Source organism: Vipera berus (assembly GCF_964194415.1).
Source record: "Vipera berus genome assembly, chromosome: 12".
Taxonomy (NCBI): Eukaryota; Metazoa; Chordata; class Lepidosauria; order Squamata; family Viperidae; genus Vipera; species Vipera berus.
Genome location: NC_138215.1, coordinates 17,099,460 through 17,168,746, shown reverse-complemented (window position 1 = coordinate 17,168,746; position 69,287 = coordinate 17,099,460). Strand labels below are relative to the sequence as shown.

At 48.1% G+C, this 69,287-nt stretch overlaps 4 protein-coding genes across 5 annotated transcripts; 3 read left to right on the top strand and 1 right to left on the bottom strand.

Annotated features, from left to right (window-relative positions):
* Nucleotides 1–9,301: 9,301 nt before the first annotated feature.
* Nucleotides 9,302–38,478, top strand: ZNF592 (zinc finger protein 592). Its single transcript, XM_081336974.1, has 9 exons — nt 9,302–9,381; nt 17,910–20,275; nt 27,571–27,749; nt 28,523–28,699; nt 29,173–29,332; nt 30,177–30,446; nt 31,447–31,559; nt 34,211–34,328; nt 35,923–38,478. Exons 2-9 carry the CDS (start codon nt 17,918–17,920, stop codon nt 36,433–36,435), a joined length of 3,888 nt encoding a protein of 1,295 aa, XP_081193100.1. The 5' UTR covers nt 9,302–9,381; nt 17,910–17,917; the 3' UTR covers nt 36,436–38,478.
* Nucleotides 38,479–39,686: 1,208 nt separating this feature from the next.
* On the top strand, nt 39,687–46,509 carry SEC11A (SEC11 homolog A, signal peptidase complex subunit). 2 transcript variants are annotated; one of them, XM_081337549.1, is made up of 6 exons: nt 39,689–39,825; nt 41,291–41,400; nt 43,149–43,298; nt 44,026–44,145; nt 45,190–45,247; nt 46,241–46,509. In XM_081337549.1, exons 1-6 carry the CDS (start codon nt 39,706–39,708, stop codon nt 46,289–46,291), a joined length of 609 nt encoding a protein of 202 aa, XP_081193675.1. In that variant the 5' UTR covers nt 39,689–39,705; the 3' UTR covers nt 46,292–46,509. The 2 variants fall into 2 exon arrangements, with proteins under 2 accessions (XP_081193674.1, XP_081193675.1); XM_081337548.1 differs by lacking the exon at nt 45,190–45,247 and having other exon boundaries at nt 39,687–39,825.
* Nucleotides 46,510–50,285: 3,776 nt separating this feature from the next.
* NMB (neuromedin B) lies at nt 50,286–54,257 on the top strand. The gene is made up of 3 exons (XM_081337550.1): nt 50,286–51,052; nt 52,482–52,699; nt 53,642–54,257. Exons 1-3 carry the CDS (start codon nt 50,905–50,907, stop codon nt 53,681–53,683), a joined length of 408 nt encoding a protein of 135 aa, XP_081193676.1. The 5' UTR covers nt 50,286–50,904; the 3' UTR covers nt 53,684–54,257.
* A 1,699-nt stretch (nt 54,258–55,956) lies between these two features.
* Nucleotides 55,957–61,412, bottom strand: DUOXA2 (dual oxidase maturation factor 2; the record flags this gene model as incomplete). Its single annotated transcript, XM_081337784.1, has 6 exons — nt 55,957–56,189; nt 56,842–57,053; nt 57,811–58,024; nt 59,079–59,213; nt 60,069–60,126; nt 61,266–61,412. The coding sequence occupies 6 exons, from the start codon at nt 61,410–61,412 to the stop codon at nt 55,987–55,989; spliced, it is 969 nt and encodes a 322-aa protein (XP_081193910.1). The 3' UTR covers nt 55,957–55,986.
* Between the last annotated feature and the right edge of the window lie 7,875 nt (nt 61,413–69,287).

Genomic DNA, 69,287 nt, shown 5'->3' with positions numbered 1-69,287 from the left:
GGATAGGCTTTCCTGCCTGAGCAAGGGGTTGGACAAGATGGCCTCCAAGGTCCCTTCCAACTACTACTACTACTATTATTGTTGTTGTTGTTTGAGATGTTCCCAATGATGGGCTCCAGCACAAGGCCGCAAGCTTGGAAGACTAAACCGCTGGTCCAGGAGACCCAACTCAGACTGGATCCTGCAGAGTTAGTTACCTTATGGGAAATGTTGAGTGTTCCTATAAATCAGAGCAGATCAGGGAAGTTAGGAGCGATGGTTTAAATGGCCTCCTTACAACTCTTTGGCTCAGCTCACCACAACACATGAAATCATAAACCTGGGATAACAAAACCCCAAAGCTCTGTTCACCTAACATGTCATGCCCAAAGAAATGCAGTCCCCAAACACAATTGGGACCAGAACTTGCAGTGCAGTTGTTAAGCAAGTTGTGCCTGATTTCAGGAGCTTTTTTTGGCCACCCTTGTTGTATGAGTCTGGCTTCTCACCCCTGGCTTGTGAGTGGAGCAAGAGATTTTGCAGGATTGATGTCTGTAAGCTTCTCAGACAGGACACCAGATGAGCCAATTCTACTTTATTGTAAAACAACATTTTACAAGTCTGAAAATACATCCCTCCTGTCTCCTTTTCAGCCTGAGGAAATAGAGATGGTCTCTTCTGACCCTCTTGCTATGCCCATATTCCATCTGTGGGCTCACCTGCCTCTTATCAAACCACTCCAGAGTTGCATCTCTTTGCCTTGCTCACAAGATCATTCCCACGGATCCTTACACCAAAGCAGATAAGCTCAAACGTCTAGGAAATGGTAGAACATGTTGACAGGGCTGTGGTAGATTCATGGTTGTAATCTACTACAGCCCTATCAAAGTGCATTGTTTTATCATTTGGTTTGCCGTGCAAAAATCCCCAGTGAAGCCTATTTCTCCAGTTAAGAATGCAAAGGAAGAGGCAGCCACGTGAAGAGTCAAAGTGATGGAGAATGAATTCCGGTAAGTACTGCAGTTGTCAGATAAGAAACATTGAGTTCAGCATGTCTATTTTCTCAGTCCTCCATGTCAGGGTTGTCCCAAAGATGCTTTTTCAGGAAGCAACTGGACTTTCTTGTTCTTCTTTGAAGACGTTTCACATCTCATCCAAGAAGCTTCTTCAGCTCTGCCAGAAGATTGCGTTCAGGACCCTGGAGAGCAACTCTGCAGCCACCAGGCAGACGTTATTCTGTTTCCTAATCTTGATCATTTTCATATATATGGATTTCAGGTCCCAGAACTCTCAGCAATGGCCCTGCTGGCTTGGAAATTTTGGGTAGTGGTCAGGTTTATAACTTGGCCAGGACAGTCCTTTGAGAAATGAGTCCCTTTCAAGTGCTGGCTTTTAAAAACCCAAGTACACGTCCTCAACTTACAACCACAATTGAGCCCAAAATTTCTGTTGGCGAGACAGTGGCTAAGTGAGTTCTGCCCCACTTTATCAATTTTCTTCCCACCATTGTTAAGGGAATCACTGCCGCTGTTAAGTTAGTGATATGGTTATTAAGTGGATGTGGCTTCCCCCATTGACTTTGCTTGTCAGAAGGCTGCAAAGGGGGATTACATGACCCCAGGACGCTGCGACCGTCATAAATATGAGTCAGTGGCCAAGCGGTTGAATTTTGATCACACGACCGCGGGGATGCCGCAACAGTTGTAAGTGTGAAAAGCAGTCATAAGACCCTTTTTTCAGCACCGTTCGAATGGACACTAAATTTATTTATTTATTTTTTATTTTAATCTCATTTATATCCCGCCCTTCTCCGAAGACTCAGGGCGGCTTACAATTTAAGCACAAACCAATGAACTGTTGTAAGTCAAGGACTACCTGTAGTTGAATAAGACAAGGAGTCTCCCTCTAGGACAGTTTCTCAACTGCAACAGTCATGTGAAAAACAGCGGTAAGTCACTTGTTTCAGTACTGTTGTGACTTCGAATGGACGCTAAATGAACTGTTATAAGTTGAGGACTATATCCCATTCTTGGTGGTTCTTGATATCTCAAGTGGCAAGGACTGGAAAGGTGATTTGATTAGTGCCCTGCTTTAGTAAGATTTGGTTAATCAAGCCTCCCACCCCTGTTAGAACCAATGTAATTAAATTAATACATTTTTGAAGAAACCCACCACCCATCATTTATCTGGAGGCTAAAGTAACAGAACAGGGGAAATAGGTTTACATTGTAAAAGTAGCAGACAAAACTCTAATTATGAGATTGAAGCAAAGTTCCTTGAAATATTGTCACATCAGTTGGTTAATTTACCACCACACGCCACCAAAGTCAGTAACAATTATTCAGAATGCTTTTGCCCTACCAAAAGAAGCAGCATGGAAATTAGCAGACACATTACAAAAGGGCACATTAAAATGCTGGATCAGGACCAACTTTGCTTCTTTTACTGTGAATGCTAATACCCTCACCGCGGAAGGGCATGTTTTTACAACATGTTTTAACGGTAAATTCTCCCAAACTCCGAATGTTCTACATCTAATGAGAACTGCCTTGAATCCAATATAGACGTAATATTAATGCAAACCTATGCTCATTTACTCAGAGGAAGCCATACTGGAAACAGTGGAGTTTACTCTCAAACAAATGTATACAGGAAGTCCTTAAGCTATGACTGTATGGAGACTGCCCATCAGTGGCGTAGCGTGGGTTGTCAGCACCCGGGGCAAGGCAAGTAATTTGCACAAACCCCCTCCACAGTGGGCGGCGACCCGGCGGCTCGGATCGGAGCGCCCCCCCAGATGTTGCGCCCGGTGCGGCCGGCCCCCCCTGCACCCCCCACGCTACGCCACTGCTGCCCATCAGGGTCGTAACTCGTGAAGGTTATAAAATGAGTCACCTACATACTCCCCATTTCCTCCTAAGAGTCATGGTGCCCACATATGATTTATCACTAAAGACATAAGGGCAATCTGCCCTCCTCATGAGCCATCATGAAAACCTTCCGAGTTAACCAGATTTCACCCAAACACAAGCACAGATGGCAATTTCAGAAACACACACACACACACACATACACACACACACAAAATGAAAAATATCTTTGGTTTTCTGCTCGCACTGGGATTCTTGTATGTCTCTCTGCACGCACACCTCAATGTCAAGCTGATGAAAGAGGCGAGCGATTAAATCTTACAGAAAATGAAGATTGAATGTGCTGGGATAGGTCACTGGTAGGATGTTCTCATTTTCTGCAGAAAAACAGTCTAATGAACTGCACTTTCAACCTGAAGGGAGAAAAACAAGAGGGGGAGCTGGAGAGGTTTTGCCAAATTCAATGCCACTGGAAAATTTCCTTCACTGTTTTGTGTAGAGCAGTGTTTTTCAACCTTGGCAACTTGAAGATCTCTGGACTTCAACTCCCAGAATTACCCAGCCAGCCATGCTGGGGAATCCACCCATCTTGAGGTTGTTAAGGTTAAAAATACTGGTTCAGACCTTTGTACCTTTTGTTGTTGTTCAGGGTTCAAGTACCCATGATTCTTCACAACCTGGCGGACATCTTTTCATCATTTTTTTTTGGTGTAGTCTTTGACTAAAGCATAGCTGGTCAGGGAATTCTGGGAGTTGAAGTCCACAGGTCTTAAAGATTGCCAAGGCTGGACACTCCTGCATCAGAGTGTCTTTTCCAGCAGCTTAGCCTTGTGGAGTAGCCTATACCCTAAGGCAGGGGTAGGCAACCTTGGCTCTTTTATGACTCGTGGACTTCAACTCCCAGAATTCCTGACTCGGGAATTCTGGGAGTTGAAGTCCACGAGTCATAAAAGAGCCGAGGTTGCCTACCCCTGCCCTAAGGTGTGAGGGTGAAGGGTTGTTCTCTGAGATTGTGGGTTGTTTTCCAAACATTTTATTACCAGGCTGGGTAACATCTTCAGCAGAATTTAGGGGATGACCTCCACATCACAAGACCCTCACCTGACCCCTCACAAGACCCTCACCTGATGTGACCTCCCCATCACAAGACCCTCACTTGGCACAACCCACACCCGTCCCATAGCAAGACCCTTACTGGTGACCCACAGGTGACCCATCACAACTCTCACTTGACACAACCCACACCTGACCCATTGCAAGACCCATCACAAGACGCTCACTTGACACAACCCCACCCATTGCAATACCCTCACTGGGTCACATCACAAGACTCATCACAAGACTCTCACTTGACACAATCCATACCCAACCCATCCAAGACCCTAATCTAATGTGACCTCCCCAACACAAGACCCACTGTCCATACAAAACCGCTGAAGCTCTTACACAGCCTGGTAACGCAACGTTCAGAAACCAACCCACCAGCTCGGAGAATGAACATCCACCCTCCTCCTCCATCTGAGCTACAGATATTTGCCACTATCGCAAAGCCTACGGTGGGTTTGCCCTCGTCAGCATCAGCACTACACTATTCTTCCAGAAAGCCCGAAAAACAATCTTGTTTAAACATTGGGAGCCATGTTGTCTTCATCTTTTTTCTGGATTTTTTTTTTACTCGCCTATTTTAGTATCTGGGGATGATGTGTATTTAAACCAGAGGACTGTTGAAAAGTTTTTATGTGGTTGTTACATTTTACTGTGTAAACCATCCAGGCTGGAGATAGTTGAAATAAATAAGTAAACCATAACTTGATTTATCCAGAGGGTTTTCTTTTAAAGCATACTATGCGACGTTAACAATGATAATTTTGCACTTATGGCTCAGCACAATGTGCGTTTAACAGGCTTTTAATTCCTTATTCAAACATCCCAGTTAAAATAGATTTCCTTGGGCCCTAGGGCATTGCATAACCCCAGCGTGTGTGTAAACTAAACTGTACATCTCTTTCTTGGCTGGGTTTGCATAACTAACAATAGCTTGAACAGAGCTTGATCAGCCCTGAGAGTTAAGCTTAGTTAATTCTGTGCGGCTTGGCATCTTGTTCAAAGCCAGCCCGCTTAGTTAAGTTTCTCAAAATGTTGTGCAACAATACCCCTCAAACAGGTTAATTCAGTGAGCAGGAAAGGCACGTTTCTGTGACCTCAATCCCCTTGTATTCCTTCTAATCTCCACATCATGAGGTGCGCAGCTAATCACACATTTCTTATCTCCCCTTGTTGAGCAGATAAAAATGAGCCTCAGAATGTAAGGCTGGAAGACTATCGAGTGCCAGAATCTTGCGTTAAATTATTAAAAAACTTTAGAAAACAGAACTAGCAACAAATTATGTCCATGTTAAATCACCCAGCTAGGGCCCAAGAACTTCCCAGGCTGAGTGGCGACATCTCCCTACGTGTGTAAGTCTCCTTGGTTCTAGTTGGAAGAGGAACTGTAATTTTTATTGTTTTTTACCGTTTGTACTCGCCTAGGGGCGACATATAAATTTAATAAAATTAATAAATAATGCCGTTACATGCTTTAAATTTCTTCTGGATAATCTAATGTCATAGAATCACAGAATGCACGGATTGAAATGAACCTGAGAGATCGGTTGATTGAATATGCTGTAAATCTCACTCTGAAAAGCCGGAGATAAAGAGATAAGCTACTCCATATTCTTTTTTTCCTGTGCAGAATCTACTACTGACAGCTACTACTACTACTACTACTACTACTACTACTACTACTACTACTACTACCCCAGCCTTGGGGTCATGTGGTTAGGTGAGCTCCGTGGGTTAATGGTGGCTAATCTTTGTGGATTTGAGTTCATGGCTGCAAATGGTTGGTTTTTGTTACATTCCTTTCGAACCTGGGGCAACCGATGGGTCTTATAAATTGCCTACAGACAGACATTGATCTGACTCCCAGATCTGCCTCTAATGATATAGAGATCAGAAAAGAAGAGACACCTGAGCTTTTGAGGTGGATATGTTTACACAAACACACACTGGCATAGTTTGCTTACGCATGTTTTACCCAAGGCTCCATCGATTAGGTCACGCAGCAAGCAAAAGTATAAAGCTACAGCTGAGAAACCAGAATGGCCGAGATTACACACAGCACGCTAAATCACAAACAAGCCAGGCCCAATTGTGGTTTACAATGTTGGGCAAACCTTACCGACAGACTAGTAAGCAAGAGGCTAGATCAGGCAAGCATTCCAGGTCCATAAGGAGAAGCGCAAAGCTACATTTCATTATCGTGACTGGCACTGCTGCCGGTGAAAATGGGAATAATAAGGACCCCGTAATTTAGAAATCAAGAAACTTTCTGCTCTGCGGGGACCATTTGCCACCACAACTCTCTCAAACCCCCATTGTGCCTTCTCGAAGGCAACTTGATGAGTTGGAGAGAGGCTTGAAGCGAGAGGCTTGAGCTGAAATGATGCCAGCCTTCGCTTCCAGCCCCCCCAACCCTCCATTTTCGGAGATAAAAGAAGTCATTAGCAAGGCACAAAGGGCATCACAATTGTGTCAATGTGCCTCTCCTCCGAAATGAATGGAATAACCTTTTATATAATCCCATTAGCATTTTCAGGGGAAAATGGTGGCATTTGAGCAGATAGTTAAAAGAATGCGGCTTCCTGTCTTGGCAGAAAAGCCAAAAGAATTATCTGATTTACTATCTCAGAATTGATATTCAGCAATGTAGGAGAGCTTGGGGTGAGCTGTGAGTTAGCTCTAGGCTACTAAGAGGTTGGGTTGTTTTTTTTCTTTGCAAAGTATCCTAGCTGCACATCTTGCATTGTCTCAGCCAGGGAAGAAGTGGACTACTTCAGCCCTGAGGAATCTCTGTTGAAGAGATGAAAACCAAGCCTAGAAAATCAGGGTGGGCCTATCCCTATCAAACCTTAACTGTTCAGACGAATAGACCCTTGGTGTACTGTAATACAATTCAATTTCTCTAATTGAATTATATTATGAGCTACAATGATCCTCTTCTATTATAACTCTGTTTTGTTAGCATGTGGTTCTTTCCTTGCTATTTATTTTGGATCGGTTATCTCTGAACTTGGGTTACATCCTGGACCTTGGATCTGGCTTTCTGATTTCATTTTCTTATGAAATGTTTTGGGAGTATCCTGTTCTGTCCTGTCTAATCCTTGGCATGCCTAATCTGGCTTGCTTGGGCAATTTTTAGCATGGAGGAGGCCACTGACCTCATTCCTTTAAAACACAGATCACAACTGATAAGCCTCTGACTCCCACCCTACAGATTAAGATACCCTTAGTACCCCACCCCCCAAAATGGATCCTGGCCCCAACTACTCTTGAGAGCCTGCCCTTTGACATGATGCGCAAAGCGTAGCTTCCAGAGGTTGCACGCTGAGGGTGTAAAAGACCACACAGAGCAACATGAAGTGTGCAAAACCATTCACACTCCTGATATTATGAACTAACAAAACAAATAATAATAATGTAAGCTTTCCAGCTGTTTTTTTTAAAATCAAAGTAAATAGGCATTCCAAATATAAATTCCAGTTAAGCTTCCAGGAGTGACTGAGAATGACCCAGGAGTGGGGCATATAAAATGTCTTAAATAAATAACACCAGTTTCAAAAAAGAACTTTCTGCAACTGTATTGTTCATAAGTGAATAAAGCATTCATATCTACAATAAACTTTCTGTATTGGATGGCAATATTATCCATGATCGCTTATGCAAATAAATCGGGGAATTAGAACTCCTCAGAATAATTTAGCCTCAGACTAGCTCACATCAAACCTCTCAAGCCAGTTCACAGTAATAAAATCCAATATAAAAACCCAGCAAAGATGAAAGTAAACCACACCACATCTCACAATCAGAGATAATTGAGCAGCTGGGGCAGGACTGGCTGTCAAAGATAACTAAGACAAATTCTTGCAAGAGACTCATGCCATAGTGGTGTCAGGAAGAACCATTTGGGCCAAGGGTTGTGTGGTCCCCACATTTTTTAAAGGGCAACCGGGTTCAACATGACACTCATCACCTCACAACGTTCATGAGGTCAAACAGAGCATCAGTGACTGCTAGGCCTCGTTACCACCACCCATCTTTGCACGTTCTGCAGTTTGTGCGGCTCTCCACCTTCTGGACCGAACACCAAAGGTGCTAGACTACAAAACCTAGCACTTTCCACAGCATCAGAGGCTTGCTGGAAGCACAGTTCCTTACCACAGCAACGGGTCTCTTGGGAGATTTCCCCAAGACTGTCTTTGTTATCCGTTCAGGACCAAGTTAAGTTTGGTTCAAGGAGGAGGGAAGGAGGCACCCTTGAACCCTGGATGGATTGGAAAGGGGTGCCTGAACTTCAGGGACCAGGCTGGGTGTGAAGAGGGTGGACGAAGCTGCTCTGCAGGGCACCCGTGTTTTGCTGGTTGCATGGACAGAATCAATGCCGTGCAAGCCACGACTACAATAGCACGCCATGCCTGCAATAATATGCCATGCCTGCAATGCCAGGCCATGCCATCCTTTGCCATGCCTGCAATAACATGCCTTGCTGGTTGCATGGACACACTCAATGCCGTGCGTGCCATGACTACAATAGCACGCCATGCCTGCAATAATATGCCATGCCTGCAATGCCAGGCCATGCCAACCTTTGCCATGCCTGCAATAACATGCCTTGCCATGCCAGCCGCAATAACATGCCATGTCTGCAAGGCCAGGCCAGCCAGGCCATCCCGTGCCACGCCCACAATAACATGTCCTGCGTGCCACGCCATGCCAGCCAGGGCCATGCCGTGCCTGCAATATGCCATGCCCGCAACAACAGGTCATGTCTGCAATGCCAGGCCAGCCAGACCAGCCCATCCCAAGCCCTGCCAGCCGGGGCCATGCCATGCCTGCAATAATATGCAATAATATGCAACTGCAGGCCAGCCAGGCCAGGCCATCCCATGCCACGCCCACAATAACATGTCCTGCGTGCCACGCCATGCCAGCCAGGGCCATGCCATGCCCGCAATAACACGCCATGTCTGCAATGCCAGGCCAGCCAGACCAGCCCATCCCAAGCTCTGCCAGCCGGGGCCATGCCATGCCTGCAATAATATGCCCCGCCTGCAACTGCAGGCCAGCCAGGCCAGGCCATCCCAGGCCATGCCCGCAATAACATGCCCTGCCAGCCAGGCCGGGCCCTCCCGAGGCCGCACGGAGGAGCCCGCCCAGGCCGCCAGCGGCCAGGCCTCCCGAGCAGGGCGGCGGGGGGGGGGCGTCGCGGCGACCCCTCTCCTCCTCCGGCCCCTGGGGGGGGCTGCCGGGGGGGGGCGGGGGAGCGTGTCTGGCGCGAGCGTCCCGGCCTCGCCTCGGAGGCCCCGCCCCCCGCCCGCCCGGCCCCTCCCGCGCCCGCCCGCCGCCATGTTGAGGCGGTCGCTGCCCGGCGCTGGGTGAGGCCTGTGCGGGCCCGGGCGGCGGCGGAGCCCGCGGCGGAGCGGCCCGGTCGGTAAGTGCGGGGCGGGCGGGCGGCAGGGGCTCCGTCCCGGGGCCGGGGTGGGGGGCGGCGGCGGCGGGGCAGAGCGCGGGGGCGGCGCGTGGTGGCTCCTCGGGCCCCCGCCCCGCTGGCAGGAGGCGGGCACGGGGCGCCTGGCAGGAAGCCCGGCCGGGCCGGGAGGGGGCTCCGCATGCCCGGGAGGGCGGGGGCGGCGGCGGCTCTGCCCCGGGGCCTCCCCTGCCCGCTGCTGCTGCCGCTGCCATGCCCGGCTGCCTGGCCTCTGCCCCGGCTGGGGCTCCTTGTGGGCGGGGGGCGGCCTGCCCGCCCCTCCTTGCTGGGCAGGAGGAAGCAATGCCCTCCCCCCCCCCGTGTATAAGGAGCTTCGCCCTGCAGCCCGGCTGGCCGTCGTGCCAGGCTGGAGCTGCAAGACCCGCAGCAACTTTGGTGCCAGCTGCCGGGCTCGCCGATGTGCCTTCTTCCCGGTCCCCTCCTCCTCCTCCTCATGGCCATCATCATCTTCACAGGGTCCCCAGATTCCTTGGCACGTGTTTCCCCTCCCCGCCCTCCCAAGACCACCATAACCCCATGCTGAAATGCACTCCTACCAGGGCACCCGTTTGCCACCCGCACCCACCATGTATGTGCGTGTGTATGCACGCGTGCATGCATGCATGTGTGCATCGCACCCTCTTCTCCTGCCACGCTCCTGCCTTATCCCATCCCACCAGTTTGGCCAGCTGCAGCTCGATGGGCATCGCTTTGCTGGCATCACTTTGCTTCCTTTTGCTCCCTGGTACTTAAGAGCCTGCTCTCTGCAAAAGATCAAGAAGAGTTTGCAGACGGGCTGGTCCGTTTGCCGCCTGCCGAGATGTTACTGATGGTACCCAGTGATACTGATGGGCCTTTCTAGGCCGCCTGACTCTCGGCAGGCTCCGGGCAAGGCAGGTTTGGCCAAGGGGAGCCATGCCCCATCCAAAAAACGCCAGCTCTATGCAGGAAACCCCAGGAGGCTTCTTCTTGTCCCCCTGCTTCTTCTCTTTGACCCTCACCATCTTTTTCTTCCATGTTTCTCTTCCTGCTCCCCTGCCGTAAAAGTAAATATACTGGAATATTCCTCCCAATTTAGTGCGTGGCGTTTTTAGAGCTGCAGCCTCTAATGTTTATGTGGGCTTTAGCAGAGGAGCAAGAGACCATCGTATTGTGACTTTTTTTTTCCTGCCCCCATAAAGGGAACTTGTTATATAATGGGCTTCAGCTCGCAGGCTGCAAAGCTTTTCATATTAACTAGGTAGATAAATAACCTGAAGATGTCAACCTCCCCTCGCCTCCACCAACTGAAATCTGCTCAAGTTCTTGTATTTCTGCTGAAAGATTGGTTAGATCTTAGGGAATATGAACTCTTTTAAATGGTATTGGGTTTGCCTTTATTTTCCTTTCAGCTCTTGAAATTAGTCACTGCTTTCTTAACCCAGTGCACTTGAACACAGTATAGGGCTGTTATAGGCCTGTGTTAAGATAGCTGCATTATATTATATATTACCAGTATATGTGATATTAGTATTAAGGGAGGATGTATATGAGGCTAAGACAGGGGTCTTCAAACCTGGCCCTTTTATGACTTGTGGACTTCAACTCCCAGAATTCCGCGTGCCTGGCTGAGGAATTCTGGGATTTGAAGTCCACAAGTCATAAAAGGGCCAGGTTTGAAGACCCCTGGGCTAAGACCTCTTGGAGATTGTTAAGACTGTCTGCATCTAAACTATAATTGGGAACTCATGAACTGATTGTACTAGTTAAGGTGCTGGCCTAGAAACCAGGAGATGGCGAGTTCTCGCACCTTCAGCATAAAAAAATCAGCTGGGTGACTTTGGGCCAGAACCTTTTTCTCAGCCCAACCCACCTCACAGGGTTGTTGTGGGGAAAAGAGGAGGAAGAAGGAGTATTAGGTATGTTCACCTCCTTGAGTTACTTATATAGTAATAAAAGAGGGGTAAAAATCTAATAAATAATAAAGTACAGTTCTGTGCATATTAATAGAATAACAGAATACCAGAGTTGGAAGGGACCTTGGAGGTCTTCTAGTCCAACCCCCTGCTCAAGTAGGAAGCCCTCTACCATTTCGGACAAATGGTTCTCCAATCTGCTCTTAAAAACCTCCAGTGTTGTTGGAGCATTCACAGTTTCTGGAGGCGAATTGTTCCACTGATTAATTATTTTAAATGTTCATTGGTCCTTCCTCCCAAGTAAATAGATTAAAGCACAGGGACTTATTATATTTATATCACTATTTTTCTGGGCAGTCAAAGGAATAGAATAGAATAGAATAGAATAGAATAGAATAGAATAGAATAGAATAGAATAGAATATAGAATAGAATAGAATAGAATAGAATAGAATAGAATAGAATAGAGAATAGAATAGAATAGAATAGAATAGAATAGAATAGAATAGAATAGAATATAGAATAGAATAGAATAGAATAGAATAGAATAGAATAGAATAGAATAGAATAGTTGGAAGGGACCTTGGAGGTCTTCTAGTCCAACCCCCTGCTCATTGTTTGCTCGCTGAGTTTCCAAACAGTTTATTCCTTCATTGGTGGACCAAATCCAGATGTGTTCAGCTTTAGCAAGGTGGAATCTTCATGTGATTGTCATATGAAGACACTCGTTATATGTAGCAGAACAACCTTTGTCTAAAATACACTGACCCTATCTACATAACACCATAACACCGTCGGCTAGACAATGTCGGCTGGCGACCCCCCAGGGGGAGGGCCTTCTCTGTGGGAGCGCCAGCCCTATGGAACCAGCTCCCCCCTGAGCTTCAGATGGCCCTAGATCTCCAGTCCTTTCGCCGCGGCCTCAAAACACTCCTTTTTTCACCTGGCTGACCTGGACTGACGGATTTTAATTATGTTTTTAATTTTTAACTTTAATTTTTAACTTATTTTAATTTAAATTTTAATTTATTCTACAGGGCCATTAATTTAATTTTCTTTTAACTTCTGTATTATTGTATGTTATTGTTAGCCGCCCTGAGTCCTTCGGGAGATAGGGCGGCATATAAATCCCAATAATAAATAAATAAATAAATAAATAAATAAATAAGCAAGCGATGATTTATGGAAGAAGCTATCATGATTTGGATCCTCCGTTGTGGCAAGCAGTAAAGTTCAGAAACCCAGTGTTTGGCTCACCCATCATGGTGAACCAAAACAGACCTGAACTCAGGAATAGGAAAAGGGTAGGGGAAAAGTCCAAGGAAATGTCTTCACTGGGATACACTTGGCTGCTGGCGAATTCAGCTTTAAAAATAGATCCGAAACCTTCTGAACAAGGAATGTTTGTCCTCTTTTATGATTTTATCCTTGAACTGTTCCTTTTAAATTTGTGTTGATAAAATATCTACCGCAAAGCCGTCCTTCACTAGGCAGCCTTTTTCATGTTTTCAGCCTGCTTCTGGTTAAGATTTGTTGTATTTTTTCAGCCCTTCTGTTGTTGGGGGGGGGGGAATTGGCGAAGCGTGAGAATGCCTGGGTTCACACAAAATAGCGAGCTGTAATGTGGTTTGTTTGTTTTTGGGGTTAGGTTGACGTTGAAATTGCCCATTATGGATTAGCGTGTAATGTGAAGCCCATTATGGCCCGTTCATCAAATTGTGCTTATAAAAATTCTAGCTTTATGTGAACACAGTCAGAAAGTGAAGAAGGCCGGCCTTTATTTAAAAACCTTGTAAAGTTTTTGCATCCTTTGCCATTTGCTGTTTTCCTTCCATCTATATCGGGCAGTATCAAATCTCTCCTGTTGTTTTACTCAAACACAAATATTCTCCAAAAGCAGACAATTTCACACGTGAACAGAGTTCCACAAGCCTGTTGGGAGAACTTTTAAAATCAGCACACCGGCTTATCTATCATGAACGCACCAATGAAGTCGTAACATCCATTTTTTTGGTGGGGCTTTGTGTGTGTGGGGGGGAGGAATTTATCTCTCCTCTTGTTGGGCCATAAGTGTTGATTGGTTGTTTTGTACAATCCATAAACTCAATTTTGCATTGATTTCATGAGGCTACTTGGCATTTGGTAGGTGGGAAACTAAAGTAAGTACGGAGTGATGAGAAAGCGCTCCTGGCAGAACAAATATAATGAGTAGGAATTCTTTGATAGAGTGCTCGAAAACTTCGTTAGAAGCACCTCCGGGGAGGCTAAGGAAAGATACCTGTTTGAATATTCAGAAAACTACTCTTTCTGGCTCAAGCTCGCGCATCACGTTAAGCTGTGGTTTGTTTGAAACATAGTTCAGTGACGATGACCACCGCCGTTAGCGAGTCTGTTATGTGCAAAGTTGTGTCCACAACTCCAGACGTTGTGGGTGCCTCATCACTGGAGGTGTGCGTAAGAAGAGACTGGACAACCATTGGTCTAAAATGGCATAGGGTCTCCTGGCTCGATCAGGGGGCTGGACTAGAAGACCTCCCAAGTCTGTAATTCTCTCTTCTGTATATCTGGGTTGCTAAGCTAAAATCGAACAGACTGCATCGCAGTTATGGCTTAGTGAAAGTGTGAGACCCACATAGCAGCCACCCCTGAGAGTTTTAGACCAGGGGTAGGCAACCTTGGCTCTTTTATGACTCGTGGACTTCAACTCCCAGAATTCTTAAGCCAGCATGGGGGAGCTATGGCCCCCTCATGACTCGTGGACTTCAACTCCCAGAATTCCTGAGCCAGCCACGCTGAGGGGAAAGGGAGAGGTTTCCAAACTGAGCCATGCTGGCTCAGGAATTCTGGGAGTTGAAGTCCACAAGTCATAAAAGAGCCAAGGTTGCCTACCCCTGGCCTAGGCCTAGGCCGCTTTATGACTCGTGGACTTCAACTCCCAGAATTCCTGAAACAGCCACGCTGAGGGGAAAGGGAGAGGTTTCCAAGCTGAGCCATGCTGGCTCAGGAATTCTGGGAGTTGAAGTCCACAAGTCATAAAGCGGCCTAGGCTTAGGCCAGGGGTAGGCAACCTTGGCTCTTTTATGACTTGTGGACTTCAACTCCCAGAATTCCTGAGCCAGCCACGCTGAGGGGAAAGAGAGAGGTTTCCAAGCTGAGCCACGCTGGCTCAGGAATTCTGGGAGTTGAAGTCCACGAGTCATAAAAGAGCCAAGGTTGCCTACCCCTGGTTTAGACGGATTTATTTTTCCACTCAGTTTCAGAATTTAGGAAACATTGGAAAATATACAGTACAGGGATGGGCAACTGCCCAGTTGCAGCTGTGTCTGTTCAGAAGTACAGTAATCACCGCTGGGGCCCGTGCAATTAAAACGGTTAAAGTTTGGAATGGACTTGGAATCTTTATTTATTTACCCGTATCCTGCCTTTTATTATTTTTTGCAAATAACTCAAGGTGGCGAACATATCCGACGCACCTTCCTCCCCCCGATGTACCCCACAACAACAACAACCTTGTGAGGTGGGTTGGGCTGAGAGAGAGAGAGAGAGAGAGAGAGACTGGCCCGAAAGTCAGCCAACTGGCTTTGTTAATTTTTTTAAGGTTCAGGTGATGTTCTTCCAACTGCAGCGGCCGGAGCCTGGTGGGAAAGGGGAAGACAGGATGCTGACAATTAGCATAAAAGCTGCATTACATCGGATATGAATGAGAAGATTACTTTTTTTTTCTTTTTTTAACAGTCAAGGAAATGTCAGATGCGGGAGGATGGGCACTGCGGCCTGCTGGGTGCTCAAGTTTAAGCCTTCCCATCTCACCCATTAGCATTGGGGAAAAGGTCTTCCTTGGGCCTCCAGGGGATCTAATCCCGCGGAGGGGGTGTGTGGTGATAATGAAATTTCAAAGAAGTGAAAGTTTAAAGTTCTCTCTCTCTCTCTCCATTAGGCAGAACGCTGAGGACTCATTTCCTCCCTCCCTCCCTCCCTCCCTCCCTCCCTTCCTGGTTTTCCTTTATTTTTTACTATTTTTTAAAAAACGCCACCTGATTGTTTAGTGATTGCCTGGCATGAAGTTAAGCCTTCAGCCTGCCGTTGCAGCAAATCGTGAGTTTGCCACAAGAAAATGGAAGACTTCCGTGTTCCCGTGTGCGGTCACCGTTGATCGTTCCGGAAGAAAGGTCAGAGAGGCTGGCTTTTCCAGACCTTCGTACGGTACCATCCAGGGCCGAAGAATTTTTTTCTTTTCTTTTCTTTTCTTTTCTTTTGGGCTTCGCCAAGCCCCCCGCGCGTGCAACCCCAGGAAGATAAAAAGTGTCCCCATTGTTTCGCAGCCCTCCGGCAGCCAAGAGGGAATTGCTCCGATGCAGATTTTGGCAGGGCTTCCCTTGCGGCTTTGGGCCCAGCTGCCAAAAGTCAGTGTGTGTATACGCAGCCCACACTTTGATTTCTCCACTCCTTCGCTCGGCTCAAACTGGCAACGAAAGTCATGCAGACAACGCCAGCAGCCAACAAGGTAGTAGCAGAAGAGCCGTGCAGGATGGTGATAGGAAAGCAAAGGGGGGGGGCGCACGGGGGGGGGGGGGCCCTGAACCTGCAAGATGTCTGCTATAATGGAAAGGGGAGCTGAAGCACAAGCCGTGCTGAACTTAACGGCCGCAACGGAGCCCCAAATTTCGGTTGCAAAGAGGGACAACCACTGTTAAGTCGAGGGCTTTGTGTTCTTCAGCTCCCCTCTCCACGATGGAAGTAGCTTTTGCCCCGTTTTATGACTTTCCTTGCCACACTTGCGAAGTCCATCACGGCAGCTGTTCAGTGAACCTGGCTTTCCCCCCCCCCCTTGACTTTGCTGGTCAGAGGGTCGCAAAAGGGGATCACGTGAAAGCCCCGGGACACTGCGACCGTCGTAAATAGAAGTCAGTTGCCAAGCGGCTGGATTTTGATCGCGTGCCCACGGGGATGCCGCTACGGTCGTAAATGTGAGAAGAGGTCCTAAGTCACTTTTTTCAGTGGCGTACCTTTGAACGGTCACTAGACAAACTGTTGTAAGTCAAGGACTTACAATGTAGCAATCTTCCTTCAGTGGGAAAGTCCCAGGGCCCTGCTGCTCACCTCTTCCCAGTCACGTTTGTGTCTGCACTGGAAAAGATATGCTGGAGGAACTTGCTGGGTAATGTGGAGAGAGATCACCTTATGGTTTCCCATCCTTCTCAGATGCTTCTCCTGCTGTGTCATTTTCAGTATGGGAAAGGAAAGAAATGTGAGTGGGCCAGAGAGGTTTAAATAGGCGACTACTGGAGCAGGCCTGGCATCCTCTCCTGCAAGGCTGTCCTACCGTGGCAACTAAGACATGTGGACTTCAACTCCCAGAATTCCACAGGTCTTAAAGTCCACAGGTCTTAAAGTTGACCTGGTTGGACACCTCGCTTCTAATGCCTCATGCTGGCTGGGGAGTTGAAGCCCACCCGTCTTAAAAGTTGTCTAGGCTGAAAAATAAAACAATAAAACAATTTATTGCGTGCAGAGTTTAAGCTAGTAAGCTGGAATCGGGTGCCTCTAATGAAGCAGATTTTAATGTGCCTGCTAGTTCAACAACAAATAAAACTACATTATAGGCCTGCAGGATATGGGGAGTAGTTAACCGTTGGTACTTTATCCTCTCCATTCTTCAGCTACAAGATAGAGGCAGTTAGTTTCCCTGAAAACAATCTGAAGTGTGGGAGCAATTCTCCCAAAACAGGACTTTGATGCTAATAACCCGGCCAACTAGCAGTTATAGGGATTAAAAGCCAGTGTATCTGGAAGGTATCAAGTAGGGAACATTTTTGCTAAAATGTGAGAGCTGATAATGCAGCTCTTGCCTCCTTAGTATCGCCTCTGGGGCCCTTTCAATCCCAAGACGTTTTGCTTCTCATCCAAGAAGCTTCTTCAGTTCTGACTGAAAGGAGGAGGATGGAAGGATTTATATTCCTTGCAGTCCTCTGGTCATTGGTATTCTTTCTGAGATTTATTGAGGCCACTTGGAGGTTTATCTGTGCCCTGAATAGTGCAAATGGGCGTGGAGCCTAAGATGCCATACACGGTAGTCCTCAACTTACGGCCACAATTGAGGGCCAAATTTCTGTTGCTAAGCAACAGTTGTCAAGTGAGCGAGTTAAATGAGTTTTGCCCCATTTTACGAACTTTCTTCCCCTGGTTATAAAATAAAACGCAGCAGTTGTTAAGTTAGTCACGCCATTGTTTAAGCTAATCTGGCTTCCCCCATTGGCTTTGCTTGTCAGAAGGTCACAAAAGGGGATCCCTTCTCTCTCTCTCTCTCTCTCTCTCTCTCTCTCACACACACACACACACACACACACACACGGGACACTGCCACCGTCATAAATATGAGCCAGTTGCCAAGGGTCCACATTTTGATCACATGGCCACATGGATACCACAACGGTCGTAAGTGTAAAAAAGCCGTCCATAACTCACTTTTTCTAGTGCCGTTATAACTGCGAACAGACCCTTAATAAACGGTTGTAAGTCGAGGATGGCCTGAATTTGTAGGAAATGTACATTCCCTGTCTCGCTTCTGACGGACCTTTTTTATTTTTTTTATTTGCAGTTTTCATCATGGGGGACATGAAAACTCCAGACTTCGACGACCTCCTGGCTGCGTTCGACATTCCTGACCCAACCAGCCTTGACGCCAAGGAATCCATCCAGGCATCTGGCGAGGAGAACGACAGCCACCTCAAGCAGACCGGGATCGGCATAGACGAAAACGCCTCTTTGTCCCATGCTGCCCCGGCCTCCGACGTTCCAGTCGTGAGCGTCATTGTGAAGAACACCTGTCGCCAGGAGTCATTCGAGGCGGAAAAGGATGGCAATCATCTCGGGCCGGGCCTGTTGCACAACGGATTCCGTGCCTCGGACCTGCCCCTGGAGACTCAGAGCTACGGGAAATTTGATTCGGCTTTCATCAATGGGGACGGCTTGAGGAGCTACCCGGAGAAGTTGGAGCAGGCCAAATCTGAGCCTTTACCAACTTTTAGTCAGTTCAGTCCCATCTCCAGCCCGGAGCCCGAAGACGTCCTGAAAGAAAACAGTATTGTAGAGAAACCTAAACATGCTCAGACTCCTTATTTCCCACCCCATCCCATGTATATTCCATCGGGGTCATCCGTGTTAGATTTGCTCAGTAGGACCATGCCGGAGCCGGAATTTACTCGGTTTATATCTACTGGTCCATCGCTGCTAGATCTCTTAAGTAAGAAGCTACCCGAACCGGAGCTGAGCATGTTCGATCAATATTGTAAAAGAGACCCAAAGATTGACATCCATGGGCTTCAGGAGAACAGGACAGAGGTCACCACCAAGAGAGAACGTGACAAGAGTCCAGAGAAGTGTGACGGGCCCGGCAAAGACCTCACGGACACACACGGTTCCTTTGGGGAAGGGCTGCCTCTTGGCAACTTCCACGGCAATAACTTGGGAGACGGTAAAGGTTCTGGGCCCGAGATGACCTTCTCTTCCTCGGTCCCACCTCGCCAGCGTCTCAAGCCCACTCACTCCAAGCTTTCCTCTTGCGTCGCTGCCCTGGTGGCGCTCCAGGCCAAAAAGGTTGCGGGGATCTCCAAGGAGGATCAGGGGAATGTGACGAGAGAGCCTCCCGCCTCCTTTAAGGATGGCGTTAAGGGGAGCCCCAAAATGCCCAAGTCTCCAAAGAGCCCCAGAAGCCCCCTGGAAATGGTGAGAAAGGCCAGCAAACAGCCCGAATCTCCCCGGAGCGTGTGCAGCGACAGCAGCGGCAAAGGATCTCCTTCGGTGGCCACCGGCTCCCCACCGGCCATTCCCAAAGTCCGGATCAAGACCATCAAAACCTCTTCCGGGGAAATTAAAAGGATGGTGACGAGAATCTTGCCTGAGGCAGACGACCTGGGCAAATCTCCTCACGATTCGCCTGCTGACGGCTCAGTGCTCGAATCCTTCCCTTCTCCAGAAGCGGCTTCTTCCCTGGAAGCCGAGCTGGGCAAGGATTTTCCAAAAGCAAGCCCCCCGGAACCAAATTTAGCCAGCCCCCAAATCAACCCTTTGATTTCGGACATTCCCCTAAGCGGCATCCCCGGCGCGTCGCTCTTGGCCAACAGCGGGACGACGAAAGTGAGCCTGGTGGGACAGCCATTGAGCAAGAAGCAGCCGTCGGGCATCGTGGCCCAGCTCTGCAACCCCGCCAGCCTCCTCCCCAAGGCCGTGCACCTGGCCAATCTCAACCTGGTACCCCACAGTGTTGCCGCTTCGGTGGCGGCCAGGTCATCCGTGCAGCGGTGCAGCCAGCCCCCACTGAGCCAGGTGACCGTGCCGCTGATGCAGCAGGTCAAGAAGACCGCCCCGCTCGTGGTGGAGGCGTTCAACAAAGTGTTGCATGGTGCCAACCCCGTGCCAATCTATACACCCAACCTCAGCCCTCCCCTGGAGAGCAGTATTCACGTCCCGGCCGCCGGGTATTGTTGCCTGGAATGCGGGGATTCCTTTGCCTTAGAAAAAAGCCTGACGCAACATTACAGTCGGAGGAGTGTGCACATCGAGGTCATGTGCACGCAGTGTTCAGCCACGCTGCTCTTCTTTAACAAGTGCAGCCTGCTCAAGCACGCCCGGGATCACAAGAGCAAAGGCTTCATCATGCAGTGCTCCCAGCTCTTCATGAAGCCCATTTCTGCTGACCAAATGTTCTCGCCCTCCCCCACCAGTTCGTCCGCGTCTTCAAGCCCACCGACCGCCCGGTTGCCCTCTCTGCCCCAGAAGCCCTGCACCGCCCCAGGAGGCGGGGCGGGCAGCCCGAGCGGTGCCCAGCCAGCCCTGCCTCTGTACACAGACCCCTTGAGACTTATTCGTTATGGATTAAAGTGTTTTGAATGTAATAAGCAGGCCTTGGACTATATTGCCCTAGCAGCACATTATCAGAGGACCTCGGAAGAGAATGAAGGCCTGGTAAGTCACTTTGGGACCTCTTGAGTTAATTCCCCCACCCGCTTTGGGGTTCTCATCAGTGGGGAAGAACCTCCAGCACACACAGGCAGGATCACCGTGGAGCCCAACGTTTCTGTTGCTAAGCGAGACAGCTGTTCAGTGAGTTTTGCCCCATTTTACGACCTTTCTTGCCACGGTTCTTAAGTGAATCACGGCAGGTTGTTTTAAGTCAGGAACACGGTTGTTAAGTGGATCCGGCTTCTCCCCTTGACTTTGCTTGTCAGAAGGTCGCAAAAGCGGATCACGTGATCCCCGGTGACACTGCAACCGTCGTAAATACGAGTCAGTTGCCAAGCCTCCCAGTTCTTGTTCACGTGACTGTGGGGGAATGCCTCAGCGGTCCTAAGTGTGAGAAAGGATCATAAGTCACCTTTTTCAGGGCCGTTGTAACTTTGAGCAGTCACTTAAGGAACCCTTGCGAGCCGAGAACCATCTATGTTAAGCCAGGAGGGCTAAAAAAAATGTGGTCTTTATTGAAAAGGAGACAAATTTCCAGGTGTGATCTAGTGTATCTATGGATCTAAATTTGGTCTTCATGGTGTTTAGTGCAACTGCTTGTTCCATAATTCTGTTGGTTGAGTTTTGTGTGGGAACTTTTCAGAAACCGCTTCTGTTAGGGGCTCAGTGGGTTAGGACGCTGAGCTTGTCGATCAGAAGGTCGGCAGTTTGGCGGGTCGAATCCCGAGTGCCGCGTAACAGAGTTGAGCGCCTGTTACTCGTCCCAGCTTCTGCCAACCTAGCAGTTCGAAAGCACGTAAAAATGCAAGTAGAAAAATAGGGACCACTACGGTGGGAAGGTAACAGCGTTCCGTGCGCCTTTGGCATCTAGTCATGCCGGCCACATGACCACGGAGATGGCCTCGGACAAGCGCTGGGTCTTCGGCTTTGAAACAGAGATGAGCACCGGCCCCTAGAGTCGGAAACGACTAGCACACATGTGCAGGGGAACCTTTACCTTTACCTTCTGTTCTGTGCTTCCCTCCTCAGTCTGTATTTGGGAGAGAAAAAGGGCGAACCTGTTTAGCACAATCCATAGATAGTAGTGTTGACCAACAATGGAAGGTGTGGGGGCTCTGATGGTTATGGAAAAACGTGCAGCTCTCATAGTTAAAGCCTCAAGAGCTGCAGTCGGCGTGAAAGGAATCAACAGCCCTCTCCACCTTTTACTTTTCAGTTGTGCAGTTGTTCTGAGCTGGCCCCTTTGAATTTGTTGCTTCCTCTCAGCAAAATCTTCAGGTGACAGCTCCGATGGTTTTGACCAATTTCCTGTTCGTGCCGAGTTCCCCTCTGTTTGCATTAGGTTGAAAGTTACCTCTTTGTAGAACCTGACCTTTGTGCAAATGTGTCAGGCTAGCATGCAACGTCTTTTTCTGGCTAGGTAGGCTTCTGCGGAGACAATTCAGCGTTATAATTGTAGTCTCGCTGAGGCTAATCGGCCTCAAGAACGCCATCGTTTACAGGAAGAAAGAGGCAAGAGTCCGTACTGTGATGCTTCGCGATTTGTATAAATAAGAGTAAAACCACAGCAAGACAAAACAAGTGTTACACACTCAAGGGGCTGTTAGGGAACAAATCCAAATTCTGCATGTCATAACCGTGTTTCAATGGAACAGTAGACCAGGCCTCTTCCCAGTTTTGACTTGCTTCTGAAAAACAGTGTTTGGATACACACTACTGTGTTCCAGTGAGCACAGCTAACTAAGCCAGATAACCTAAGCTACTAATCCGTGTGTTGTCATAAGACCCACACCTCCACAGCTGGTTCTTGGCTTCTAACTTTGGAGAGGAAAAAGCCAGAATCTCTAGTTTGTGTACCATCTAGTAACCAAAACTAGACGGAGTTGTCTAATTTGTATCTTGGATGTGTCCCGAAGGGGTTTTTTTTCCCCCCAAGAGGTGGCTGGAATGTCTTGTTTTCCTTTGGAAGACCTTTCGCTTCATCATCCAAGAAGCTTCTTCAGCTCTTGACTGGACGGTGGGCAGTGGAAGGGTTGATGTTCCTTGTGGGCAAGCCTGTCCGTCTGCACTGTTGGACATCCTCACTCTTTTAGTGAGGATGTTGATAATCCAACCTGAATTGGGGGGGGGGGGCTGATACACAAAACTAACACGCATTCCAGCGGATGTGGGATGATAGAGTGGTGCTGTTCGATTTTGAATTGATTGTGTGCAGTCACTAAACTCCAAGCTTTGAAGAGCCAAGCATGGATCGTTTGAAAGCAAGTGTAGTTTACGCCGCCGTGTTGATCGTTTTAACGTATTAGAATCTTAGGGTTGGGAGGGACCTCAGAGGCCTTCTAGTCCAACCCCTTGGCCCAGCCAAGCAGCCTCATGCCATCTTGAGCAAGTGATTTTCCAATCTTTTTTGAAAACACCCCCAAGCTTTCCCACTGATTAATGATCGTCAAGAAGTTCCTCCTTAATTTCAGAAGCTCCCTCTTGTCTGAAGCTCCCTCTCCCTTCAGAAGTGCTGAAGTCGTATTTAGTGATTATTATTTCCCAAAGAGGTCCATTGAGAGGGAGCGGGTGATTGTGAGCAATCGTACACACCCACGTGTGTAAATTTCCAGGGAATGACTTCAGTAGGGAGACCACAGGGCTGAAGATGTCCCTGCAGCTGAATTGACAGGTGCTCAGCGGAGCAAATTTTGGCAGGAGAGCCAGGCCTAGTGGGAGGAAATAGCATGGGCCAACCTATTGCAGCCCTGCTGGAGACTAGATCCAAGCCGCGGATCCTCCTATGGACCAAGTACAGGTGGTCCTCAATTTACGGCAGTTCATTTAGTGACCGAAGTTACGACATCACTGAAAAAGAAGTGACCATTTTTTCCACACTTAACCACCGTTGCAGCATCCCCCCGGTCACGTGATCAAAATTCAGATGCTCGGCGACTGACTCGTATTTAATGACGGTTGCAGTGGGGGCCCCCCGGGGGGTCACGTGATCCCCTTTTGTGCCTTTCTGACAAGCGAAGTCAACGGGGAAGCCAGCTCCGTTTTTAACAACCGGGTTATTAACAGCTGCAGTGATTCCCTTCTCAACCGTGGGAAGAAAAGTCGTAGAATGGGGCAAAACCTCCTTAATCAAACGACTCACTTAGCTACACTACGGTCGTGAGTCGAGGACTGTCTGTCAGACGCTGATCAGAGAGCATTCCTAATGGACTGAAACTGCTTAAGTGCTTCACGCACATTCAGTTGGGACACCTGTGCATTAACTCTGTCTGTCCGTGAACGATTTCTTCTTAAGATTTAAGGGAGGGTCTTTGCAGATCTTCATTGAAATGGTCGGGACGCGGTGGCTCAGTGGGTTAGGACGCTGAGCTTGTCGATCAGAAGATCGGCAGTTTGGCGGGTCGAATCCCGAGTGCCGCGTAACAGAGTGAGCACCTGTTACTCGTCCCAGCTTCTGCCAACCTAGCAGTTCGAAAGCACGTAAAAATGCAAGTAGAAAAATAGGGACCACTCTGGTAGGAAGGTAACAGCGTTCCGTGCGCCTTTGGCGTCTAGTCATGCCGGCCACATGACCACGGAGACGTCCTCGGACAAGCGCTGGCTCTTTGAAACGGAGATGAGCACCGGCCCCTAGAGTCAGAAACGACTAGCACGCATGTGCGGGGGAACCTTTACCTTTACCTTTTACCTTTGCAGATCTTCATTGAAATGGTTGGGAACAGTTAGGAATAGACTCTTTGTTCCCCGGGTCTGACAATTTATTACAGCTCTAAGCGAAAATGCAGACGGGATGTCGAAATAGAGCTACATGTTATAACCTCAGCTGAACATCTGTCTTTTGTCTTTCTCCCCTCCTGTGGAGCTCAAACATCTGGGAAGCTCGCATGTTCCAGCTCCAGATGCTTAGAAGCCCCTGGAAGCTGGTTCTCTCCTCTGTTGTTGTTTTTCCTGTTCTCTCTGCCTCTACTTCAGTCCAAATGCCTTTCCTGTCTCATCGGTTGGAGAGTGGGGAGCTGTAGCATTCGTGGGTGACACTTCCGCTTGTGCAAAGACAAGTTTTAAACGGTGTTGCATTAGCGCTAATCCTCGACTTAACAACAGTTTGTTTAGTGACCGCGCAAAGTTACAGCAGTGTTGGGGGGGAAAAGGGACTTCGGAGCATTTTTCACACATAGCGACTGTTGCAGCATCTCCATGGCCAGGTGATCTAGGTTCAGATGCTTGACAACTGACTCATAATTATGATGGCTGCAGCGTCCCGGGGTCTTGTGATCGATCCCCTTGTGCGACTTTCCGACAAGGAAAGTCAGTGGGGAAGCCAAATCACTGAACAACTGCATGACTAACTTAACAACCACAGCGGTTCACTTAACCAACTGTGGCAAGAAAGCTCGTAAAATGGGGCAAAGTCTTTCCTTAGCTTTCCTTAGCATATAAATTTAATAAACCTTAACCTTAAACCTTAAACCAGACATGTCAAACACAAGGCCCGGGGGCCGGATGCGGCCCGTGAAGTGGTTTCATCCGGCCCGCGAAGCCATCCTGGAAACAGTGAGGGAACGGCCCCCACTGCCTTGGCCCAGAGACCCTCCTTCTGCCAGAGACCCCCAGATCTGTCCCACTCCTGCCCAGGCCCCCATAGGCACCCTTGATGCGAACCATGTAGAGCTGGCCACGCCCACCCAGTAGGCCATACACACTCTAGCCACGCCCACCCAGTAGGCCACGCCCACCCAGGCCACGCCCACCCGGCCCCCTGAGGGCAACTGCAATGCTGATGCGGCCCTCAATGAAATTGAGTTTGACACCCTTGCCTTAAACCTTTGGAAATGTTGCGTTCATTTGTGGCCCTGTGGAGGATTACCTGTACTGTGATAGGTAGATGGATGATATTCAATGGATCAGCGTGGCTGTTTGCATATGGAGTAAGGAGACTTAACGTCCTTGGCATTTTGGCAAAAATAACAATAACCCAGAATCTTTGCTACCCCAGGACCACGCAGCGAACAGATCTTTCCCATCGTGAAGACCTGCCATTTGGTGGCAGCGCTCGTGAGCCGGCTTCGTGCAATTCGGAAAGCCGTTTGCATTTCTTCTGAAAGTTACAAAACTGCCGTGCAGGAAGGGAAGGGGATAAATGGGTGCTGCATGCAAATGCCCTGGATTTAATTCGTGCTCCGCGCAGCGTATGCATTTGCCTTCCTAATAGCAGCTGTCAGGGAGCTTGCAATAAAAATCACCATGAGAAATAAATACAAAGGGCAAAACGAAGCCCTAAATTTAACAATCTTCTGCTCGAAGCCTGGCAAATGAAAAAGAGCCGAGATGGAACGACTTCAGCCACCCATTTCGAACTGGCTTTAAGGAATGTTTCTTGCATTCGGCTGCATTTTTTATATTTTATTTTATTTATTTTTGTTAAGTTTTAACCAAGCCAGTTTTACTCTGTGGCTTTTAGTTTGTCTAGAGCAGGGGTGTCAAACTCAATTTCATTGAGGGCCGCATCAGCATTGCGGTTGCCCTCAAGGGGCCGGGTGGGTATGGCCAGGGTGGGCGTGGCCTACTGGGTGGGTGTGGCTAGAGTGCATATGGCCTACTGGGTGGGCGTGGCCAGCTCTACATCGTTCGCATCAAGGGTGCCTATGGGGGCCTGGGCAGGAGTGGGACAGATCTGAGGGTCTCTGGCAGAAGGAGGGTCTCTGGGCCAAGGCAGTGGGGGCCGTTCCCTCACTGTTTCCAGGATGGCTTCGCGGGCCGCATGAAACCACTTCGCGGGCCGGATCCGGCCCCTGGGCCTTGTGTTTGACCTGTCTGGTCTAGAGGAACGCTTTATGCGACATTTATTTGGGGTTAGGGTTTTATCCTGCCTCGATCAGCCGGCTTTGGTGGGAAAAGGATATGAGAGGCGTACATAATCATCATAAGGTGATTGCTGCAAAGTGCAAGAAAGAACTAAGCGTTCTGGGATTTCTTTAAAAAAACAAAACAGTGATACGGCAGCAAAAAGGAAGTCGAAAGCTGCTAGATAATGTTTTGGAGAGTATTGCAGAATTCGGGATTGGGGGGGTTAAGTTGATTTTTCTCTTAACTAAAAAATAATAATAAACGTCATTAACGTTCCACAGGCTACGTGGATATTATATAACTGCACCCTTACTCTGCAGACTGTTTAGGCAGACCGTCCAATTGAAATATCCATTTACAACAATGTCAATGAAAGGGTAATTTCAGTAGATAATTCTCCCGGCTGATTATTCTGCCCCGAGCTCCCGGCTGGCAGGATTTGCTTTGTGTTCGGGCTTTCATTGTCCTGCGTTTTCCTTTGCCCTGTTGTCAAGGTTAAAATTAAATACCTGATTGAGCTTTTTCTCACCCGAGAGTGGAAAGGAAGAAGTGTGTTTGCTTCCGAGGGGCATAAATAGACAGCTTTGGCACTTGTTCAGAGAAGGGGAAACTTGCCCTTAACAAACTGGAGTTCTCATCTACCTCTCCAAGCTGGACACGCTTTTTAGTGCGGTTTGGGGAGAAAAACTGCCAGTTAGAAGTTTTTATTTTTCTGAGTCTTATCTGCAGCAGGCCATCCGCAGTGTGTCGCAGTGTGACTTTTGTCGTCGTTTTCCCCTTTTGCTCAACCCAAGGAGCTTTTTCAAGCATCACCCGCCTTCATGCAGAAGGCTAAAAGATCACTGCTCAGCCAGCCAGCCAGCCAGCAAGGGCCTGCCCTTGGAGAGCTACCATTCCCGCTTAGCGGGAATACAGGTAGTCCTCGACTTAACGGCCACAACGGAGCCCAAAATTTCTGTCGCTCGGCGAGACATTTGATAAGTGAGTTGTGTGCCCCATTTGGCCACCTTCCTTGCCGGCATTGTTAAGCGAGTCACCTCAGTTGTTTAGCTAGACACACGGTCGTTAAATGAATCTGGCTTCCCCATTGACTTTGCTTGTCAGAAGTTCTCTAAAGGGGATTGGATGACACACAGAGACACACCCCTGGGACACTGCGGCCGTCATAAATACGAGTCAGTTGCCGAGTGTTGGAATTTTGATCACGTGACTGCGGGGATGCCGCGACGGCCCTAAGTGTGAAAAACGGTCCTAAGTCCCTTTTTTCAGCACTGTTCGAATGGACACTAAATGAATGGTTGTAAGTCGAGGACCACCTGTAGTTGAATAAGACCAGGAGTCTCCCTTTAGGACGGTTTCGCAACCGTGGCAACTTTTAAGCCGCGTGGACCTCAACCCCCAGAATGCCCCAGCCGGCAGCGCAAATCAAGGTGCCTGTCTTATTTCCTCTCTCCTAGACCTGTCAAGTGTGTCAGATGCTTTTGCCGAACAAATGCAGCTATTGTGCTCATCAAAGAATCCACGCCCACAAATCTCCCTATTGCTGCCCTGAGTGCGGGGCCATCTGCCGGTCAGCCTACTTCCAAACCCATGTCAAAGAGAACTGCCTGCATTACTCACGCAAAGTCGGTTACAGGTCAGTGCTAAATTTGAGGAGGGGGGTGGGGGGGAAAGCAAGTCGCTGTTTCACACATTTAAAAAGGGGCTTCGAAGGCCCCTTTGCAGACACGCATTCTAGGCCCAGATGCGAGAAAGTTGGCTTTTCAAAAAAAAAGAAAAGAAAAAAGGTTCCGCAAATGACGTGAGCTTTTGGGGCAGATTGCAAGAGTCCTGCTTAAGGATTCATTCCTTGTTTCTTAGGAGAGAAGCGATGTCGATCATCTTTATTTTTTTATTATTATTTTTAGCTGAAAAAACGTCAGACTAATCTGTAACAGATGATTTTTGCCAGCCTTAACACCTGTTTAAAGGGACTTTTGTATATATTTCTCATCCCGCTGACTTTCTCAGAAGCCTGACGTTGCCGCCAGGGAATAATGTCCTCGCAGTCACTCATTTCTGGAAAATTAAGGCTCTTTCGTCCGTTGCAGGAATGGCCAGCAGAGAAGGAGGAGCAAGGCTTCACTCAGATTAACATTTTGACGGTGGTTGCCTTTGGCTTCAGAGAATTGATATGGTGATATGACGGCTCTTGTTCTTTCATCCCCTGGCCATATCTCAACCTCTGACGTGTAGCCATTATCTGCAGCAAGCTCTCTAGGATGCTATCCTACAACTATGAACCTTCACGGCTTCTTCATGGATGATTCAGTAAAGCAGACACGGGTTTCTTCCCATTTCCTGACCATCTGTGGAAAGGACGCTGGCAAATGTGCCTTCCAGCTGAGTGTGTCCTCTCCTTTTCCCCAGGTGCAGCCACTGTGGGGTGGTTTTCATGTCCCAGGCTATGCTGAAAGTCCACATTCACGAGAAGCACTGTGAAGTCTTCCACAAGTGTTCGTTCTGCCCCATGGCCTTCAAGTCCGCAGACAGCACCACCGCTCACATTACCAGTCAGCATCCCGCAGAGCCTCACAAGACATCTCAGTAAGTGATCTGTTGGGGTCCAGGGCCTTGTTTTACATCACTGCAGTTCTCCAGTTTCTTTGCCTTCTACATCCGAGCCCTGGTGCTGCAGTAGTTAGAATGCAGCATTGCAGGTTGACTCTGCCGGCTGCCAGCAGTTCGATCCTGACCAGCTCAAGGTTGATTCAGCCTTCCATCCTTCCGAGGTCGATAAAACGGGGACCCAGATTGTTGGGGGAGGGGGGGCATGTGCTGGCTCTGTAAACCACTTACAGGAGGGTGTAAAAGCATTGCGAAGCGGTATATAAATCTAAGTGCTATTGCAGGACTGTCTGGCCTACTTTTGTGAAACATGAGGACTAGAATCTCTCCCCCTCCCTCTCTCTCTCTCTCTCAAGTTATATTACAGTTCTGTTGGCTTTTTTTTAATTTGCTTTTCCGGATTCATCCATTCATGAAGTTCTCTTTTTTTTCCCCACACTCCACTGTTCCAGGGTGATCTACAAATGCTCCTGTGAGACGGTCTTCAACAAGAAGAGACTTCTGCAGGAGCACTTCCAACAAAATGCCAACCGGCTGATGGTGGGCGTGTTCAAGTGCCCCCACTGCCAACTGGTGTACATGCAGAAGCTGCAGTTAATGCAACATGTCAAGGTTGGTAGGGCAAGACCGCTCCCGCACCTCTGCAGACCTTGTCCCGCCTTCCACCTTTGAAGGTCATCCCTTGAAGCACTTTGGCTGCCTTTTATTTTCCCCACCTCTGACGGATCCCTCAGCAGCAGCCTCTCCTCATATTTGCCTCTCTAAGATTTGGGTTGCTTAACTGCAATTTAACCATAAACCACAATTGACCGGATTTAAAGAACAAGCTAAGCCTACAAATTCCAGAGCACAGTGGCTGGGTTCACACAGCCTGCTAGTCCAGACCAAATGCATTACAACTTAGTATAACAAGGACAGTGTCCTAAAATCACTTTGTTTATTTGTTTAGCAACTCTGTTTCAGCACCCTGCAATTTATAAACCTCACCTGATATAACATCCCGCCCCAAATGCCCTCCAGTTCTCTGCATTGGTGATCTTGATCTTGAATTGGGGGGAGGTTGTCTCCAAACTGGCCAACTTTTAAGACTTTTGGACTTCAGTTCCCAGAATTCCTTAGCCAGCAGAGTTGAAGGCCATGGGTCTTTAAAGTTGCCAAGTTCGGAGACCTCTGATTTAAAAGGTCATCCAGAACTTTGAACCAGGTCCAGAAATGGGCCAGAAACCAGGACAGTTGGCACAATATATGCCTAATATGAACATAACACCCAGCTCTGGTTGATAATCTGGTCGAGATGATAGATCTAGATGGTAGATTTCTAGATGGTAGATGTAGAAATTAAAAAAAACAACAACAACCCACTGGCGTTCTCATCAGCTGGGCGAGTCGTTCCACGCTCTGACCTTTCCGTGTGGATCTGCTTGCTAGCTGAGCTTGATCCCTTGACTTTCCCTAGAGCATCCACGGAGTCCCGGAAAACCCCGAGGATCTCACCAGCACTCGGCAGAAGGTGGAGACGGCCACCACGAGCAGTCCCGTCCTCCCCACGTCCAAGGACCTGGCCATCGTCAACGGGACGTCTCAGCCGACCTCTTTGCCTACGAAAGGCTTGAGCCCAGAATCCAAGCCCAAGTCCAAAACGTGCAGTTGGACTTGCCGGCTGTGCTCGCAGTGGATCCCCGACCGTGAAACTTACGTCTCCCACATGAGGAAAAGCCATGGAAAGGTAACCCACCTGCCTAAAGCCCAGGAGCACCTGGACCCTCTTCCTGTCGTTCAGCGCAATGGCGTCTTTTCCCTTCCTAGCGATGCCGTGGGAATGGGAACGAGAAGAAGATGCCTGCTTGTATTCTTCCCCTTTTCTTCTGCTTATTTGATTGAGGGCATAACAGAATCCAGCATTAACCGTTACTTTGATTTTCGGTACTAACCCTGCTGCTTCTTGCTGGGAGATTCTTGTGAGGTCCAACCATCGGAATGGGCAGACTAGTTAGCCGTGACCAGGTCACGTTGCCCGGGGTGCACCACGAGGAGGCTAGTGGACACCGCACCCCCTCCTGTTTCCACATTGTCCTTTGCTCTCAAGAAGCCTTCTGCAAAAACGATTTACGCAGAGGGAAAGTTGGCTGTAAATCCCTCCCCGCTAGCACTGATGATGTTACCTAGTTGGGTAATTAAAGGTCTGCAAGAAAACAGGCTCAAGAGAGCACCAAGGACTCCTGTTGCCCCTCCGATCACGGCAGGCAGTCCTCGATTTAAGAACTATAATTAGTCCTGCAATGATGGTTGTAAGTCACGATAGTCCTTAGGCATTTCACCATGTGACCATGCCTGATTTCCTTTACCATTTTTGCAGTGGTCATAAAATAAACGCCGTAGCTGCCAAGCAAATGTACCGTTTGCTGTGGGGCATTTTTTTAAAAAAATTTTAATATATATTTTTTGGTCCAGAACCTGGAAGGAAACTCCGGTTTCCGGCAAAACCTTCATAAATTGTGGTCACATGACTCTGGGACGCTGCAAATGGATATAAAGGATCCAAAATTTGGTCATGCGACCCATGGTAACTTCAAATTGGATTATATGTAGCTTTTGGGGGGAAGGGAGGCTGTTGTAACTTTGAATGGGGGTTAAGTGGAGGACTTCCTGCATTTTGCCCAAATGGAAACAAAAAATGGGAGTTCATCCCTGCCCTTTTGGAACTAACTCTTCCGATCCTCCTGCAGAACATGAAGAGGTTTCCTTGCCGGCAATGTGACAGGTCCTTTGGTGCCTCCAACAGTCTGCACAGACACGTTCGCAATAATCACGACACAGCAAAGAAGCTGTACCCTTGCTGGTGAGTCTGGGAGGGAAGAAATGCTTCTTGCACACTCCCGAGCACGGCATCACGGGATCATACGTGGTCCTGCCTGTTCGACTGAGGGGATCGCGTGCTCTTTACCTTGGACCGTTTTTCATTTGCAGAAGATCCTGTGATAATATTGCAGTGTTTTCATAATAATGGAAGCATTCTAGCAATCTCTGGAGGAACTCTTTTGAGTTCCGTGTGCGCTCGCCCAGTTTCAACAAGAGGGACAGAAGCTGGAGCTCTTTCGGCTTAATTTAATGAGCCCTGGTGGTGCAGTGGTTAGAATGCAGCATTGCAAGCTGACTCTGCCCACTGCCAGCAGTTCGATCCTGATTGGCTCAAGGTCGACTCAGCCTTCCATCCTTCCGAGGTTGGTAAAATGAGGACCCAGATTGTTGGGGGCGATAGGCTGACTCTGTAAACTGCTTAGAGGGCTGTAAAGCACTGTGAAGCGGTATATAAGTGCTAATTGCTATTGCTGTCAATTTCAGAACCTGTTGCAAGTGAAATATTTGCAGTTTTACAGTAGATTTAAGCACTCACCGTTTCAGGAAAAAAATAAAATGAGAACACAAAGGCTGTGTCTTTCCATTCAAATTAATTGCAATGAAAGCAAAAATGTAGGGTGTTTTCTGGCAATTGTTTCTGTATATCAAAAAGTTGTTCTCTTTGCAGTAAAAGCTGCTTTCCATCACTGATCCCGTGTTGTGGTTTTAGTGATCCCTTAATTAACCCTTTCAAATGAGAAACAAGACTATCCGAAGCCAGTCTTAGAAAACCTATCTTGGCTACAGAAGATTCCAGTTTAAAAAAGGCTCTTCCACATCAAACTGCCGCTACCCACAACTGTTTCTGTGTATTTCTGTATATTTCCTTTTCTATTTCCTAGTGGGATTTCATTCATGTTACTCAGTCTGACTTAATGGGGATTCTTTGCGGAGTTAAAGCAGTACCGATAATACATCATTTAAACCTGCTTCACTGACAACTGACTAGCCTAGAAAACAGTGCCATGTTCTGTCTGTGGAAGCTGTTTCAGGTTAGGGATCATCCCTGCTAATCTTCCTGTGGAAAGCATTTTAAAATATTATTTGAATTGAATTACAGATGGGAAATTCTAAGTGTTGCTTTACTTGGTGCATGTGAACAGAGCATGTCTCGGCTCACATCTGATCATGTGATTTTAAAGGCCTCCTCTCTGTGGCCTCCTGCATTCCAGCCACATGTTGTTAACAAATGTAAAATCCCGTCTTTCCCACCAAGACCGCAGACAAAACATTAACCTTCCCATGGCAAACCTTTGATTTCCCTCTGGAAAAGAATCTGTTCTTATCAGCTCTGAAGCATGATTCAAGGTCACCTTTGGTATCCCCGGAATTGAAGGCTAGCTTCCAAGATACTAATAGTAAAAACTTCATCTCTATTTGTAAATCGTAGAAACAGGCCTCGTTCCCGAAAGCTTTTGCTGTGAAATCACAACATTTGCACTCGCTTTCTCACAAATGAAACTTAGCTCACAAGTTGGTCTGCTGCCAGAGTTGTGCAGATGTTCTTCAAGGACGTATTCAGAAGATTCAGAATAGATGCAAAGTCACGGTCCGCATATTGGCTTAGTCTTAAGATTTGTTTCCTTGCAGCAAACAGTGTGGTAGAAGAGTACTTTCCCAGTCTAGGATTGAGGCAAGGGTGTCACACCCTAAAACACGATAACCCTGTAGTCTTGCAATTCACACTGCTATTCCAGAATTAAGAATTCTGCAGTTTCCCTTTCCAGCATTTGGGAAACAACTTTGAATCATTCCTTCTGTCGAGTCTTACAAAGAGAGACTGAAAGAAGATGATCGACTCCTTGTTCTGTGTGGTCTCAGTCTCAGCGACTTTTAAGATGTGTGCTGGGAAGGGAAATCCACAAATCTTTAAAAAAAAGTTGCTAAGGGGTAGAAAAACACTCTGAGGATGTGGGATGTGGAATGATGGACTGAAAAGGGGGCACAGTGGCTCAGCGGTTAAAGACGCTGAGCTTGTCAGCTGCAAGGCTGACAGCCCAGGTTTGAGACGTGAGCGCTGTGCAATGGGGTGAGTTCCCATTCCTTGCCTCAGCTCCTGCCCACCTAGCAGTTCAAAAGCATGCAAATGCGAGTAGATCAATAGGTACCACTTCGGCGGGAAAGTAACAGAATTCCCTGCGCTTTTGACGTATAGCCATTCCGGCCTTATAACCACAGAAAATGCCTTTGGACAATGCTGGCTCCCTCAGCTAAGAAACAGAGAGGAGAACCACACCCTAGAATTGGACACAACTACTCAGGGATGCCTTTACCTTTTTAAGGGGACTGAAGTAATGGGGAGGCAGAATGCACAGGCTTCCTAACTGTGAAAGGAGTTCAACCTCGGAGCCAAATCCCCAGAAAGATAGGAGACTCTCCTTCTGTCTTCATGCAGAGGCCGGATAGCTCTCAGTCACCGGTTCTCTACGTTTGAACTCCTATCTGGATCAGCTCAATGGACGTAACAGTCCCCGGGTTCCTTCCAACTCTGGACTTCTGTGAAAATTGGGGTGGGCAAATTGAAAAGAGATGTGGGTGAGGCTGAGCACTCCAGTCGTGTTGACAGCATTTCTTTTGTTGCATATTTTGCAGGTATTGCACAGATGAAATCCAGACGTTTCCTCAGCCATCAATGCTGGAGAGTCACATGAGCCTCATGCACGGCATCAAAAATCCAGATCTTTCCCAGATATCCAAAGACTTGACAAAAGTAATCTGCAGTGCTTTGCTTAAAATGTAGAGGCGGGATAGCTCGTGTTCTCTATGCTGGGTTGGAACTGCATTCATTCCAGGAGAGGCCCTACTGTTCCCTTTCCAGGAGGACCACAGGTCTTTAAACGAGATCTAGAGCTACTTTATCTTGTGGCTCTATAGACAGTGCTAGCCCTATCAGAAGATATTTCTTGTAATGTAATGAAAATTCACCTGTTTCTGCCATCATTTGGGTGCAATTTAACTCTAGCCTTAAAAAAAAACATCCTTTAGTGCAGGGGTAGGCAACCTTGGCTCTTTTATGACTCGTGGACTTCAGCTCCCAGAATTCCTGAGCTGGCTGTGCCGGCTCAGGAATTCTGGGAGTTGAAGTCCACGAGTCATAAAAGAGCCAAGGTTGCCTAACCCTGCCTTAGTGGAACATGCCATGGTATTTGGTTCCAGGCAGAGCCAAAGTAACTAATGATGGTTACATCTCAAGTAGGGCTGTCTGAAACCCTCTTGCAGTTTAACATGACCAGCATAAAGGATGCAGCTTTATTTCAAGAGACCTGTGTTCCATCTTTCTTTTAATTACATGAAAATCCTAGAAAACCCTCATGAGATTGACAAGTGATAACCAGTGATAAGAGGAAATATAGCCTGGAGAATCACAGTCCTGAAAATTTAATCCTTTAAGGCATCCTATTGCATTTGACATGAGTTCTCTTCCTAGCAAAGTGCTGGGGGCAATCATTCAATTAATTATAACTAAGTCCCTTCCCACCCGAAAGGTCGCTGTGTTCTGGTTAGTCTCCTCAGAATTGAGAAAACCCGTTGAAAGTTGTTTTCCATTCAACAGGAGTGCAAATAGAGGTCAGTCAAAAAAGCAGGGCCTGCTGTACCCATAAAAAAATTGCATACAAAGCCCCCCCTCCTTTTATTGTCTCCTTGCCATTTGTCTTGACTTGTGGATGAATGCAGTAGACTAGCGGTCCCCAACTTTTCTGCCTCCATGGACCGGTGTGCAGCAATGATTTGGGGCCAGGGGATGGTTTCACACATGCAGCCTAGCTCTTGCGCATGTGGAAGTGAAGCTTTGCGTACTTGCCTGGCACTTGCACAGCCTGTTTCCCAAACAGGCCATGGACCGGTACCAGTCCGCAGCCCGGGGGTTTGGGGACCTCTGCATTAGAGTGTAAAGCAGGGATCCCCAACCCCTGGTCTGTGGACCGGGACCGGTCCGTGGCATGCCAGCAACTGGTCCGCACAAACAAGCAAAGGCCCATCCATGGGATGCGGGCAGCACACAAAATCATGCACCCTCCGGTCCATGGAAAAACCTCTCCACGGAACCGGTCCCTGGTACCCAAAAGGTTGGGGACCTCTGGTGTAAAGATACACATTGAGCAAGCATAGATGGGATAACCTGGGGACCTTTAACTCCGCTCGTTACTCCTTCTGGCTTAGGGTGGCGTGGACAGCTTGGTAGTGGGGCGTGAGGAGCAGGAGGAAGAGACATGGTTCTTATTGCTTGAGTGGGTATCCTTTGGATGGCGGGCTGCAGCGGGCCTCGCAGATGGGTACAATAAGCGCCCGGTTTTGTTTTACAGACAAAATCTCCAAAGAGAGTAACCGCCGATAGTCTGAGTTCGATGGAAGCGACCGCCTCCGGATCAGATGACCCGCCAGCAAAGAAAGTGAAGGCAGCCCGCTGGAAATGTGCAAAGTGTAGCTTTACGACAGCCAGCGAGACTGAATTTCTGGAACACATACCTCGACACAAGTCAGACAGTTCCTCTTACCAGTGCCTGCTCTGCGGCTTGTGTTACACGTCGCACCTGTCTCTGAACAGGCACCTCTTCATCGTTCATAAAGTCAAAGATCCGGAGGAAGACGAAGACGAAGAGGAGGAGGAGGAGGAACAGCCGGAACAAGAGGGTGCAAAAGAAGTTCCGGAAATGGAGACGAGAGAGAACGGACTGGGTGACGGCCACGGCGAGACCAGCCACAGCAGGGCAGGAGGAGACCCTTCCAAGGACAGAGACTCGGAGCGCGACTCCTCGCCCTGCGGCAGAGACAGAACCAGTTCTCAGAACAAACTCACAAAGTCTCCCCCTATTTAAGAGCGCGCTCAGCTGCCCCAGAAACCTTGCTGGAGATGAGGAGGAGGTTGTTGATTGGATGGAATGGGCATAGGGTTCTTCGGTTCGTTTTGATTAGGGAAATTGATAATTTTCAACTGCCCCACCATCTCCCCAGCACTAAATGAGTAATGGAAGGGGAAGGAAGAGAGAGAGAGAAGCGGGGGGGGGGGGGGGCGGAATTAGAACAGTCTTGCTCAACCTTGGCCGTTTGAAGAGGTGTGGGCTTCATCTCCCACCATTCTTTGCTGGCTGGGGAATTCTGGGAATTGGAAGTCCACAATTCTTAAAGCAGCCAAGGTTGAGAAAGACAGGCATGTAGGATAATCGTGCCAACTTTTCCCCAGTAAAAACGAAGCATTCATCTGCTGCCCGAGACTTTTGCCTCTTAGTTCAGACTTTTAATTAAGAACACAGTCTTTTCTCCCACTCCCCTTAGGCCCCGGATGCCAGGAAACCTCTCCTGGCTCCACCACCTGTCACTGGCGGTTCTTTCCTTTCAAAACAAAAATCCACCATGCCTGAAAAATTTACTTTTCGGACACTCAGTGAATGTGATTTTTTCTTCTTCTTTTTTCCCCCCTAGAAGACACATTTCTAGCACTACTCGGTGGCAGGTGTGGTGGGGTTATTCTTTTGTTTTGAGAAAACATTACATTAGGCTCTGCTTAATCTTTGTTGCAGGTGAAAATCAGTTGCATATCTGCTTGAGTATTTGCCCTCTCCTTACACAACATCCACGCACACGCCTGGATGTATTGATCACACATGGCAGTGGATCCTAAGACAACCCTTCTCTCTCTCTCTCTCTCTCTCTCTCTCTCTCTCTCTCTCTCTCTCTCTCTCTCTCACACACACACACACACACACACACACACAGAGTTAGGACTTTCCATAAAAGTTGGAGGCACAGGTATTTAAAACCCTGCCCAAGTAAATATTGAACATCTATGGTGAAGAATTAAGAGGGGGAAAAATGTTGAGGCTTGCACTTCTGCATCTTTGGGCAATCTCTTCTCTTCCACGGTTAGTACCCCCTTCCACAGATCGGGGAGCAGCGTTGATCATCACCCCCTTGGCTATCCACGATCAGAGCTGCTTCCTGTCCTGGTTGAAAAGTATCGAGGGCCGGGAGAAGGGCAGATTGGCTTGGTTTTATTTTCCTTGTAGTACGATCCCAGAAGTTTTTTTTTTCAGTTGTGATGCAAAATTTGCAGGGCAAAGGAAGCTGGCAGTCTCTCCTGCTCAGAGGTGGGCAACTACAGTGACTTTAGGATCTGTGGACTTCTACTCCCAGAATTCCTGAGCCAGCCTGGCTGGCTCAGGAATTCTGGGAATTGAAGTCCACAAGTCTTAAAAGTCCCCATACTTGCTCACCCCTGCTTGTCAGTTCAAAAAAGGCAAGAATTTGGGGCTGATGAGGTTTATTCCATGAGGAGGAGGGGGGGGACCAGTCTGGTCCTTCCTCACGTGCACCTGCTTTTCCAAAGCACATCCTTTCTCTCCTCACCCAACCCTTTCCAGTTTTTTTTTTCCTCTCGGTTGCCCCCCACCCCCATCGATTGGAGATTGCTTTCCTCCCTTTAGCATTGACTCATTTCTCCCATCTGTGGCTTCCGCCCCGCCCCATGTGCTTTTTCCTCACGCTTCATATAATATTTGCTTCTTTTAAAAAAAAAAAATACGGTTTTTATGTTTCAAGTCGGAACCCTGCTCATTGTTTACTATATATAATTTAAAAAAGGAGTGAAAAAAAACCCCACCACCCTATTTATCACGTTGCCATTTGAATTGCTCACTTTCTCGTCCGGACGTGTTTTGATAAAAGCCCTTTGTATTTTTTGATACCGTGTACATTTTAGTCTAGGGAATGTTTTACAAGGTAGCCTAGCTATAGTAACAATAGCAGGGGGCAGAGAGGACATTCCTCTCCAGCCATGACATATCTATTTAATCTGCAGTGGCATCTGTGCCTTGCTATAATGTTTACTTCAAAGTATTTCAAATAAAACCATCTAACAATGAGTTGGCTCCCAACCTCCCTTTTCTGACCGTGCAGCTCTCCCAGATCCACCATCGGTATCGTTCGGACACGATACTAGAAATTCATAAGGGAGCCTCAAGTAGTTGATCTCACTGCCTGAGGCTGTAATTCAGAATACAGGTAGTCCTCGACCGTTTTTCACACGTATGACCGTTGCAGCCTCCCCGTGGTCCCTTGATCAAAATTCAGATGCTTGCAACCAACTCAACAAGGGTTGCCATGTTCTGGGGTCTTTGCAAGCAACTTAACAACTGCAGTAATTCACTTCAGAACTGGGACAAGAAAGGCTGTGAAATGGGCCAAAACTCCTTTAACTGTCTCGCTGAGCAACAGGAACTTTGGGCTCCCTTGTCATCGTAAGTTGAGAACTACCTGTACCTCTTTCAGAAGAACACCACTGGAAGATGACCTTCCCCGAAGTAGGGTACCTTCTGCACACTGCATTCATATGGCAGTCAACCACAAATGAATCAATTATATCTTAGCTGATTGTGTTGTGTGAACCCTTGAGCGGACATAATGTGTAAATACAATGCAATACAATAACAAGAGTTGGAAGGGACCTTGGAGGTTGTCTAGTCCAACCCTTTCCTCAGGCAGGAAACCCTATACCATTTCAGACAAATTTCCACCCGCTCTAGAATTAGGCACATAGCATGGCTGGCTGGGGAATTCTGGGAATTTTAGTCCACGATTCTTAAAAGTTCCCAAAGATGAGAAACACAACAATAGGAGATTGAAAAATAAATAAATAGATATCAGAGTAAATGGCAGATGGCTTTCCAGTTCTAGCTAAGAAGTCTCTTCTTGGTCTCCAAGACTCAAATCTATTGTTCAAAAGACATTGTCGCCTTTAACACCTTTGAACGGGATTCCTTAAGGATTTGCAGGGGAATTTTACTGCATTACAACAAGGCATGACAGGCGCGCCTAGAAATCTGAAAAAAAAGAAAGAAAGAAACTGCCTTTCATCTAAAATCTGATTTTCAGATTGGAGGCAAAAAAAAAACAAAAGCCGGGAGGACTTTGCATCACGCCTGCTTAGCAAAAAAGCCGCTCTTTCCCCCGCCTACGCTCTACTGCTCGGGCAGAACCGGAAGTGACGTCTTCCCCCGCAGGCCTCTTAACAGGGCTCCCTCGGGCTGGTCTAGGACCTATATGTTTCCCTCCTTTCCCCCCCCCCCCGCCACCAGCTTGGCCGGATATTGATGTCGGCGGCCGGAAGCGGAAGTGTGAGACGGTCGGGTCTCCCGGCTGCAGCCTCCTCGTCCGGCGGGATGCTGTCCCTGGACTTTCTGGACGATGTTCGGCGGATGAATAAGCGGCAGGTTCGCGGGGGCGCCGGGAGGGGGCAAAAGGGGGCGGGGGTCGGTCCCCACGCACGCGTGTATATGTGTATGTGTGTGTGTGCGCTGGATCCCCCGGTTGGGTTTGTAAAACCGATGTGTGCATGGGGGGTAGGTCACGTGACCCAGCGGGGACTGCTCTCTCTCTCTCTCCCCCCCCCCCCTTTCTGCTGCAAAGCACAGCCCGGCCTCCTTCCAGCAGCCCTGCACTACAAATCCCATCCTCCCCAGCGGGTGTGCCCGTGGGTCCAGGAGTGTGGAAGGTCCAGGTCCCGTGCAACGTCCTTGGAAGACGCAAAGGGGCCAAAGGAAACCAATGGAGGGGGCTGATATTTCTATCTTTGCTTGTGTGTGTGTGTGTGTGTGTGTGTGTGTGGCGTTTTGGGGTAAAACACAACGGTTAACTATGTCCCTCGCCTTGGCTTATGTTGTTATACAGTGGCTCCCAACCTTTTTTGTACCCCGCACCCCTACAACGCTTCTGGTATATTCTCACACCCCTTACAAGAGTTCCTTCTGTTATATATTCAAGATGGACAGTGTTTAATATTTATTTGTTATGTATAGGCGCGGGTCTATAGATATGTATATGTAGGGATGTGGGTCTATAGATATGTTGTATATAGTATGTTTAGGTGTGTGTCATGTATGCGTTCACTTTGAGAGCGGGCGACTAAATTTCACTTTTGATGTGTGCCGTTGGGCCCACAGTGAAAAAAATGACAATAAAGGTTATCTTATCTCTTATCAAAAGAACAGCAATGAGTTATGCATATACACTATAATTTTGAAAAACCCAAGTTTCTGCACCCCCTGGAATATCATCTCGCACCCCTGGTTGGGGAACCCCTGTTATTATATATATTATTGTAAAAAAGAGACAACAGTGTAATTTTATGATTAATGTGTCCGTGAGTGCTGTTGGGGAGCTTGAGTTGCGCAGCATAAAGAACAGGCAGGTTGGTGAGCCTGGATGGGAAGGAGACGGATAACGGAAACTAGAGGCTTGTCGCCTTCCTGATCCAGATCTTGCCAAAAGAAATTTTCTTTAAGCCTGCCTTCATTATGTGGGATTCAAGGCAGTGGACATACCTCTTTTCTTCATAACGGCAACCCTGTGAAGTGGTTTGGGCTGATGGAGAGGGACTGGCCCAAAGTCACCTAGCTGGCTTTTGTACCCATGGTGGAACTAGAACTCTCAGACTCCTGGTGATTGGCCCAATGTTACCCAGCCAGCTTTCATGCCTAACTGCTTGCAATCCCCAGTGGAACGAACTATTGACTGCAGAAAGACTTCTAAATTGGTGGCTTGTCATTTGAAAGGGTGTGGGGCATTGCCTTGAAAGATGTGCCCAAATTAGAGCGCCTTGCAAGGGGTGGGGGGGTGTCTTTGTGTTTTGCAAAGGACTGTCTCAAGTTCCCAGTGATAACCCCTCTCCCTTCCCAGCTCTATTACCAGGTTCTCAACTTCGGGATGATCGTTTCCTCGGCGCTGATGATCTGGAAGGGGTTGATGGTGGCAACGGGCAGCGAGAGTCCCATCGTTGTTGTACTTAGGTAAAATCATTCTGGTAATCTGGGGCTCGACCCATCCTACTGGGTGAGATTAGGAAGGAAGAGGCGGCCGTGATAGCTTGGCGGGGGGTGGTGGTGGTGGAATGTGGCTTCTGCTAACATAGTGTGATCTTTGAACTAGTGTTATCTTGACAAAAGGGCAGAGTTTAGGCTTAGGGCCCGTCTTGACTGGTTTACAGATTGTACTTGAGTTACGATGCCATTCTTCTGTCAAAGAATCTGCTTTCAAATACAAGTGAGACTCTACAGAAAAGAGCAACAAAGATGATTAGCCGACTGGAGGCTAAAACATATGAAGAACGGTTGCAGGAATTGGGTCTGTCTAGTTTAATGAAGAGAAGGACGAGGGGGGACACGATAGCAGTCTTCCAGTATCTCAGGGGCTGCCACGAAGAAGAGGGAGTCAAGCTATTCTCCAAAGCACCAGAAGGTAGCACTTTTTTCCCTGTGCTGCTGTAACTTCGAACAATCACTAAGCGAATGGTTGTAAGTCGAGGACTATCTGAATTGACTGAATAGCCAGTACAAAGTTGATTGTTTTCCATGTATTCTGAGCAAACGAATCCGTGGATAGCTGCCTCCGCTAGCCTTATAGGGACAGTGATACAAATACATTGTACAGATTATACCCTCTAAAAACCTACCTGCATTCAGCACAAAGCCCCGCGCTTCCCCGCCCCCCGTTTTTTTTAAAAGAAATGAAAAGATAAGATACTCCTTACCTGGCAACTGAGTTGACATGACATCAGAGAGAAAACAGATGGGAAAGAATAGAAAAGAAAGCATTTATTTGCAAGCTTGAAACAAGGTGTGGGGGAGGGCTGTTAGGGAGTACAAAATGAGCAAGCGAAACTGCCGGGGAAAAAAATCTGTTGCGGAAGGCAGCTGGCGGGGAAGACAGAAAGACACAATCCGTGTGCAACATCTTGGCGCCTACGGTACAGAGTGTGCTCCACGCGTCTGTGACAGAAAATCAGAAGGCAGCCTTCTTGTCTTAACTCCTCTAGGAAATGGACCCAGGGCAGTTCCTACTGTTACTTCCACTTTGCACGATTTAGGACTTTAAGCCTCTCCCCTTCTACCTGCAAGGGGACCTCCGAAACACTCTGTGTTTCCAATTTTTCATTCTTTGAGACTTCGGCTTCCCATTTCTTGGCGTGCTGGGGTGGGGGGAGAGATCCCATCGTGACTACTAATCAGGGTGAGCATGGTTGAAACAGAGAAAAGCATCTCTTTAATACAGGAGCCAATAAACTTGGTGCATTGGAAGGGGAAATCAGAAGTTTAAAGTAGGGGCCTTAAGCCCAAGGCTGAAACATCTATTTTGCATCTAAAAATCTAAAGAAAAACCCACCAGGGCCTGTCATTCAATAGGACAGTAACAGCTGTCTGTCCCCGGCGGTATCTATACATCCCATTTCATCTGGCAAGAGAAGCATGCTCTGGGTCCCATCCATGAGAGATGCCACGCCCTGGAACATCACCCCCCAACTCTACTGGCCAACTCTACTGGGACTTCCCCCAACGCTAGTGGCCAAGAATTTTTGGGAAGCGTGCGAAGATTCTACCTCCAGTGAGGTTCCCAGGGTAATCAGTAGTGGATCGTTTTATATATATATGTGTGTGTGTGTGTGTGTCTTTAACCCTTGAAAACTGACAGGGCTAATCTCACCTGAAGGCAAAATGCAGAGCTTGAGTTCTTTTTATCAACCGATGCTTTGGTCTTCCAGTGGCAGCATGGAACCTGCATTTCACAGAGGAGACCTGCTGTTCTTGACCAACCGCATTGAAGAGCCAATCAGAGTGGGGGAAATCGTGGTCTTTAGGATAGAAGGAAGGGAAATTCCAATCGTGCACCGGGTCCTGAAAATCCACGAAAAGTACGTCTTGGTTTTTGGATGGGTGATAGTTGCCGAAGTCTGTGGCTAGGTCACTTTTCACTGTGTCCGTCAAGCTACGAAACCTCCTGTCTTTAGGACCGCCGTAATGCTTCTAGCTTGTCCACGGTGGTGGGAATGGGGAAAGAGGGGAGAGTTTTGGATCCACTGGTGTTCCTTATCAACGTGAGAAGCCGAAGCCATAGAGTTGTTTCGGCGAACTCAAGTTTATTCTTGTAATGATTACTCGAAGACATATTGGACACTGCGATGTGAACTGTCAGAGAGGGATGGGGAAATTTCATTCTTTTAATTAGGCTTAACTTTGTGGAAGGAAAAAGAGGAGTAATCCCAGGCATCTACCCTCTCACAAACCACCTACAGCAGGGGTCCCCAACCCCCGGTCTTTGGACCAGTACCGGGCTGCGGCATGCCAGCAACCGGTCCACACAAACCAGCAAAGCCCCATCCACGGGATGCAGGCAGCACACAAAACCACGCACCCTCCGGTCCGCGGGAAAACCTCTCCGCGAAACCGGTCCCTGGTGCCCGAAAGGTTGGGGACCTCTGACCTACAATACTCAGAAGAAGAAACCAGTTTAAAAGCTTGAGGCTGCCTACTGGTGTAAGGTGACACATTCACTTGGCATTTTCTTTCCTCCTCACGATGTGATTGCATTCTGCTTTGCCCACTCGCTAATGGTGGTCTTCCCCCCCCCCCTTGTGCCAGGCAAAACGGCGACATCAAGTTTTTGACCAAAGGCGACAACAATGCAGTTGATGATCGAGGCTTGTACAAACAAGGGCAACACTGGCTGGAGAAGAAAGATGTGGTTGGAAGAGCGAGAGGGTGAGTGAGGCGCAAGCCAGCTGGCGGGCATGGTAAAATGGACATGCCGTCCTAAGCGTAACCACCGTCTGCAGAATTCAGTCCTGTCCCCTGCCGTTAGATAATAAATCTTCCCCTTTTCCCAAAAGGCAACCGGACTTTCTTGGGGGGTTTCCCCCCCCCTTGAAGACATTTCACTTCTCATCCCAGAAGCTTCTTCGGTTCTGACTGATTGGTGGGGCAAATGGAAGGATTTATATTCTTTGGAGTCATTTTTTTTAAAATCCCATTTATATCCCGCCCTTCTCCGAAGACTCAGGGCGGCTTACAATCTAAAGCACAATGTGCTTAGCCTTCATTCTAGGTATATGCCTGCTTATTAGGGCTTTCGCCCCCCCCCCCAGCGGCATTATTACAAAGTCAGCTTAATTGCCCCCAACAATCTGGGTCCTCATTTTACCTACCTCGGAAGGATGGAAGGCTGAGTCAACCTTGAGCCTGGTGGGACTCGAACCTGCACTAATTGCAGGCAGCTGGTGTTACCTAAGGAGGCATTAGCCCACTGCTCCACCAAGCCCACTGCTCCACCAAGGATCATTAGCCCTCTGAAGATTGGTTTTTTAAGGGGTGTGTGTGTGAACCCCAAGAAAGTTCAGTTGCCTTTTGAGAAGCACCGTTTGGATAACCATGGCCTGGATGATCAAGAATCTTGATAGACATCTCCCTCTGATTGTTTCTGCCCATTTCCAAGATGGGAAAGACGTTATTCCTGGAAACCTTGATTCTGCCTGTCAAGTCTCCTTCATAAAGCCCGTTTTCCTTTTGTGTCTCGGTTGGGGATAAATGAGGCCCTCTGGTTTTGGGCTCCCCTGCTTCTGGATGATGCATTGTTTCTGAGCTTCCATGAAGGTCTTTTTAAAAACCTGCATGTGAGGAAGAGGGAGGCACCCCACTGTTTTATCAAAAGTCCTACATCTGTTGCTTTCTTGTTTCCCGGCTACCGATAAGCCCAGGAAGCTTCAGCCATTCCAGCATCTAAAAAGGATCACTTTGTTTCCGATTTAGGTTCGTGCCGTACATTGGAATAGTAACCATTCTAATGAACGATTACCCTAAATTCAAGGTAGGACTTTTTGTTCATTTACTCTCTTGAGGTGACGCAGTGCATTGGCAAAACCAAACCACCATTCAGACAGTACAGGTGGGTTCTGGGTCTCTTTCAAAGTCCGGCTGAAACCCAAGGTCCTGAGACACATTCAAGCCGGCAGTTGGCTGTCAATGATGGTTTGGTGCAAAAGACCCACCGTTTCTGACCTTCCCAGGTCTTGGAAATTGGTTTGGTTTGGGAACATAAATTGGAGGTTGAGAAAAGCCAGAGAACATTTAAAAAAAAGTAGACAAGGCACATCAAATTTTCTGAAGTTTAAACATTAAAAAAACCACTTTTTTTAACAAAGTAAGACAAGGCACACCAAACCTCCATAACATTTTTTCCCCCTCAAGTTTAAACTCTTCCCAGGACGGATGCGTGTTTTAACCTTCCATCTTGCATTGCTTAAAGTTTGCTGTCGCTATTTTGCGTCCGTCCATCCTACAAAACCTCCTTTGGTTCGTTTCGTCTCGGCCTATCGTGCAAATCACGCATTCTAGTTTGCACGTTACTTATGCGTTAGCAGTGTGCTGAAGCCTAACCTCTGGGGCAGGGGTAGGCAACCTCAGCTCTTTTATGACTCAGGGACTTCAACTCCCAGAATTCCTGAGCCAGCCTGGCTCAGCTTGGAAACTCCTCCCTTTCCCCTCAACGTGGCTGGCTCAGGAATTCTGGGAGTTGAAGTCCACGAGTCATAAAAGAGCCAAGGTTGCCTACCCTTGCTCTGGGGGCTTATTCTAGAAACCTTGCTTAAAAGATGAAAATAAAGCGTATTGGCAGGATGCAAACCCATCCACAGAGGTGGCAAACGTGTGCCTAAAATTTGTGCCATTTGGGGTGTTTTTATGATTTTTTAAATATTTTTTTTGCTTTCATGCCTAAAGTGGGACTAGAACTCACGGTGAAATTCCTGCAATGTGGGCGAACGCTTCAGTTATTTCTGTCTTGTTCTTTTCTCCCCACCAGTACACTGTCCTTTTCCTCCTGGGCTTGTTTGTCCTCGTCCACCGAGAGTAGCCCCTCACCGGCGGAGGCGTGGGTCACCCTCCAAGTAGACCGGGATGTGAAGTGTGTCCATTTCGCTGCTGCTTAATCCGAGTTGGATTTTGGCATTTTCGTTTTCTACGACTGCTGTGTCACGGGCAGGTTTAATCTCAGTATTTTGAAGAGTTCGTCACACTTTAGCATTTTTGTACATCGGTGAATTTTTTATATTAAAAACGTTTTAAGCCAAAGCCTTTTGCCTTTGTTTTTTTTTTTCCTGAGCTTAGGGGATTTTTATTTTTATTTTTTTCTCAGCTGACTCGGTTGAAAAGTATGAAAATCTTGATTCTGGTTAATGGCTGGAGACGCTCCCAGGAAAGACCTTTTCTTCTTCCAAATAAAAATAAAGGTCATCTTAAGACATTTGAGTGGAGAGGCCTGGGACCTAATGCTGGAATTTGCACATTCAAAAAGTTGGCTTTTTAATTTTAGTATGAATGTGCCAAAGAAGAGCTGGGGTGGCACAGTGGCTAGAATGCAGTATTGCTGGCTGACTCTGCTCACTGCCAGCAGTTTGATTCCCACAGCTCAAGGTTGACTCAGCCTTCCGTCCTGAGGTCAGTAAAATGAGGACCCGGATTGTTGGGGGCAAGAGGCTGACTTTAAACCGCCTAGAGAGGGCTGTAAATCACTGTGAAGTAGTATGTAAGTCTAAGTACTATTCCTTCCTTCCTTCCTTCCTAGTGCTTAGAATGCAGTATTACAGGCTAACTTTGCCCACTGCCAGCAGTTTGATTCTCACCAGCTCAAGGATGACTCAGCCTTCCATCCTTCCGAGATTGGTAAAATGAGGACCTGGATTGTTGGGGGCAAATATGCCGACTCTGTAAAAATTGCTTAGAGAGGGTCGTAAAACACTGTGAAGTTGTATATAAGTCTAAGTGCTATGGCCATGCCGGAAACCAGGTACCCACATGGCCTGCTATGACAAGGAAGAGCCAATGCTTTGGGCCTCGGAAAAATGTATTTATTAAATTTATATGCCATCATCCTGTTTCCCCTCAGGTGATTCTAGACAGCTTACCACAAAGTATTAACAACAGTATAAAACATCAAAATATTAAGATGGTAATATTAAAAACAGGTGGCTAAGGGAGGGGGCAAGATACAGACAGGGTGGGAATAGAATCTTCTCTCCATCCATTAACCGTGTCCAGTATGAGAGACACAGACACACACAATGTTCTAGAGCAGGGGTCACAATGTTCTAGAGCAGGGGTTTTCAAACTTGGCAAGTTCAAGGCTTGTGGGCTTCAACTCCCAGAATTCCTCAGCCAGCCTGGCTGAGGAATTCTGGAAGTTGAAGTCCACAAGTCTTGAACTTGCCAAGTTTGAAGACCCCTGTTCTAGAGGGCAGGAAAGGCTGTTCTGGACCCCATCAGCTGGGATTCTTAAGTAACAGGCCCCAGAGCATGTCCCTTCTTCCAGCAGGTATGGGGCAGGGTCAGTCCCATTGGGATGAGATGGTTCAGGATCAAAACACCGTAGCTGTTCTCGCCGCATTTTTAGCTTTGCTGATTAATATCTGATGCGGTTTTTTTCTTTTTTTTCTTTTTCTTACCACCTCCGCTGTTAGCAAAGCCGCTGTAAAACACATTCCCGTGGGTGGCTTAATTTTATCCAATTGTGACTCTGCCCTTGAGGAGGCAGTCAACACTGCAGTTGTTGCTGCTTCGTCAAAAGAGGCATAACTGGGTCACGGCAGGAATCCTGGTTAACTGACTCGGCCACCTAACCAGGGATCTTCTCTTTGGGATTGGTTGAATGAATCCCACCTGTGAGATAGCTGGCTCCGATCCTCACAGCTGACAAATCAAAGAGACACGCTCCGACTCCCGATTTTACGCTTCCAACAAGCTTGCGGAGTCGGCTGGTTAGAGGACAATGGCTTGAGTTTGGGGTCCCCATCAACATTTATTAATCAAGTCTTTTTTTTTTCCCTTCTAAGTCCCAGGGACGCTGCCTTTTGCCTCTTTTTTTTCTTTCTTTCTTGGTTCCAACGCAAATGTTGCTAATCAACACCTTTGCAGCATTAAATGGAAAAGCTGCTATTGTTTTATGCAGGAGGAGGGACGGCTAATTGCTGCGAAGAAAGGTGTTACCCCTCAAAAGCGGCTGGATAAGACACTTCTTCCCCCACATCTCCCCACACCCATTTCGCTTCTAAGTGGCAGCATTTCAGAAAGAGCAAAAAGGGAGTATGTTTTGCCCAACGGAGGGGGGTCTCTGGGAGACGTACAGTTGGTCCTCCACTGTACAACCACGAGGGAGCCCAACATTTCAGTCGTTAAACGAGACTGTTGTTAAGCGAGTTTGGCCCCATTTTAGGACCTTTCTTGCCGCAGTTGTTAAGTGAGCCCCCTGCAGTTGGTAAGCGAGTAACGCGGTTGTTAAGTGTAACCGGCTTCCCCCATTGACTGCTTGTCGGCAGGTTGCCAAAGGGGATCACGTGACCGCGGGATATTGCGACCGTCATAAATATGGGTCAGTTGCCAAGCGTCTTGAATTTTGATCACATAATCACGGGGCTGCTACGAAGCTCGTCAGTGTGAAAAACGGTCCTAAGTCTCATTTTTCAGTGCCGTTGTAACTTTGAACGGTCACTAAACTTTTAAATTGAGGACTACCTGTACTTTTTTCTTTTTTTTTTCTTTTTTTTTTGCATCCTTTAGCCTCCAAAATGTTTACAGGGTTGCTGGAAGTTAGCTGCCAATAACTGGGGTCCCTTCCTTCCACCCACTGCACCTCCTGCCTCTAATCCTCAGAAAGGCTTGGCCCTCTTTGATGCTAGCTAAGCCACTTCCGACAGTTAAACCCCTCCACAAACACCCCCACCCCCCAAATCCCACAGGCCTTTAATCCTCTTCTGCACCCTACAAGCCCACGCACCGCCTAATCCCAAATTTGAACAATCCGTGGCTTCCAGAACAAGAGTTTTAAGAATGGATAATGCCATCTTGCGTTGCTAGATCTTTGTGCAGCTTTTTTAATTCAGAGGGAAGCTATGTTCTTTAGGACAATAGCCTGCCCCAGGCACCCCCTCTAAAGCCTAACGTGGAATTTAAATTGTTTAATGGCCTGGAAAGGGCACTCCTGGAATAAGCCTACTGTAACTTTATCCACTGCGAAGAGGTTGCGAAAATGGGGGAAAGAGGTCAAAAGCGGCCTTCGGGATATCAAGAGGGCGACAGAGTGGTTTTGTGGCCAGAAGAACTCGTGATTTAGGACAGTTGTCGCAGGTCGGACCGTATTCATTGGTGGCTGCCAAAACAATGAAGTAATTTGTGACCTATTTTAAGGGGAATGTGCTTTTTTTTTTAATCCCATTTATATCCCGCCCTTCTCCGAAGACTCAGGGCGGCTTACAATCTAAGCACAAATCAATGTGCTTAGCAATTATTACAATACAGAGCAGAGAATCATAGGATCTTCCGGTCCAAAATGGCAGGAGCTTTATGCCATCCCAGTCAAGTGCTTGTCCGGTCTATTTTTGAAACGCTCCAGTGATGGAGCACTCCCCACCCCAAATATCCGATGTTTTCATGGCAAGGAGTGATTGATGCCCCCTGGCAAGAATGAAATGTCCCTTGATTTAGGGAGCTAAGGGGAGCCATCAAGATTTTCTGCCTGGCCCCGGTCTATAAAAGGAGAGATGGGGAGAGAGAGGACTAGCTCCCCCTGGGTTAACGTCCCCCCCACTTCCAGGCATCAGTCGTCAAGATACGTTCAAGCATCCTGCTTAGACTCAATCTTTTGTGGAGGACTTTCCTTGGGCTTTGGGGTTCCAGATGGCCATTTATAGGGCCATCTCAAATCAAGGGGCTAATTTGGAAAAAGGTCTTGGCTACTTAGTCCTCTTACTTCTCCCTGGCTGCTCTGTGTGCACTCAAAGGCTTTCTGATCCTTTGTTGTTGCCAAGATTAAGCCTCCACGGTTATAAGAGAGTTAAATTTTGGAGAGTGGTGATCAAATATTGTTTAGACGCCCCTTCCCTTCTCTTTCTTTCTCATTCCTCCCTTCTTCCCTCCTTCTCTTCCCTTCTTTTCTCCTCCTTTCCTTCTTCCCTCCCTCCTTCTCTTCCTTTGTCTCCTTCCTTCCTTCCTCCCTTCTTTCCTCCTCCTTTCCTCTCCTTCCTTCCCCTTCCCTTCCTTTCTGCTTCCTTCTTCCCTCTTTCCCTACCTTTCTTTTCTCCTTCTTCCCTCCTTCCTTTCCTTTTTCTCTCCTTCCTTCCTCCCTTCTTTCCTCCTTCCCTTCTCTCTCTTTTCTTCTTTCCTTCTTCTCTTCCTTCCCTTCTCTCCCTTTCCTTCCTTCCTGCCTCCCTCCTTCCCTCCCCTTCCCACCCCCCACCAGGCTCCTTTTGAAGCTCCACCGGTCATTGCGGACGATCTTACCCGTCCATTCAAAAGACGTGGCCGGGCCACCGTGCTGCGCTCCAGTCCCCGCCCCTGCTGCCCGGCTACTTAAAGCGGGGCCGGGTTCGAGGGAGGAGACGGCGACGACCCCAGACGGGCTAGGGCAAGCAGGGCAGGAAGGCGCCCCCCGGTGGCAAGACGAGACCCAGCAGGCCGTCCCTCCGTCGAGCCGCGATGGCCAGAGGCGGACTGGCCAAAGGCCGGAGCCTGCGGGTGGGCGGCGTGGCTTTCCTCATCCTCTTCTCCACCCTCTCCGTCTCGCCTTCGCCCGTCGAGAGGAGGAGCCGGCCCATCCGGCTCAGGGAGAACCTCTGGGCCACAGGTAGGGCGCCGGTTGTTTCGACGGGGGTCCCCGTCCCCCCCACCCGAGGGGAAGCTCCGTGGACGCGCCCCGAGCATCAGCCCCGGGCACCTGGCAAGAACCGCGCAGCCCCGGGCTTGAGGCGAGGGGGGCTGGCAGTGCCAACAGCCCCTTGCCCTCCACCGCCTTCTGAACAATCGGGGGTCCAGCCGCGCTGGTAGGAAGTGGGGGGGGCTCTTTGAGATCAGCCGGGCGCCCCTAAATCTCTGCGAAGCTCTCCAGAGAAACAGGAGAAGGACCGGGTGGTCGCAGCCCTTTAGGATCCCCTAAGGCTAACTTGGAGGGCTGCTGTTGGGGAGCGGGGGCGGAAAAAGTCAAGCCCGGCGCCGAGTTGAAGCTCCCTCGCAGCCTCCCTCGCGCTTCTGCGGCTGATGGGGCGGCGAAGCTGCTTTATTTCAGGGCTTCGGCAGCCTTTCGCCTTTCTGAAGAGCGCCGGGAGACGGTGCTCCACCTGATGCCTGCCTCGCTCCACCTTTGGGGTGGGGACGGCGTTGTTCCAACGCGCCGCAACAACGAGGGAAGCCTCCTTTCAGCACCCGGAGAGGGACAGCTCCGCAAAGCTAATATGGATTGCCTGTTATTTGCGGGGTGGCGATGGATATTGGAATATCCATGGCTAAAATTGGGAATATCTTGGATTCCAGCCTGACCGATTGGCCAGCTCTCCCTTCAGAGACCCCAGGGGTTACTCTCGAGTTTGCCAGCCTGCTTTCTTAGGGCAGGAAAGCAGCCCGGTTTTGATTGTTTGGGTTGTTTTCTCATGAGCAACGGTAAGCGCGGGGCTGGGTGGGTCTCTGTTCTTTTTCATTTATTTCATTTATTATATTTGTATACCGCCCTTCTCCCGAAGGACTCAGGGCGCACGAATAATTTTATTCCTGAATATGCGGTTCCTTTTCTTTTATCAATGCCAACAGCGCGTGAGTGGATGGAAGGCGAGTTTTCTTCCTTAGCAGCTCCAAATTTAAAAGCGGTGGAACACTAAAAGCAATACTTTTTTGGTCCTTTAAAAAATCGAATGCTATTTCTTCGGCTAACTGATAAATAATAAAGTAAGAAGCAATCCTGCTTTGGGGGATGGAGGTAGCGAAACTAACAAGGATTAAAGAAGAAGGAAAAGGAGGGAGGTAGTGAGGTAGTGAGGAAGGAAGGAAGGAAGGAAGGAAGGAAGGAAGGAAGGAAGGAAGGAAGGAAGGAAGGAAGGAAGGAAGGAAGGAGGGAGAGAGGGATAACTATAGAACAAGTGTGTCAATTGACACCAAAGTGCCAAGACAAAGGGGTGTTCATGACAGCAGCGAGAAGGGAGTGGACTTGATCAATCTCCAGGAGAGGTTGGAACCACCCCTTTGATTTATTTAATCTAAAATTCTACATATGGGCATCATTCTAGGGCATTTTATGGGGAAGAAGAGTCCCCTGAGTACCATCCCTCTCCGTTCATCATCCTTGGAAAGAGCAGAGCTCACCCATACCCCCAGAGGCTTCAGTCCTGCAGTCACAAGCATCATAGACAGCATGAATGACCTACTGACCAGAGAACTCCTCAAAATCCTTTTGCAACAGAAGCTTCTGGAGGAGAACCAAAGCACACAGGATCCCGAAGAACAGGTGAGATTTCTCCAGTTTCCTCTTGGAAGGGATGTGCAATTGCCAGGGTTCCACACAGCTTGTCATGACGCCCACCTTTACTTTCTCTGCCTCCATGCATCTTCCTTCACTGCGTGTTTCTCTTAGAACCCTGCCCAGGTCCTTTCTCAGGGAGCTGATTGATTGACAGGCTAAATGCTGGTGGGCTGGCACTTGATCAACTACCTCCAGTTGGCTCCTTATTGCTGCAACACCTAGTCTAGTTTTTGCATTCTTTCTTTCTTTCTTTCTTTCTTTCTTTCTTTCTTTCTTTCTTTCTTTCTTTCTTTCTTTCTTTCTTTCTTTCTTTTCTTTTTTTCTTTCTTTCTTTCTTTCTTTCTCCTTCTTCTCTTTCTTCTCCTCCTCCTCCCTTGCCTTCTTCCCCTCCCCCAACTGTTCATAAGCAAAGAATTGACCAACTGTGATTTTCTGCAAACCACACAGATGCATTGGCCCATCCCTAAAAAAAAAAGTGGAGTTTCTAGTTCCCATGGTCCTGAATGAAATACTGGTTCTTTAGATAAGAACCATCCCTCCCATATATTTTTTTTTCAGGCAACAATTTTACTCCTCCTTTCCAGAGATGGGAACTGAACTGAGGAGCTTTCTGCCGAGCAAAACATAAGCCATGTTTTTCTCTTCTCTTTTAGTCCTATGTGACACCTCTTCCTGCTCTTAAAATGGTAACTCACTGACTGCTTTATCTCACATCGATCCACTGCCATAGATTTCTTTCTTGCTTTACTGCTATCATCCCTGCAGGATAAAAAATGGAGGCTGGATCTGTGTATTGTACAAATCCCTCCTGGGATTTCTTTGACCTGAAGGGATCCTAGTTTGGAGGAGGCCAAAAGCAGCCAGAGGAGATTGATATGCTATGTGTCCGACTAATTTGTCTCTTTCGATTCTCATTTCCCACTGTAGGAAATGCCGACATTAATGAAATTGCTGGCAAAATACATTTAATGGCAAAGAAGCCAGGAAGATGTGATGAACTCTGGAAGAAAAGTAGAGGGGCTCCTGGAAGCTTTTCTCAGTCAGATGTAAAAAATAAAAAATATATATAAGGCTTCAGTGTGGGGAAAAAACACCTATTGATTCTGTGTGCTGTGGTTGCTGGGAAGTGGAATTTAATGGAAGTTGAAAGAGAGAGGCAGAGAGAGAGAGAGAGAGGAGAGGAGAGAGAGAGAGAGAGTGAAAGAGAGAAAGAGAGAGAGAGAGAGAGAGAGAGAGAGATTGAGAGAGAGAGAGAGAGAGAGAGAGAGAGAGAGAGAGAGAGAGAGAGAGAGAGAGAGAGAGAGAGAGAGATTGAAAGAGAGAGAGAGAGTCCATACATTGGAAAACAAGGTAGACACTGGGCAGGTACATCCTGTAATAATAAGCACTCCAGCATCACTTCAGTGATCTGCAGATGAACGCAGAGATTGCCAAGCTGTACTTGTTAACTTTTCCAGATCTTTGGTGTGAGGTCAAAGAAACAAAATTTGTGGTTTGCTCCAGTGCCTAAAAGAAGAGATGACTAAAAACCAACCATCCTTATTCCTCTGTTAGCTGAGACTCTGGATTCTTTCCTCCTTTGGGGAAATATAACCCACCAAGCAAGCCTTGCTTGCAAAAAGGTATTTATTTCAAGAGACGCATATCCATCTGAAGTCACGCCACGGAGCTCCGATAGGGCTTGATGATCTGGGGAAGGCGAGTCATGGTGGAATCAACTTTGGGAGACCTGATTCAAACTCTCAGACCAAAAGATGAGTCAAAGCTAAGTCAGTAAAGATAGCAGCCTTCATTCCCAAAATCCATAAGTCTTCAAAGACATGAATCATTTCCAGAATTTTATTAATAAATAATACAGCTACAGTACTATTCTGTTGGCAAAAAAATACAACAAGAGTTACAATCAGGTCACAGAAGAAATTTGCTAAGGCACCCTTACTGCTTCCTAAGTGCTCGCCAGCAGAGCTGTGCTCAGCCCAGAAGTATACAAGAATAGCTACAACAGCCAGGGAGATATGTAGTTCACCCATAAGTAGCTTGAAAGGCCCACCTCTGAGTAAGAGCCGGGCCATCATGCTTGGAGGCACCTACAAGGACTTTAACAGAACAAAACAGGGATCATGGTCAATATTCCTCCAATGGTATGTTTTGCTAATGCTTCACGATGAATATTTGCCCAGCCCTCACTCCAGATCTTCTGTTTGTGGCCAGAATGCTTAGCCCCTAAGGAAAAGGGAGGGACTTGATCCCCCCCCCCATGCATGTTGCCATATACCGAAAAGAAAAACCTCAAATCTAGGCTAGGGTGATCTGCAGATATACAGGTATGACTTGTTTTGTTTTGTTTGGCAGGAGATCAAGCCAGGTTTCTCTTTTCTTGTCTACATCTATGGTGTCTTCAAACTATGTGAAGCCAATTGGCAAAGACCTTTGGCTGGAGGCAGCTTCGTAGAGAGGAAATAGCGGCCTTCCATTAAACATTTCTGCTCTCTCTCTCTTAGTGTGACTCTAGCCTCCTTATGTCCTTTATTTGGGGAGCCTGGTTGCATCCTTGTAGAACCACAAAATGGAGTGCTTTTTTATTGCTTATGGATGTGTTGGCTGTATGCTCCAAAGCCGCTCAGAGCCAGCTGGAGTCAGGCAGTGCCTAAGTCAAATAAAAGAAATATTCAGTTGGCAAAAATCTTGGGTCCATGACGTGAGGAAGGATCTCCATCCAACAGGAGCAGCCCAAGTAGTTTGCTGCTTGGTACAAAGGACATGTCCTCCAGCTACAGAAACTCCTTGGTGGTTGGGTCAGAGTCTGTTGTGATAGGACAGCATCTTCCAGGGCTTCTGAGTGCACCAAGCCAAGGGCAGGCCGCACACCGTACATGACATCCATCTTGTACCCCTTCCTCTTCCAGTATCTGCTGCTCAAAGCATTTGCCTCACTCCGTCTATTGATGGGAGAGGTCCTCAGTGGTACCCCAATGGGATCTGCTGTGCATACTCCCCTCCTGCTAATATTAGGACCATCTCTCTTACTGACGCCACCCCTTTCCTGGGTTGGCTGGCATTGGCACCAGATCCTTCAAGAGAAGCATTTCATGAATGTTCTTCAAACCCAAACAATGCGTTCATGAGGTTGGCCTACCAAAGCCTACGATGGCCCCAAAAGGAGTCAGTTCATAACAGTGCACCATTGCTTCTCAGTGGCTTGGCCAGGACACCGCACCATCCATGTCCCTTTTGAAAGACCACTTCAAGCAAGTCCCAGGTCAAGTTGGGCTTTAGCTGTTCTTGATGGTCAGTTTGAAATCAGGCTGAGAAGAAAGTGTCTGGGCCTGGTGGAAGTAGGGGTTGATGTACACCTCACCCAGTATGCCTTCATCATCCTCTTCATCCTCAGCCAGGTCAAAGAATGCTTTCAGAAGGTCCGGCTTAATAAAGTGCAAGGCTATCACCACAATGCCAGCAAGGAAGCAGAAGAGCCCTGGAAAAGAGAAGCCAGCAGCATGAAACAGGGGCGCCCCCAAACCATCACTCAGCTTTGCTTTTCCAACACATGTGCTATACCAGGGGTAGGCAACCTCGGCTCTTTTATGACTCATGGACTTCAACTCCCAGAATTCCTGAGTCAGCATAGCTGACTCAGGAATTCTGGGAGTTGAAGTCCATGAGTCATAAAAGAGCCGAGGTTGCCTACCCCTGTGCTATACCGACACGTGATACTGTCCAGGGAAAAAGGTCAACAAGCATATCTGCACCCCTTGCTGACTCTGGTTAAATTAAACCATGCTTAGAGTTATGAGGTTGGCTTGCCTTTGGGTTTAGTAAGTTGTGTACATGGAGCCTGGTGTGAGGCATGTAAAAAATTAGCAGCGTTTGGACCGCACCATCATGGCTGACCCTTTAACATTCTCAACCTCAACCTATAGAGACACCCCTGCTCCAGGTAGATAAGCCCACCCAGAGGAGAAGGTGTATGTCCCAAAGAAGACTTATTGTCACAAGGGCAACGTGAAGCTCAATAAACAGCTATTGCTGTGAGCTCCATGGGTTAAATAATTGCATGGAGTGGAATGGCCAGGATTGAAATTTCTTCGCTTCCAGGAAAAAAAAAACCAACCCTTTGGGATGCTCACCTGTGGCCAAAGTGAGCCAGAAAGATGCCCCATAGGCCAGCTTCAGGGACGCCAACCCAAACTGGATGGCACACCAGGCATTCCTCCCCGTGGAGAAGGACAGGAGTGCGAAGATGAGGAAGGCCCCCGTGACGAGAAGCATGAAGCCGCCGTAAACTGGGACCGGCATGGAGAAGAGCATGTTGGAGACCAGCCACGCACAGAAGGCTACCCTGCAGTTGCAAAGAAAAAAAAAAGTCACAAGGGTTAGGGGACAGAGGAGGTTTGGGGGTTTTGCCCTCCATGTTAGCCCAAAGCGCAAAAGACGGCAGAGAGGAGAATGGGGTTAGTCCCATTAGCCTTGCAAAGATGATTTCCTTTTCTAAAATCTTGCTCTGGAAAGGAAATATCACCCAGCAATGGGACAGGGCCTTGGTGGGATGGGGACAGGCAGTGGGGCATTCCCACGAAAAGGGAATGCCCCTCCAACGTGGGGGTTCTCGGTTAGAAATGATCAGAAGTCTTAGGATCTGTTTTCATTCAGGGCAGCAGAATCAGCCACTTCACTTTCCGAGTTCTCTATGTCACGTTTCCCCCCCCCCCACACACACACACTTGGCTGTCTGATTTCAGTGGACCAAAGCCGTAGAGGAGAAGGTTAGACTGACCTCAGTGAAGTGGAAAGAGCCTGTGCTTGGGGGTGGGGGTGGGGGGGCTGGAGGCTTCAGCCTAAGGGCCACTTGGGGGTCCTTTAGAAGCCTAGGTCAGAATTGCATGGGGGGGGAAGGGCAGGGAGAGGAGAAATCCCTAAGCATAGGGGGCTGTTTAACAGAGCAACCATTGATGGCTTCCAAAAGTGGTGGGGTTTCTTTAAGCAGAGGTTGGCTGGTCATCTGTCGGAAACGTCCACCTGGCCAAGGGCCCAAACTCCTCCCTCTTTCTAGCTTCTGCCTGGATGAATCCACCTGTGAGAAAGACAATGGCCCTTACCAGAGGGTTGCAGATGCATAGTGGCCCGCCATGCGGTAGACGTTGCTCAAGCCACAGGGACTGTGGTCGGTGAACTTCTCTGCCACGTAAAGGATGGGGCTGGGTAACCCCCGTTTCAGCCCCTCTTCAAACTCTTTGTCATAGTTGGTCCCAAACCACCAGGAGAACTCTTCGTTGTAATCAATGGTTTCGTTGAGTTGCTCCACGGGTTTTCCTGCCAAGAGGCAAGAAGGTGATGAGCCACTAAACAGGATCAGGACTGAGAACTGTGAGCCCCATGGTGGCTTCAAGGTGCCTCATCTCAACCGAGCTATAGTTATCAGGGTGAAATAACTGCAAAAGCTAGTGTTTCCCTAATCGCCCACAATGTCTGGGACTGCATCGGGCACCAGAGCCTTTGCAGATCTCCCTAGGACCACACTACAAAAAGGATGGGCAACTGGCAGCTTTGGCTACATCTCCCTCTCCTCCATTTCAAAAGCTCTTGGTCAGAAGCTCCAAAGTCCCTGCTAAGTAATTTAATCGGGAAGGAAGGAAGGAAGGAAGGAAGGAAGGAAGGAAGGAAGGAAGGAAGGAAGGAAGGAAGGAAGGAAGGAAGGAAGGAAGGAAGGAAGGAAGACTGTAGGGTCCTTGGCGCTCTCTGAGCTTGTTTGTTTTCTTGCAGACATTTCATTACCCAACTAGGTAACATCATCAGGACTAGAGTTTGTGGAGAGGAGGAGGAGGAAAGAAGGAAGGAGAGATGAAGGAAGGGAAAAGCAAGATGAGGGAGGGAGGGAGGGAGGGGCATAAAGGAAGAATGTTCAGCCTCTTCTTCCCTCTCTGTAACCTTCAGCCTCTCTCCCTTCTTAGACCAGCCTCCGACAGAATTCCCACAAGAGAAGCCCAGCATCATCAACAAACCCCCTTTGCTTGCTTGCCCTTACAAAGAGCCTAGTAGTGTACCTGTCAGCCCTTCGAGGTAGTCCAGACAAGAAGCACAGCCAGGGCTTCTCTCCCACCCTCCCTCCCTCCCTCCCTCTCTCTCTCTCTCTTTATTGTAAGTCTGACATTTTTGCAAGTCTGAAAGTTTCCTTTTACTCTCCAGAGAACCAGAGGGGTCTCTTCCGACGCGCTTCCCACGCCCTCCCTCCTTCTGTGGGCTGAGGTACCTTTTACGCCCCGGTCGTCCAACCTGCGTCTCTCCCAAGGACATTCCCCCTGGCCGTTATGGCGTCCAACCTTCCCCTCCCCATCTCTAACCCTGGCTCCGAGACCTGCAAACTCACCAACCAGGGTGATGTTGACCCCGGATAAGCCAACGTGCAGCCCGACGTCTGCATGGATCATGGCGGAGCTGAAGGATTTGTAGGAGGTGTTGGCTGCCACCGTCCCGGTCTCCCAGTCGGAGGAGAAGTGAACGGCTGCAAAAGAGAGAAACCACTCCGTGAACCCCGGGAAGGGAGTAGCGGAGAAGGGAAAGATTTCCAAAGTCTTCCCAGAGGATCCCGGAGCGCAAATGCTTGGGACTGAGCACCAGGAAAAAGGGCTCCCTGTCCACCCAGAAGACTAATCCAGATCAGAACACCAGAGTTGGAAGGGACCTTGGAGGTCACCTAGTCTAACCCCCTCAAGCAGGAGCCCCTATGGCATCCCAGACCAGGGGTTGCCCAAGTTCTTCTTCAAAACCTCCAGGGATGGAGCACCCACAACCTCTGGAGGTTCCACTGATTAATTGTTCTCGCTGTCTTAGAATAGAGTAGAGCTGGAAGGGACCTCGGAGGTCTTCTAGTCCAGCCCCCTGCTCGAGCAGGAGAACCTATAATATCATTTCAGACAGGTGAATGTCCTGTCTCTTCTTAAAAAACCTCCAAGGACGGAGCGCCCACGATTTAAGATCAAAATTAAGATAGAGCCTTGGTGGAGCAGTGGGCTAATGCCTCCTTAAGTAACACCAGCTGCCTGCAATTAGTGCAGGTTCGCGTCCCACCAGGCTCAAGGTTGACTCAGCCTTCCATCCTTCCGAGGTAGGTAAAATGAGGGCCCAGATTGTTGGGGGCAATAAGATGACTTTGTAATAATGCCGCTTGGGGTGTGTGTGAAAGCCCTAATAAGCAGGCATATACATAGAATGAAGGCTACTGCTAAGCTTGTAAGCCGCCCTGAGTCTTCGGAGAAGGGCGGGATATAAATGGGATTATAATAAATAAATAAATAAATAAATAAATAAATAAATAAATAAATAAATAAATAAATAAATGAAGGAAACCACGACTTACCGACGATCACTCCTCCAATAAAGAGGCTTGAGATGACCCGAACAAGCCAATATAGCCTCTGTGGACAAAGAGATCAGAGATCAGCACCCAGCCTCCACTTGCTCATGGGGGAGTTAAGGCTAGTCACTCTCTCCCAGCCCAACCTACCTCACAGGGCTGTTGTTTTGGGAAGTGGGGTGAAGTGAGAGGAGAACCTGCTGTGTTGATTTCTGAGCTCTCCAAGGATAAGGGGTCAAAATTCAACAAATCCAATGTTTGAAATGCTGGGCACAGCAAAGGCAGTCTCAATCTATGTTTGATCTCCTGGGATCCCACTTAGGAATTGACCCAAACAGATCGCGGTTTCTCTATCAACAGCAACAATAGCTTCCCTTCCCGCCCCCCCCCGCCCCCCCCCGTTCCAATTCTCCGAAAGAGAAAAAGATCTTACTTTTTTTATTCTTCAAACTAAGACATCATTTTTGTCCGCCAAAGTTCTCCCTTTCCCCATTAAAATGCAATCCCTACTTAACTCTCTTTTCATATAGAGTTTCTTGTGTACTTTGCTCACCCCCCCCATCCTGAAAATTATAGCTGTCGCCCTTTTAATCTGCCGCATTAAAGACCACTTCAGAGGGGCAGGAAAAAACTGGGAAGAATTCTACATTTTAGGTTAAAGCAGGCAATTAACTGGCTTTTTAAGAGAAAGCCACCCCACAAGAAGAAAGAAATGTGTGTCTCTAAAAATAAAATAAAAAAATTCTCGCTAGGGAAAAATCAAACAAACATCAATTCTCCCCCCCCCCCGCCCGCTTTTAAATTATGGTACAGATTGTTCTAGGTCTAGGGGAAGCAAAATATTCGTGGCCAGCGAAGTTTCCCGGAGTTTGCATTTATTTTATTTATCAAATTTAGAAGCCACTCGTCTCCCTCAAAGTTCCTCCTTGCCGCTGAATGTGTACATACAAACACCCACACCACGTGCACGGTCCGTTTAATCTCTTCCTGAATTAGCCCTCCTTTCTGGGGTTCACTCAAGACACTGAACCCCCATCAAACAAACAACCACGACTGTCACCAAACTGCCCACCAAGTGAATCCAAGCTAACTTTAAAGAACTGAGCATGTGAGGGTTTCCCCCCCCCCACGCTCCGCTGGGCTAAAAAGTCGTAGGAAAGTTTCACGGACGCTCCGTCTCAGGCCGGGATCGCTACTTACGGCTCTGCCTCGAATTCCAGGCAGGATCAGCAAGAAGCTGAAGGCGATAACCAAAAAGACGATGATGACAATAATCAGGTCCACGTCAAAGACGAAGGGCTTCTGGGATTGGGGGTAGAAGGGGTAGATGCCATCAAAAAAGGTCATATTTGCCCGCGGATCTGGAAAAGAGACGGGAAGAGGGTCAGTCAGAGGTTTTCCGCAGGAAGGTCATCCAAACGTGGACCGAAGGGGGTCGGTGGTCCTGGCAAAGGATTAGGAGGGGCCCAACCTCTTTGAAATGTGGGGGTGGGGAGGGTTTAGCTGAAGTCTTTCTGAGGCTGGGGAACTCTCCAACAACCCCAGGTAAGGGTCCAGGTTTCCAGTCGGCCCCAACTCTCCTCCGCCTGGTGTCCAGGCGTTCCGCAGGCGCAGCAACAAGCCAAGGAAGGGAACCCCTTTCCCTCCAAGCTGGCTTCTTTCGAAGCGAGAGAAGGAACTTCGGAGAGAAAAGGCATCCTTGGGACCGACTTTCTTCCTGAACATCCCCCCCCCTCGCCCCCTCCCTGCCAGCCGCCTCCGAGGGAGCCGTCAGGAGCGCTCCCAGCCGTCGGTCGGGGTGGGGTGGGTGGGCACCGCTTCGCTCCGGCTTCCCACCCGCAGCAGCCTCAGCCCCGCCGGGGCTTTTTGAACAGAAGAGCTGCGGAGATTATGGCTGGCAGAGGACAGAAGCACTCTTCGCATGCACAGAGGCATGCGACTTTCTTTTTCTCTTTCCCTCTTTCTTTTTCTCTTTCCCTCTTTCTCTCTCCGGAGCCAGGTGGCCGGAGAGAAGGGAAGTCTCCGGCCAGACCCAGAGGCTTTGGGTCCCGCCTGAATCCAGCCCCTCCCGGCTTGCGGGCAACAGCCACCGGGCAGCCTTACCCGAGAGGCTTGGCCTGCGCCTTCCAAGGAGATCGGAGCGCAATAGCGGCGCCCAGAGCAGCGCCCGGCCCTTATAGAGCCGGAGCGCGGGGGGGGGGGGGTCGCGCGCAGGTGGCATGCAAATGAGGGAGGTCCCTGGCCACGCCCCCCACACCTGGCTCCTCGAACAGCGGCCACCGGGCGCGCGGCAGTCCAAGGCGGCTGTGACAGCAGCAGCACCGCGAGCAGCAGCGGCAGCGCCGGGATCGCACCTGACCAGGTGAGCGGGCGGCTTTCCTGGGGCAGATCTCGAGAAGACAAGCCGGGAGGGCGGCCGGAAAAGTTCGGCTGGGTGGGTGGGTGGGGGGACCCCGCGAGGCTTTCCTGCCAGAGGCAGCCCCGCGCTTCCCCGCTGCCCACCGCCGCGTTTGCCAACACGCGTCGCGCCGGCCTTTGCGCGGACCGACTCCTCGCCGTCTCTTCCCCGGGAGCATCTTGAGTTGAAAGAGAAGCGTGTCGGGGTCTCCCGCCTCCCGGCCCGGGTGCCGGACGGTCCTGTCTGCCTGCTGGGAGCAGCCTCGCCTTCCCAAACCAAATCCAGCCTCTTGGCATTTGGCAGCGGGTTATGATTTCGCGGGGAAAAAAGTCTTTGGCGTGGGGGGGAAAATATATTCCCGTTTCGGGCTTGAATTCCAGGCTGAAGTGCGAATGGTGGGGAGCCAAGAGCCCGATTCGGGATCCTCTTCTCCGATTTCATCCTCTGATTCCCCACAATGGCTCCCGCGGAGCCAGGATTTCCCACCCATCCCCCAAGCAGGGGTAGCGAACGCACGTGCGAACGCATCCATCCGTGTCCCACGCGGTTGCCCTGCTGCAAAGGCAGAAAGTCCCCATTCCCAAATGAAACCCGCCAAAGTTAGGACCAACTAGTCCTGTGGGATCCCCGCAAATAGGAATTTCGGAGCGTGCCAGACCGGAGGATCAGTGGTATAAAAGCGCCAAGGGTGTACGGCGCGCGCCCCAAAGTGGATTGGTGCTGTCTAATTAAACCGGTTTGCCTTAATCGGGACTGGCCGGGTGTTTATGACCAAGAATAACTTGTAGTCAGGGGCAAAAACTAGATTTAGTCTCAGAACTGCTCATTTTAGGTTGGGAAAGATTTTACTCCCTAATCAAGCAACCCGTTCAGCTTTTCCTGTCCAGATACCTGCTGTATGTTTCCTAGCTGGGGATAATGGCTAATGTAGTCTTGACATATCTGGAAGGCAACAGCGACTGAAGAAGAAGGCCGTTGCTGGGCATATCAGCCTAAAGTCTGAATGCATTTTAACTAAACTCTTGTTTTTTAGCCGGATCACTGACGGCTGACTCAGTTAAGACTTGCTTAACCTGCAGCCAAGTAATTGTGGGTTCGGATTTTATTTTTAATTCTTTTGGCTGGGGGTTATGGGAGAAGAGTGGCTTGCCCTAGGCGGAACCGCTCACCAAAAATCAGAGTTACTCACTCCTGCCTTTGCTTCTGATTGCGGCCACAACCTTGCAGGAGCAAGTAACCGTGATGCCAAAAAAAAGCAAGCAAGGAAGGAGGTTTTGGAGATCCCAAGGCCAAAGGGAGAAAAAGCGTGGTCATTTGAAAAGAATTGGGAGCAAACATCCCTGCTCACGGAACATTGCCAAATTGTCGAAGAAGTGGAGAAGCGGCTTTTTTGCAGGAAGTGGATTATTGTTATACGTAAGAGAAGGGATCCCTTTGGATCGAGGTAGTATGTCTGATTTGCATAGAAATAGATGCTCTCCTCTCCAAGGCATCTCTGAAAAGACACCCCCCCCCCCCGTTTGGAGGCCAGGGAAACGACAGCCAGTAAATGCAAGGAGGGAAGAGGGGGGTCTTCTACCTGTTCTTTCTTTAGAGCCCCCCCCCCTCCCCCGCGCAAAACTTTGGCCTTCCATTCGAAGAAAATGCCGCTCCTCCCCATTTCCCACCCCACCCCACCCCCCATCCAAACCCTGCTCCCTGGGATTAAAAAAACAAAAGTCCAAGTTTTAATGGTTGCAATAAGAGCTAGTGCTCAACTTACAACATTTCGTTCATTTAGTGACCATTCAAGGCACTGGAAAAAGGGACTTATGACCGTTTTTCGTTGCAGCATCCCCGGGGATCACGGGATCAAAATTCAGACGCTTGGCAGCTGACTCACATTTATGACGGTCGCAGTGTCCCAGGGTCCCCGTGATCCCCTTTTGCGACCTTCTGACACGCAAAGTCAGTGGGGAAGCCAGACTCACTTAACAAACCAGGTTTACTGTTACATATTGACAATTAATTGCAACGATTCACTTACAACAGTGGCAGCAAAAAAAATCGTAAAATGGGCCCAAACTCACTTAACTAATGTTTCACTTAGCGACATAAATTTTGGGCTCGGTCGTGGCTGTAAGTCAAGGACTACCTGTACTCCAGCTTCAGACAGGCCTCCGTCCCACACCGGGAATGTTAGAAAAAGCCTCAAGATCTTGAATGAGGCGAGAGCTGTACTTAGATTAGATTAGATTTATTGAATTTATATATTTCCCTGGAAATAAGACCGAGTTTTGTTCCAAAAGAGGCAGTAGGGTTTATTTTCCGGTTAGGGCTTCTATTCGGGGAAATACGGTACTAAATGCGTCCATCTGGCTGACGATCTTAACTGGGGCTTATTTTGGGAGTGAGGCTTATGTTACGAGCATCCCGAAAAATCATGCTGGGGCTTATTTTCCAGTGGGGGGGGTGTCTTATTTTGGGGAAAACACGGTAGGTTCCCAGCTGAGGGTATTTTCAAAGTGACAGTGACAAACAGGTGTGCCGTAACTCTCTGCTTGTGCAGGAGAATCTTGTTGTTCCTGTTGAGAGTTCACCTCGTTAAAAAAAAAAATCCAGATTGCATTAGGTACAAAATGGTTTGGTGGCCCCAGGCTAGGTCTTGACCCTAGGAAGTCAAATTGACAATCAGATCTGATGACAACCATCCAGGAATGTTCTGAATGCTGGGAAATTTCTGCCTTTCTAACTACCTACGTACGTTTATCTCGGGATGATTCATACCCTGGTTCTTTTTTACTATTATTACATTACGATCTATTTATCCAACACAAATAGACCGCCAGCGTTTTCTTCCCTATACACCCTTCTGGATCGCTTTGTGTAAGTTGAGGGTGTGTGTGCCCAGCCAGGAGAAGCGAAGGCAACGTGCAGAAGAGATGTGTGAGCAAAGCAGAGCAGGAAATCCAAAGTGCACGGCGTTTACCCAAAGCTTAGGCAGTAACCTTTGAGGAACAGTTTTAACCTGCTCTTCGATCTTGTGGATTTAGAATCGGCAAACTTGGCGTGTCGACGCTTGTGCAGCAAACCAATGTCATTAACACCAGGGAGAGATTGGCAGTTGTGGGTGCACAGAAATCTCAACCACCTAATTAGAACTGTTGAGAATCTGTTTGGGCTAGTAGTTAAAGATCTCAGATTAAAAACCAAGAGGTCATGAGTTCTAGTCCTGCCTTAGAGTTAATGACAGTTGGATGACTTTGGACTAGTTCCTCCTTCTCAGCTGATGTGGTGAGGTGGGATTAGGAGCTGACTTAGCATTGGTCCTGACTTAGCATGAAGCCAGATGAGTAACTAGCTCTCTGCCTTAGGAAGAAAAGGTTAGCAGTGCTCCAATATTTGAGGAGCTCCCACAAAAACGAGGGGGTCAAACTATTTTCCAAAGCATCAGAAGGCAAGGCAAGAAATAATGGATGGAAACTAGAATAGAATAGAAGCTGGAAGGGCCTAGGAGGTCTTCTAGTCCAGCCCCCTGCTCAAGCAGGAGAACCTGTAAGTGATTTTCTAGGCTCTTCGTGAAACCTCCATTGAAAGCTGTTCCACCGGTTAATTGTCCTCACAGTTAGGAAATTTCACCTTAATTCTAGGTTGCTTCTCTCCTTCATTAGTTTCCAACCGTTGTTTCTTGTCTTGCCCTCTTAACTAACCAAGGAGATAAGCAACCTAGAATTAAGGAGAAATTTCCTAACTGTTAGAACAATGAGTGGAACAGCTTGTCTTCAGAAGTTGTGGGTGCTGCATCACTGGAAGCTTTTAAGGAGAGACTGGGCATCTAGTTGTCTGAAATGGTATAGCGTTTCCTGCTCAAGCAGGGGGTTGGACTAGACGACCTCCAAGGTCCCTTCCAACTCTGGAATTCTGTTATTTAAGGTGGAATGGAGTGACTTGGCAGAGGGCAAAGGAGGCTGGCTGGAACTTTGGAAGGACAGTTCAGACTGCCATATTTCCCTGCAACCTTTGAGGCTGGTCTTGTATTAGGTTTGAACACGACCTCTTCTTTTTAAGCCTTTAATATACAGAGAAGAGAAGTAAGCCCAAACAAGACCCCCAACTCTATTTCCACATTCATTTGCTGTGTATTTGCTGGAGGTGGGTGGAGAGGAAGCGGAGGCAAGCGTAAATGTGCACAGGGCAGAAGTTTATAGCCAGTGTGGTTGGCAAAATCATCTTTTTTTTAGTCCAATGACAATATTAGGCAGATAAAGCAAAGCAACCAAGACTGAAATTGCTGTAGGAGTTGAATGGAAAGATAGTTGAGCTGGGAAGAAGCCCACAGATTTAGATGCTTTTTTGCGAAAATTATGAAAAAAATGCTTTTGTCATAATTCTGAAAACTGAAAAATCTGACTCAACTCCCATCTGCCCAAGGTGTGAGGGGAAAAAAAATCAACTATGTTCCTTTTTTAATGTGCATGCAAAAAAAGAGAGAGAGAGACTATGAGTTTGATTGACAGCCATAACTGCCATTTTGACTTTTTTGACCTCCCTCTGCGGACGCCTGGATGCCAATAGAAATGAACCCCTATAAATGCCTCCATCCAGTCTGCAACACAGACACACACCCAAAGGGACTGTTTTTTTATGATCTTTTAAAAGTTTTGGGGTGGTGGGGAGAAAAAGAAGATCTGATGTCTCTCTTCATACCTGCCGCCCGATTTCAACCTTACAACCTTAATCTTTAACTCTCCCCCCCACCCCCACCCCCACGTGTTTCTGCAATTAAGCCTACAAGAGAAATGGCCGGGGTTTTTTTGTCTGATGCAAGACAAGTTTAAAGCCCAGAGTTGGGAAAGAAAAATTCTCTAGATCTTGTAAATGATAGGGTGAATCAGAGCGTTTCAAGCAAACTTTAGGAAATTCTCATAATCCAGTTACTGGGGACAGAGAAAAACCATATTTTCAGTGAGTTGATGGCAAGCAAAGTTTACAATTTTTAAGACCAGGGAATTTTCATATCTAGATCAAGGTGGGGAAATTGCACCTGTTTATGCCATACTTACCCCTCCCAAAAGAGAAATACACAAAGAGAGAGAATTCCTTGCAAGGACTTCATTTTACCTTTCCTTTCCTTTCCTTTCCTTTCCTTTCCTTTCCTTTCCTTTCCTTTCCTTTCCTTTCCTTTCCTTTCCTTTCCTTTCCTTTTTAACAATGTGCAACTGCTCAGCCAAAGAGAATGTTTAGACTTTAGAGCTTCACGCTAGGAAATGCTGTGGGGTTTTTTTTAAAAAATTTCAAGAGCTTGTTTTCATCAGAGCTCAAGTTTAAAAGAGGTTTGTGGAGTGATTCAGCTGAATCGTTTGTTTGCAAAGACGAAAACTTTCTTCTTGGACTATGTTCCCCTTGCACATAACAACGCAGAGATGCCCTGGCTGTATCTCATCTTATCTTCTGGGTCTCCATGGTCTTCATTCTATGTGTAAGAGACACTTAAGGCATCTTGAGGTGTTCAGGGGCGGGGCGGGTTAAGGAACTATTTCCTCCTTTATTCCAGCAGAATGCAAAGGGAACCTCAAAGGGGTGTAACGTCAGTTAGGCTTTATCACCCTTTTCTCTTGAGAAGCAGAGGAACTCAAGTTAGTGACAACTGGGAGAATAGAGGAAAATGAGAAATTGGCATGGAGAAAAGCCAGCGTCATCTTGGTTTGGGTTTCTGGGCCACTCAAGGATGGACGGAGAGCTCTTTAACTCAACATGGGGAAAGGTCCTTCAAGGGGTTTTGACTTGCCTCTTTAAACCTCCATGGTTGGAAGAGAAGAGCTGCTTGCTTATTAAGTATTATTAACCAGTAGCACTCATGATGTTGCCTAGTTTGGGCAATGAACCGTCCACAAGAAAACAACCAGGCTCAGAGAGCACCAAGGACCTCTTATAAAGCATTGTTTACTATATTTCTAAATTCTATTCCCATCCCTGAAAGCTTCTGTTCTAGGTGCACAGCAGCCTAAAGCAACCCCCCCAAACGCTCCCCTCCAGACAGGGTGGAGCTCTCCTGTCTCCCCAAGATGTCGGCGTTATCCGTTTTGCAACATGGTTCCCCCTACACACACACACACACAAACAAACAAACTTTCTGAAGCTCGATGCCATCCCAGCCATCAAAAGATGGGACTTCCGGACAGCATCAACCTGGGAGACATTGGCTGCAGATTAAAATAAGCATCTAGGGCCACCGTAGAGTTGTAAACACTTCTTAACTGAGAAACATTTTCCAAATGACCTCCTGGAGGAGGCCATGTGAAAATAATAATAATAATAATAATAATAATAATAATAATAATAATAATAATAATAATAATAATAATAATAATAATAATAATAATAATAATAATAATAATAATTTAATTTCTATACCGCCCTTCTCCCGAAGGACTCAGGGTGGTGTACAGGGCAATACAATAAAATACAAAATACAAAAATTAAAATTAAAAAAATATTAAATATTACAGCCCAATTCAATACAATTAATACAATAACATTAAAATACATCAAAGTTATTCCAAGGAGAGGGACCACAGCTTGCAGACTCAGCTCCCCTTTAACATCTCCTGGGAACCTCTTTCTACTTAGCGTAGAATTATCCCAGCAAGGATGCGGCTTTCCAATAGTCTTCAAAGGCAGCCCCATGCAGAGCATGACCCAGGCCTGAGTTGTCTATCCGGGCCTAACAGACCAATGGGATTCCTCTCTTGCAAAGTGGACGTTGGGGAGCTCTTGACCCTTCTGAATTGTACGCGAGCCTAGTTCCACCTCAGGACTTGATCTGAAAGGCTGCCTTGCCTCTG

What these genes read in the sequence shown, in the direction of transcription:
- ZNF592 (XM_081336974.1), top strand. Translation starts at nt 17,918, where the DNA reads ATGGGGGACATGAAAACTCCAGACTTCGACGACCTCCTGGCTGCGTTC. An exon ending in CGGAAGAGAATGAAGGCCTG is followed by an intron (nt 20,276 to 27,570) that starts GTAAGTCACTTT and finishes CCTCTCTCCTAG; the next exon opens with ACCTGTCAAGTGTGTCAGAT. An exon ending in AGTTAATGCAACATGTCAAG is followed by an intron (nt 29,333 to 30,176) that starts GTTGGTAGGGCA and finishes GACTTTCCCTAG; the next exon opens with AGCATCCACGGAGTCCCGGA.
- SEC11A (XM_081337548.1), top strand. Translation starts at nt 39,706, where the DNA reads ATGTCGGCGGCCGGAAGCGGAAGTGTGAGACGGTCGGGTCTCCCGGCT. An exon ending in GGCGGATGAATAAGCGGCAG is followed by an intron (nt 39,826 to 41,290) that starts GTTCGCGGGGGC and finishes CTCCCTTCCCAG; the next exon opens with CTCTATTACCAGGTTCTCAA. An exon ending in CCCATCGTTGTTGTACTTAG is followed by an intron (nt 41,401 to 43,148) that starts GTAAAATCATTC and finishes TTGGTCTTCCAG; the next exon opens with TGGCAGCATGGAACCTGCAT.
- NMB (XM_081337550.1), top strand. Translation starts at nt 50,905, where the DNA reads ATGGCCAGAGGCGGACTGGCCAAAGGCCGGAGCCTGCGGGTGGGCGGC. An exon ending in GGAGAACCTCTGGGCCACAG is followed by an intron (nt 51,053 to 52,481) that starts GTAGGGCGCCGG and finishes GCATCATTCTAG; the next exon opens with GGCATTTTATGGGGAAGAAG. An exon ending in CACAGGATCCCGAAGAACAG is followed by an intron (nt 52,700 to 53,641) that starts GTGAGATTTCTC and finishes TTCCCACTGTAG; the next exon opens with GAAATGCCGACATTAATGAA.